At 30.4% G+C, this 62,953-nt stretch overlaps 1 protein-coding gene across 1 annotated transcript; it reads left to right on the top strand.

The window, feature by feature from the left end:
* Positions 1-2,409: 2,409 nt before the first annotated feature.
* Positions 2,410-54,972, top strand: LOC132759500 (low-density lipoprotein receptor-related protein 2-like; the record flags this gene model as incomplete). Its single annotated transcript, XM_060751282.1, has 27 exons — positions 2,410-2,513; positions 29,386-29,409; positions 30,967-31,226; positions 33,697-33,931; positions 34,402-34,659; positions 35,748-36,006; positions 36,970-37,132; positions 37,449-37,559; positions 38,292-38,422; positions 39,132-39,348; positions 39,886-40,044; positions 40,520-40,685; positions 41,341-41,484; positions 42,841-42,952; positions 43,464-43,623; positions 44,190-44,318; positions 44,711-44,941; positions 45,376-45,550; positions 45,937-46,067; positions 46,822-46,990; positions 48,255-48,376; positions 49,739-49,870; positions 50,999-51,208; positions 51,395-51,565; positions 52,618-52,791; positions 53,146-53,313; positions 54,828-54,972. Coding segments are annotated over exons 3-27 (4,157 nt in total), but the record flags the coding sequence as incomplete, so codon positions are not given.
* Positions 54,973-62,953: the final 7,981 nt, after the last annotated feature.

Raw genomic sequence — 62,953 nt, 5'->3', positions numbered from 1 at the left:
CTTGTTTTTTAATCTTTTGTACAATTGTTTTCCATTAATTACTATAATGTAAAATACACATTATCTTTAACTATTTTTGTGTTGTCTTTTATCATTTCGACCATTCATATGTAACTTCGATATAGACTAGCTAAGAAATTCATGGATGCAAATGAAATATTTAAAAGTGGAAAAATATGAAAAAGGACGGGCGGCGTTCAGTGAATGCAACCCCCACACGACCCAGTAACACAAGACCACTGTCAAGGTGCCCAGTAGGACCCGAAACAAAAACAGGACAGGACACATCGCAAAGCACGGACGGTGTTATTACTTTAAGAAAGACAGACTTGAATTGGCCTTTTGGTCTTAATGTAAAACTTGCAATAACTTTACGCACAGTATGTACAAAAGCATTATAATAATTAATGCTCTGGAAATTACAATTTAAAATTTCGTCTAAGTTTGTGAATTCCGCATTATCAATACTTAAAATACTCCGGGCAAACTTTTTTATGGCAACGCAATGACTTTATGGTCCATAAAGCCCTAAATAATTTGAGGCATTATAATACAATCCCCCAAGTACTCATTGGCTATTTGTATTGACCTTCTTTTGCTTCGTATTTTGTATTGAAGTAAAATACTACTTTGGTTACGTTTTGGTACCTTTGTGACAAACTGATTTACTTCAGTTTCACTCACTGTTAAACAATTAATGTGCGTTAAATCTATTATAAAATCATTATTTAAGACATGTCTACCTCTCTAAATTGATGCAAAAATATCATTTCTGTGGTCTAGTGTACCTTTCTCCGGATGTTCTTTAATTCAAAATTTCATCATTTTCGTGTTTAAATTTTGTATTCTGCTCAAGCCGGTGCTAGGGATGGGCATGGACGGCAACTTTAAAGTAACAGTACCGCTCATAAACAGGCGCAATCAAATCGAGCCTGCAACATTTTCAATTTTGTTGTTTTGTACGTTGTTAGGGGACTCTGTTTTACGTAGTTTAACTATAACCAAAAAAAATAAGTACCCTTCTGGGTGCCGTTCAAGTTATCCTGTTTCAGTAACGTCGCTCTCCGTTCTGATAAGATATAATGTTACTAGACGAACCGAATAATCCGCTTCTGTAATTTAAATAATACCATTAATAAAGAATGCATTTAAAAATTAAACTTGGGTCTCCTTTCGTTAAAGAGGCTCGTCGATATACTTATGCATCAATTTTTATGGGCCAACACGGTTAACAGCGCATTGTTTTGCATAATGTTAACTTTAATAGCAATGGTAGAAGATTTAACTGTGTGAACATATCGACAACCATTTTATATATCAAGAGATCAAAAATCACAGCTATGCAATAAAAATTGTTGCATAATTGACAAGAAATAAATTCAAAATACGATCGTGTAATTTACACCTCGTTTACACATTAAAATGAATGTTAGAGCATCAGCTAAAGTTTATAAGTATGTAATATAATGTGAAGAAAAATATGTTATCAATTTGAAAATTATCATTGACGAACTCCATAAGGATAATTTTGATACGTTAACACGAGCGTCAATCGTCAGTTTGAAGAAAAGCACGTATATCCGCCTTTTTGTCACATAATCCAAAATAATGAGAGAGACAGAAAAATAACGACAAAATACGACACAGTCAAACTTGTACTGTATCTTTGTGTTTTTCATTTTTGTTTCAAAAAGGCTAAATTACGATCTTGCGCAAACCAACTACCAACACAAATGCAGTCTTGTGTTTTAATGATATGTTATAGGAATTGTGATAGTTAGCGGTATTACTACTTCAGATAGATTCAATAATTAGTGTTTAAATTTGACTGGATACCATTTTAGTTTGTAAGATTAAAGAGACTCTACTTACGTTTTTTGTCAATCAGGGGCAGGATTTTTATCCCGAGATTGTGTCTCATTTGATTAAGGACAAGACCAATAACTTATGTGCAAAATTTCAGATCATTGCCTTACTCCGTTTTTCCGTAATATTTTTATAGCTTAAAATTACCCAAAATTATAAACCATTACAATGTTTTTAACTCAAATCGGGCTAAAAACCGGAAAAAAAAACAAAAAAGAAACGATTTTGATTTATTTTAAGTAAGCCAGTTGATGTAAGCCAGTTGATCTGTACAAAAAATTTAAATTCTAGGATTTCACACTTTTTGGACCTCACTAAAGCTCCTTTAAGCAAATGTAATTTCAATCAATTATTATTTTTAGGAAGAGGGTTCATAAACTTTGAAGATGAAATACCATTTGTTGGTTGAGACACAATCGAGTTCATTTTGTGAAATATCTAACAAGTCATTACTGTCTGTCACACACGAATACACACGTCAGTTTAAATATATATATCTTTTACCCGTACTATGTCGCAATTTGTTTTAACGTTAATGCAAAAACGTTATCCGCATATCTTTTAATTCGGATCTTCAAGCGTTTAACATTATATAGATCTTGTGATACTCATATTAAGTGGATTTGTAAAGAAGCATCTTTAAACTAGTGAGTTTTAATATTTCTTATCTATTCATATTTCAAATTTGAATTATGTTGGTAGTCATAAATGGTTGTAACTTTTATACTTATGCATATAGCGTTTAACAAGGGTTAATTATCCGTTAATTATTGGTAATCTCCCAATAAACGTATTTTATAATAACATTATCAAACTCTTTACTAGTGAACATCTGAAATAATAAACTTAGGTAAAGTTGTTTAACTTTAGGAAATTTATATGTTTAAAAATTATTTAAATGTTACCGGGCAAACAAACAAAAACGAAAAATGAATTATGAAGTCAGAAATATATACAAAACAAATAAGGTTTAAACATTTAATTTTTGAAATGCAAATACTACGGAGAGAGTAAAGGCTTCTTTTATTGCGATGTTGCTCATCCAGTGAAGTGATTTCAAGTTAAATACATTTTTCCTAAAGCTTAAAAAAACTGTTGATAATAAAGCTACACAAACATACGTGAGCATTGAAGGGTCAGCATTTAATTGAACGGTTTGTCGTCAATGAACGATAAAGTTCATGAAAGTAATAATGTGTATATGAAGGTATAACAACCTAATTGTGTTTTAGGTCTAGAATATTTAAGAGTGCTTTATGGCCAAACTATCAGTGTTATTGCATTCTAGTTTTACATTGGTATGATGAAAGCATTAACATCAATGCATCTCAATAAGTTGAATTCAAAATTGTACATTAAACTTATGCTTGATTTAGTTTGTAATTTTTTTCCTCGTTTAGGACTACAAACATTTATATGTACATGCAGAAGTTCCCGGATATAAATTAACCATCAATGCGACTTTAAATACCATTCATTGTAAAACATGGTGTATATATATATCATTAAAAACAATATGTGTGTAGCCCTAAACGAGGAAAACAATTTAATTTGCAAAACTAAATCATTAGTTTATTGTACAATGTATATATACTCTAAGTTGAACATGCATCAGTTCAACTCAAATATTTGTCTTTTCTTAAGCCACTGATAGGGGCAGTGGACGGAAATTTTGCTGCATTTTTAGCTGCCGACCATCAAACCGAGCCTTCAACGATTCCAAGTTTGGCGTGTCGAGTTAGAAATGTCTTTTTTAATACATTTCGTTATTTTTCAATATCTAAATTATAACAAAAATCAAATGTTGCTATTATAACAATGATACATGCTGATTTATGTCCTTTGTTTGTTTCTTTAACTAGTAAAGATATAATGAATAATTCGATACACAGTAGTTAACCTTTTACTGCCGGATTGCAATAAATTCTGGAATTTTAATCCTGTGTAAGTTGCATGATATAATTGAACGTCAAATTGTTGATGGTAATGGTTTGACTTCATATATATTAGGAATGAAAATCATATAGTTAACAATATTATTACAGTGATTTAAAAGTAAAACATATTTCATTTTCAAATAACTTGGTAATTAACAAGATATGTTTATTGTCAACTAATCGCAAGGTATAAAACGTAAGGCTGGATTGTCTGTAAAATACAAAGAAACATTAAATTGTGATTTCAATTTAGTTTCGAAATTTGTTAATTAACAAGTTTTTATTTTATTTTATTTATGCTTCTTTTTCCTGTTCCAATATTTACAACATCAGGTTATGCTTTTACCGGGAAAATCAATACATGTAAATCAAACAGTTTGAATGTTAAAACTATATTGCAAAGAAGAAATATAATTATGTTGAGTTTATCAATTCAGTTTCTTTAAAGAAGAATGCCATGACTTATCAAAATAACTGAATTATTGTTGGTCTTTTATGGATATGGATTGCAGGACAATTTAAATATATAAAACTTAATTAAAATGCATTAATTTATGCAAAAATGTTTGTGCAAAATGTTTCATATCTTATTTTAGTCAGATATGTTCTATTATCACTTTGTAAGAAAAATGTATAAGTGTCGATCTAAATGCATAAGAGTTGAATAATATTGGCATTTAAAATAACGAGCATAACGAACTTTGTATCGTATAGAATTATTACCACAAATGCATGTGTATGGCTTTGCAATAACTATCCTGAAAGGTGTTAACGCACATACAAACAATCTAATGCTCCAATTTACCCATTGGTTGAAAGCGATGAGGTCATCAAAATTGTTAAGAAGGGCATTTAGGTGAACGTATTTATTTAAATGTGCACTTAAAATAGTTTCAAGTTAAAACAACCATGTCGTTTTATGTGAATCAATCACGCGAATACTGGTTTCTATCCTATGGGGTTTAAGTTAACCGCACCATTAAAACTATTCGATAAGAAGTGAAAAGGATTGATGAAATTGACTCTAATGTTACATCAAATGAAATATTATTTTACTTATTTCTCTCATAAATATGCAACACACATATGTTTATTTAATCATATTAAATTATAATAATTGTTAAGAACAAGTCAAGGAAGTAAATTCAAGTACATTAGATTTATAATCGATGGAAAAATCTTAACAAGGAAGTCATATTCAAAGAATGAAGTATTACGCATTAATATCTGACATTGAAAAGGAACAAAGCATTATGTATTTCCATACGAAAAGTAACTTAGCTAACCATATTTATTTTTTTTTTTTTATTTATTTTTTTTTTTGGGGGGGGGGGGGGATTTAGTTATTATATGATTAAACTTATGATAACGCGACGCGCAATAATATGACATACCATTTTGAAGTTGTTACCAGTTTCAATCCATGACAGATAGAAGTCATATGAGCCGTGTCACGACAAAACCAACATAATGGGTTTGCGACCAGCATGGATCCAGACCAGCCTGCGCATCCACACAGTCTGATCAGGATCCATGCTGATCGCTATCAGGTTCTCTACTTGTAATAGGGTTTTAAAGCGAACAGCATGGATCCTGGTCAGACTGCGCGGATGCGCAGGCTGGTCTGGATCCATGCTGGTCGCAAACACATTATGTTGGTTTTGTCGTGACACGGCTCATATTATATTCACACGTTACGTTTAGGATAGTTTGGCATGCTTAATGTAACACCATTTATCATTAACCTACTGGTTGCAACAAAATCAACGCATGCGAGAAGTGCAGACCAAGATCAGCCGGGACACCAGTGCCGTACCGTCAGATCATGGTCTGCTCTAACAACTTCTCAGCCAGAATATAATAATATATAATACATATAATATATAATAATATCATATACTAGTTTATATAAAGTTCTTAATCATATACTAGTTTATATAAAGTTCTTAAAATTGTGAATGATTTTGTCGTCATTGAAAGATGGACAAATCAATTAAACATATTTCGTGAGGCAAAAACTTCTATAAAAATATAATGAGTTTGTTCGTGCAAAAACACCGTGTATATCTAGTTATATACGAATTTGAAAATAACATAGGAATCGTGCAAATACCACAGGAATTGTGCAAAAGTAAATCAGAATTGTGCAATTCTATACCATGTTAAGTAAAACAATATATTTGTTTGTTCAATAAATTGAAAGCAATGAATTAAGGCATACGGTTACTATCTCATTACAATATTTCCATGAAAGTGTTTATTTTTCCACGAAAAATGACGAACTGGCTAGCGTATTGACGGCGACGTTTGGGCGTGCTCTTAAGTTATGTAATAGAATAATTTACCTAATACAAATTAAACCAATAATAAGGTAAACAGAACTGGCATTTATTACGGTAGCATTATTAGATAATTGACGTAACCGTTAAGGTATTGAAGTGATTGTCACAGGTTAGTAAATACTGAATTACTTGTAAGTTATTTTTATCGCTGTTCCTGTTTGAAGTTTCTATTAGTTTAAGTGCAAAAACACATGTATAAATAACAATTAAGGTTTACAGTGGTTTAATGAAGTACAGTAGATAAGAAGGAAAGATAGCATGCTATTTTTGTTATTATAATAATATTAATGATGATGATGATGACGACGATGATGACGATAATGATGAGGAAATGATGGTGATAATAATGATAATAATAATAATAATAATAATAATAATGATAATAATAAATATTATAAGTATTATTATAATTATCATTATCAATTATTTTTATAAGATGAAGAATTCTAAGAATAATAATTATAGTAATATTAATAGTGATTTGTTAACAAATGTGGTTTTCCGAAATGCTTATTTTAAACTAAGGTGTTATTTAAAGCGCTTTGACAGAAGTCTTTTATTACTGTATATTTGCGTATTTCATTTCAAGTTTATTTCTACGGCATATTAGAAATATACAATTATTGCAAATAAAAATGTATTCTGTATATCAGATTCAATGAGGACAGAACATATAAATAAAAATCTAAGTCTCATTTATTGGCTGCACCTACTTATGCAATTTGAGTGCATCAAATTGACCATGTTTTATAAGCTAATACGAAATGTTAAGCTGACGTCAAGTTAAAAAATTACATGATGTTGATCAGTGATACAAATTTTTATTACTATGAAACTGAAATACATGAATTAATGTCAAAACACACGACGTTTACGTTTGAGTAAGTATATTTTAGAGTCCCATTAAGTTCGATGATTGCTATTATTTTCATTCCTTTAAAAACCTGCTATTGTTCTATGCCCTGTTTCAGGCAGTATTTATTTGCAATATAGGTCAATTATATTTTCATTGTTTTGCTTCTATGCATTTAGTACAGTTAATCATAAGTATTTCATATGCTACCCGTATGACACATATTATTTCACACCCGGCACTACTAACATACAGTAAAAAGCACATAGTATGCTCTTAATTAATAACTGTAACATTACTTAACACATGTTTGTCTCTAATAAAGAACAAACAATTCATATTCAAAATCAACCGTCAGTTTTATTAAGAAAATTTATTTCTAAATTTTTAAGATCTAACTACACTTGAGGATGACAACCAATTAAATAACAACACAACTAGCAAAGACCTTGAATGACATTTGGACGATAACGACACATTTAAAGCTTTTTATAATTATATTAGATTTTAACCACTACCCCTAATCACTTTGTAACCAGCAAATACCTCGAATGGCATTTGGTTAATAATGGCACAATTGAAGCTTTTTAAACTTATATAAGATTTAAACGATTCCCCATAATCTATTAGTAAACTAGCTAATACCTTGAATGGCATTAGATAAATAACGACATAACAAATGCATCTTTGTTCTTTTATTCAATGTCAACGATTATTCCTAATCAATTTGTAAACCAGCAAAAACCTTGGATACCATTTGGTCAATTACGACACAATCAAAGCTTTTTATTTTTATCTTAACTTTGAACGATTCACCCATTTCAATTTGTAAACCAGTGAAACCTCATACTATCGTAAACGAAGAAGGTTCATCTGTCAGAACATACACATAATGTTATACAATCTGGTAAAACATGCAGATGTATTGCGACGAAAAGTAAAATTAAATCATCATACCGTATCAAATCTTTTTTTATTATTGAACAAATATATAATCTTTATTCTCAAATAATTGTTTTCTCTACTCTTCCCCATAGAAAAAAATTTAAGAAACTTTTGAAGTTAAATAGCGTAGATATGAATGCGTAACCGCCGGATAAGTTAACATACATTCAAACGAGGTCGTGCATTGTACAAAAAGGACGGCGATTTTATTTTTAAGATTTATCAAAAGATTGTAAGTCAAGCTTCACCTCACATTTCATTGACATGTAAACCTGTGGGACACTCCAAATGAGTTCAATGGAACATTTGATATGTTTCAGTCTGGATGTTTATGATATATAGAAATAGCGGCAATTTTCAGGTCAGTGAACTTTATTTTGGACTTTATTTTGATTGGGAGAGGGGTGCAGTGGAGGGGGTTATGTGCAATGACTTTCATGCAACAACGCAAGATAAATTGTTCACGAAACGATACTTTATCTTTTGAATAAGCTTTATGTTTTATGATAATAATATTTATTTGTAGGAAACTAATTATAAGTTAAATGTTAATGAATGCAATATGTCTGTTACAATTCAATTGCATAAATTGTTGGCTTTTAAATGCCTAACGTTATCAATGCGCTGTTATATGCTTCAATCAATATTGACATTTAACATGGAAACATCACTAATTATATGCCATTAATTCATTTTAATTTAATTAAAAGTATGTATATACAGAATGTTTGGAATTTCTTTGGACTGCATTAAAATCTCGTTCATGTTAGGATTCAATTGCTTTACATGGATTTTTTTCATTATTTATCATTTCAATTTTATACATATTCGTTATCGAATTTATATTCCCCTCTCTCTCCCAATTACAAATAAATAAATAAATAAATAAATAAATAAATAAATAAATAAATAAATAAATAAATAAATAAATAAATAAATAAATGATAAAGTGGGGGAATAGGGTTGATAGATGGTTGTTATCAGGGCTTCTTTCACCTTCGAAATAATTATGACACCTTTGATACATTTTACTTAATACATAAAATAATATTCGACAGCTCATATGCTTCATATTTTAAAACAAATTTTAATTTACATTAAGGTACAATAAAGGAAAAGACGATGAAGTTATGAATCTGCCCTAAGTTACAAAAATTCATATATTAAGGTAGAAATCTGAATAAAGTGACATCATAAAAGTGTGACATGGTTCATAATTATTGCTGTGACGTTAAAATATATTTGATGAGCATGGCTAAAGGATATATTCACGAACAGGTACTGCTTTGTACTGTCTTAAACTGGTTTTTGTTTTATGTATAAGATAAAACTAACTAAAAATATCTGCACAAATTTAAAACCAACGATCACTATCATGCGTCTTGAACCGTGGATCAATGTGACAAAAAAATCTGTACTTAGGGAGAAATATCAACATCTTGTCGAAATATCTGAACACGCTGAGCGTTCAGCTAACCTTTTAATTTGATTCAATATAGTCACCTTAGTGAAAGTAATGGAATAAGTCTTTCTAAATTTAATAAGAGGTAATAAGTTATTGCACTAAAGTGAATATATAAATTTAAAACAGTTTCATGTAACAGTTCTTGTCTTTTAAAGATATAACTTTCTTGGAAAGACGGGCCATTTTAGTTTGAAAGATTAAAGAGACTCCACTCACGTTTTTTGTCAATTAGGGGCAGGATTTTTATCCCGAGATTGTGTATCATTTGATTAAGGACAAGACCAATACTTTATGCGTAAAATTTCAGATCATTGCCTTACTCCGTTTTTCCGTAATATTTTTATAGCTTCTCCTAAAAATTACCCAAAAATTATAACCATTAGAATGTTTTTTAACTCAAATCGGGCTAAAAACCGGGGAAAAAAAAAAAAAAAAGGGAAAGAACGATTTTTTGGGGATTTATTTTAAGTAAAAGCCCAGTTGATGTAAGCCCAAGTTGATTCTGTACAAAAAATTTAAATTTAGGTTTCACCACTTTTTGGACCTCACTAAAGCTCCTTTAAAAATGTAATTTCAATTGATTTTTATTTTTTAGGAAAAGGGGGTTCATAAACTTTGAAGATGAAATACCATTTGTTGGTTGAGACCAATCGAGTTCATTTGGTGAAATATCTAACAAGTCATTACTGTCTGTCACACCACGAATACACACCCGTCAGTTTAAATATATATATTTTTACCCGTACTATGTCGCAATTTGTTTAACGTTTAATGCAAAAACGTTATCCGCATATCTTTTAATTCGGATCTTCAAGCGTTTACATTATATTGATCTTGGGTGATACTCATATTAAGTGATTTGTGAAAGAAGCATCTTTAAAATAGTGAGTTTTTTAATATTTTTATCTATTCATTTTTTAAATTTGAATTATGTTGGGTAGTCATAAATGGTTGTAACTTTATACTTATGCATATAGCGTTTAACAAGGGTTAATTATCCGTTAATTATTGGTAAATCTCCCAATAAACGTATTTTATAATAAACATTATCAAACTCTTACTAGTGAACATCTGAAATAATAAACTTAGGTAAAGTTGTTTAACTTTAGGAAATTTATATGTTTAAAAATTATTTAAATTGTTACCGGGCAAACAAACAAAAACGAAAAATGAATTATGAAATCAGAAATTAATATACAAAACAAATTAGGTTTAAACATTTCATTTTTGAAATGCAAATACTACGGAGAGAGTAAAGGCTTCTTTTATTGCGATGTTGCTCATCCAGTGAAAGTGATTTCAAGTTAAATACATTTTTCCTTAAGCTTAAAAAAACTGTTGATAATAAAAGCTACACAAACATACGTGAGCAATGAAGGGTCAGCATTTAATTGAACGGTGTGTCGCCAATGAACGATAAAGTTCAAGAAAGTAATAGTGTGTATATGAAGGTATAACACCTAATTGTGTTTTAGGTCTAGAATTTTAAAGAGTGTTTTATGTCCCAACTATCAGTGTTATTGCATTTTCATTTTACATTTTGTATGATAAAAGCATTAACATCAATGCATCTTAATAGGAACATAAGTTGAATTCAAAATTGTACATTAAACTTATGTTTGATTTAGTTTTGTATTTTTTTTCCTCGTTTAGGACTACAAACATTTATATATACATGCAGAAGTTCCCGGATATAAATTAACCATCAATGCGACTTTATATACCATTCATTGTAAAACATGGTATATATATATATCATTAAAAACAATACATGTGTAGCCCTAAACGAGGAAAACAATTTAATGTGCAAAACTAAATCAAGCATTAGTTTATTGTACAATGTACAATGTATATATAATCTAAGTTGAACATGCATCATATCAACTCAAATATTTGTCGTTTCTTAAGCCACTGATAGGGGCAGTGGACGGAAGTCTTGCTGCATTTTTAGCTGCCGACCATCAAACCGAGCCTTCAACAATTCCAAGTTTGGCGTGTCGAGTTAGAAATGTCTTTTTAAATATATTTTGTTATTTTTCAATATGCAAATAATAACAGAAATCAATTGTTGCAATTATAACGATGATTCATGCTGATTTATGTCCTTTGATTGTTTCTTTTACTAGCAAAAATGAATCATAAGATACACAGTAGTAAAACTTTTACTGTCGAATTGCAATAAATTCTGGAATTTTAATCCTTTGTATGTTGCATGATATAATTGAACATCAAATCGTTGATTGTAATGGTTTGACTTCATATTTACATAAGCAATGAAAATCATTTGGTTATTAATATTATTACAGTGATTTAAAAGTGAAAATATATTTCATTTTCAAATAATAATTAACAAGATATGTTTATTGTCAACGAATCGCAAGTTATATATCCGTAAGGCTGAATTGTCAGTAAAATACTCGTACAAAGAAACATTAAAATGTGATTTCAATTTAGTTTCGAAATTTGTTAATTAACAAGTTTTTATTTTATTTTATTTATGCTTCTTTTTCCTGTTCCAATATTTACAACATCAGGTTATGCTTTTACCGGGAAAATCAATACATGTAAAATCAAACAGTTTGAATGTTAAAACTATATTGCAAAGAAGAAATATAATTATGTTGAGTTTATCAATTCAGTTTCTTTAAAGAAGAATGCCATGACTTATCAAAATAACTGAATTATTTTTGGTCTTTTATGGATATGGATTGCAGGACAATTTAAATATATAAAACTTAATTAAAATGAATTAATTTATGCAAAATGTTTCACAGATAATCTTATTTTAGTCAGATATGTTCTATTATCACTTTGTAAGAAAAATGTATAAGTGTCGATCTAAATGCGTAAGAGTTGAATAATATTGGCATTTAAAATAACGAGCATAACGAACTTTGTATCGTATAGAATTATTACCACAAATGCATGTGTATGGCTATGCAATAACTGTCTTGTAAGGTGTAAACGCACATACAAACAATCTAATGCTCCAATTTACCCATTGGTTGAAAACGATGAGGTCATCAAGATTGTTAAGCAGGGCATTAAGGTGAACGTATTTATTTAAATGTGCAATTAAAATAGTTTCAAGTTAAAACAACCATGTCGTTTTATGTGAATCAATCACGCGAATACTGGTTTCTGTCCTATGGGGTTTAAGATCATCGCACCTTTAAAACTGTTCGATAAGAAGTGAAAATGATTGATGAAATTCACTCTTATGTTACATCAAATAAAACATTATTTTACTAAGTTGTTAGTTCTTTGGCTTTATATAACATACGTATATTTTTAAAGTCTAATCATCTTAAATTTTAAGAATTGTTAAGCATAAGTCAAGGAAGTAAATTCAAGTGCATTAGATTTATAATCGAGGGGAAAATCGTAACAAATCCGGAGTTCAAATAAGGAAGTCATATTCAAAGAATGAAGCATTACGCAATGGCATCTATATTAAGTTAAGGGACATTAAAAAAGAAAGAAGCATTATCTATTTCGAAAAGTACCTATTCCACGATTTAATTTTCTTTGTGAATTTAGTTATTATATGATTAAACTTATGATAACGCGACGCAATGATATTGTAACATCTAATCTTATTTACATAAAATGTTGTTGATTTTTTATGCATTTAGAAACATATTTGCTTATAATTCATCGCAAATAAACTTGAAATTCTTCTCACACGATGAGAAGCCATATGGATACTAAAAATGAGCTATGTAAATCACTATAATGGAAAACGCAATTCATTTACTTTTACAGAAGCATTGACTGTGGTTTCTATTGTAAAATATATTTTTCAAATTTGAGTAACCACACGCTTAACGTTCATTTTAACTTTATTATTATCTAAAAAAACCTTAAGTAAGCTTTATAAATACAATAAATTCAATTACGCAGTGCATATTAATTAAAATACATTCAGCATTAGATATACAACTTTATTTTGACAATATACATGTCGTACATGTTTGATTCAGTTTTGTTGTTGTTGAAACCACAGATGTCCCTTATAAGTAATAAATTATATTTTACCGAATCATTTGATTTAATGCATTTTACCAAATTAGTAATGAATAGAAATAAAAACATACTTTTTGTAACATAAGACAGATGATAAATGTTTCATAAAATGTATTCTTTCGCTTAATCATTGCAAAAATAACAACAAAAACAACAACAGCAACAAGAATCATGACGTGTTAATACAACATACCATTTTGTAGTTGTTACCAGTTTCAATCCATGACAGATAAAAGTTATATTATATTTACACGTTAAGTTTAAGATAGCTTGGCATTCTTAATGTAACAACATTATCATTAACCTACTGGTGGCAACAAATTCAACGCATGCGAGAAGTGCAGACCAAGATCAGCCGGGACACCAGTGCCGTACCGTCAGATCATAGTCTGCTCTAACAACTTCTCAGCCAGAATATGATAATATATAATATATTTAATATATAATATACTAATTTATATAAAGTTCTTAAAATGGTGAATGATTTTGTCCACATTGAAAGATGGACAAATCAATTAAACATATTTCGTGGGTAAAAAACTTCCTTTAAAAATATAATGAGCTTGTTCGTGCAAAAACCCCGTGTATATCCAGTTATATAGGAATTTGAAGATAACATAGGAATAGGAATTGTGCAAAAGTAAATCAGAATTGTGCAATTCTATACCATGTTAAGTAAAACAATATATTTTATTGTTCATCAAATTGAAAGCAATGTATTAAAGCATACGGTAACTAAAACTAATTTTAAACCTCATTACAATATTTCCATAAAAGTGTTTACTTTTCCGCGAAAATGACGACCTGGCTAGCGTATGGACGGCGATGTTTGGGCGTGCTCTTAAGTTATAAAATAGAATAATTAACCTTATACAAATTAAACCAATAATAAGGTAAACAGAACTGGCATTAATTACGGCAGCATTATTTAATAATAGACTTAAAGTTTTAGGTATTGAAGTGATTGTCATAGGTTAGTAAATACTGAATTACTTGTAAGTTATTTTTATCGCTGTTCCTGTTTGAAGTTTCTATTAGTTTAAGTGCAAAAACACATGTATAAATAACAATTAAGGTTTACAGTGGTTTAAGTGTTTAACATATAATGAAGTACAGTAGATAAGAAGGAAAGATAGCACGCTATTTTTGTTATAATAATAATAATAATGATGATGATGATGACGACGATGATGATGATGATGATAATGATGAGGAAATGATAATAATAATAACAACAACAACAATAATAATAATAATAATAATAATAATAATAATAATAATAATAATAATAATAAAATGATAATAATAAATATTAAAATTATTATTATAATTATCATTATCAATCATTTTTATAATATGAAGGATTCTAAAAATAATAATAGTAATATTAATAGTGATTTGTTAACAAATGTGGTTTTCCGAAATGCTTATTTTAAACTAAGGTGTTATTTAAAGCGCTTTGACAGAAGTCTTTTATTACTGTATATTTGCGTATTTCATTTCAAGTTTATTTCTACGGCATATTAGAAATGTACAATTATTGCAAATAAAAATGTAGTCTGTATATCAGATTCAATGCGGACAGAACATGTATATAAAAATCTAAGTCTCATTTATTGGCTGCACCTACTTATGCAATTTGAAAGCATCAAATTGACCATGTTTTATAAGCTAATACGAAATGTTAAGCTGACGTCAACTTAAAAAAATTACATCATGTTGATCAGTGATACAAATTTTTATTACTATGAAACTGAAATACATGAATTAATGTCAAAACACACGACGTTTACGTTTGAGTAAGTATATTTTAGAGTCCCATTAAGTTCCAAAATTGCTATTATTTTCATTTTTTTAAACCTGCTATTGTTCTATGCCCTGTTTCAGACAGTATTTATTTGCAATATAGGTGAATTATCTTTTCATTGTTTTGCTTCTTTGCATTTAGTATAGTTAATCATAAGTATTTCATATGCTACCTGTATGACACATATTATTTCACACTCAGCACTACTAACATACAGTAAAAAGCACATAGCATGCTCTTAATTATTAACTGTGACATTACTTAACACATGTTTGTCTCTTATAAAGAACAACCAAATCATATTGAAAATCAACCGTCAGTTTTATTAAGAAAATTTATTTCTAAATTTTTAAGATCTAACTACACTCGAGGATGACTACCAAATAAATAACATAACAATACCATTTTTAAACGATTCCCTGCAATCAATTTGTTAACCAGCAAAGACCTTGAATGGCATTTGGTCAATAACGACACATTTAAAGCTTTTAATAATCATATTAGATTTTAAAGACTACCCTTGATCAGCAAATACATCGAATGGCATTTGGTTAATAATGACACAATTGAAGCTTTTTAAACTGATATAAGATTTAAACGATTCCCCATAATCTATTAGTAAACTAGCTAATACCTTGAATGGCATTAGGTAAATAGCGACATAATAAATGCATCTTTCTATTTTCATTCAATTCCAACGATTATTCCTAATCAATTTGTAAACCAGCATAAACCTTGGATGTCATTTGGTCCATTACGACACAATCAAAGCTTTTCATATTTATCTTAACTTTGAACAATTCACCCATATCAATTTGTAAGTCCGTGAAACCACATACTATCGTAAACGAAAAAGGTTCATTTGTCGGAACATAAACATAATGTTATACAATTTGGTAAAAACATGCAGATGTATTGCGACGATAAGTAAAATGAAATCATCATACCAAAGCAAATCTTTTTTTATTATTGAACAAATATATAATCTTTATTCTCAAATCATTTTATTCTCTACTTTTCCCCATAGAAAAAAGTTTAAGACACTTTTGAAGTTAAATAGCGTGGATATGAATGCGTAGCCGCCGAATAAGTTAACATACATTCATACGAGGTCGAGCATTATTGTACAGAAAGGACGGCGATTTTATTTTTTAAGATTTATCAAAAGATTGTAAGTCAAACTTCACCTCACATGTCATTGACATGTAAACTTTGGGACACTTCAAATGAGTTCATTGGAACATTTGATATGTTTCAGTCTGGATGTTTATGATATATAAAAAAGTAGCGGCAATTTTCAGGTCAGTGGACTTTATTTTGAATGGGGAGTGCTGGAAGGTTATGTGCTTTGACTTTCATGCAACAAAGCAAGATAAAATGTTCATAATACGATACCTAATCTTTTAAATAAGCTTTATATTTTACGATATTAAGATTTATTTGTAGGAAACCAATTATAAGTTAAATGTTTATGAATGCAATATGTCTGTTACACTTAGATAGCATGAATTGTTGGCTTTTAAATACCTAATGTTATCAATGCAGCGTTATATACTTCAATCAACATGACATTTAACATGGAAACATCATTAATTATATGCCTTTAATTAATTTTAATTTAATTAAAAGTATGTATATACAGACTGTTTGGAATTTCTTTGGACTGCATTAAAATCTTGTTCATGCTAGGATTCAATTGTTTTACATGGATTTTTTTTTTATATATCATTTCAATTTTATACAGATTAGTGTTTGAATTTATATTCCCCCTTTTCCCCTAAAATAATAAATAAATAAATAAATAAATAAATAAATAAATAAATAAAGTGAGTGAATGGGGTTGATAAGTGGTTGGATTTAAGGGCTACTTTTACCTTCGAAATAATTATGTCACTTTTGATACATTTTACTAGATATATAAATAATATTCGACAACTCATATGCTTGATATTTTAAAACTAGTTTTAATTTACATTAAGGCAAAATAACGAAAAAAAAAAAAAACGATGAAGTAATGAATCTGCCCTAAGTTACAAAAATTGATATATTTAGGTAAAAAACTGAATAAAGTCATATCATAAAAGTGTGACATGATACATAATTATTGCTGTGACAGTATAATATATTTGATGAGCATGGCTAAAGGATATATTCACGAACAGGTACTGCTTTGTACTGTCTTATACTGGTTTTTGTTATATTTATAAGATAAAATCAACTAAAATTATCTACACAAATTTAAAACCAACGATCACTAGCACTTATCTTGAACCGTGGAGAACTGTGATAAAAATCTGTACTTTGGGGAAAAAATCAACATCTTGTTGAAATATCCGAACACGCTGAGCGCTCAGCTAACCCTTTAATTTTATTCTATATAGTCACATTAGTGCAGTAATGAAATAAGTCTTTCTAAATTTTAATAAGAGATAATAAGTTATTGCACTAAAGTGATTAAATAAATTTACAACAGTTTCATTTAACAGTTCTTGTCTTTTTAAGATATAAATTTCTTGGAAAGACGGACTCATTACCTGAAATATGAATGTATTGACACGATTTTTTGTAATAATTATATGCCCCCTGGGTAACGACGGCTAAGCAGTATCTTTATTTCTGGAAAATAAGCATTTTGAACTATTCTAATGACATATCTATCTATTTTTCTGACTACAATTGATATGGTAAGAGATTCTACATGTACATTCTATAAATTTAAAGTGTTATATGTTTTGAAACATGCTTTATTTGTCGTAATGAACCATACCGTAAGATAAGTAATAGAAATATTAACGCCCCCAATTGGAATCAGATTGCCGAGTGTTTTGATGTTGATGTTTCTCTTGTATCATATACAAAAATAAAACACAAAATGAAACCCAAGAAAAAAGTAACCAATGAACGAGCGTCTGAATAGGATATTTATATCGCTTTCCCTTTCACTGTCGTCACAATAAGAACACTGAGGCTATCTGATTTGCACGAGGGGGCGTAGCCCCCGAGTATTAATCAGGTTGCCGAGTGATTTGATGTTCTTTCTCTTTTTTATATCGTAGTCAAACATAAAAACACGTCATCTGTTGTTAAAAAATTAAGTCAGACGTGTACATTTTGTTTATCTTTTTATCTTGAAGAATTAATCTCAGACCAGTCTGATAGCGGGTTTGTTTTGTAAAAACGACATGTAAATGTTTCAGGAAACTGTGACCGGATCAATCATCTACAATGAGCGTCAAATTATATCTATACTATCTTTAATGTAGTAATGTTGCTATAATATATAGAACAAATGGTTTATATTTCTTTGGCAAAAAAATGAACGGATAATTCGTTACATACAATACTAGTATGCCAAATAAGAAGAACGTTATCTTTTTCACGAAATACAGTTTACTATTTTCATATTCTATCCCCTTTAATAGCATTAGATACTTCGCTTAAATTTACACATACAAATGCATTCTATTTAAGCGGCGATGTAAATAAATGAGTGACGTTTAAATGCAGCTTTGATACTGTTTATGACTTAACACACTAAAGAAGCAGATATGATTTACACATCATTGAACCCTGAAGAGAGAAATGAATATGCAATTCGCTTAAATAAATTTAAAATTCTAGGATTTTACAATTTTTGAACCTAAGTAAAGCTCCTTTAAGCAAATGTAATTTCAATTAATTACTATTTTTAGGAAGAGGGTTCATAAACTTTGAAGATGAAATACCATTTGTTGGTTGAGACACAATTGAGTTCGTTTTGTGAAATATGTAACAAGTCATTATTGTCTGTCACACTCGAATACACATATCAGTTTAAATATATATCTTTTACCCCTACTATGTCGCAATTTGTTTTAAATTAAGTGTAAAAACGTTACCCGCATATCTGTTAATTCGGATCTTCAAGCGTTTAACATCATATAAATCTTGTGATACTCATATAAAGTGGATTTGTAAAGAAGCATCTTAAATTCTAGTGAGTTTTAATAATTTCTATTCATATTAAAATTTGAATTATGTTAGTATTCTTAAATGGTTGTAATTCTAATACTTATGCATAAAGCGTTTAACAATGGTTAATTATCCGGTTAATTATTGGTAATCTCCCAATAAAAGTATCTTATAATAACATTTTTACTAGTGCACATCTTAAATAATTAAGTTAGGGAAAGTTGTTTAATTACTTTAGGAAATTTATATGTTTAAAACTATTTAAATGTTACCGGGCAAACAAACAATTATATAATCAGATAATATATACAAAGCAAATTCAGTTTAAACATTTCATTTTTTGAAATGCAAATACTAAGGAGAGAGTAAACTCTTCTTTAATTGCGATGTCGCTCATCAAGTGAAGTGATTTCAAGTTAAATACATTTTTCCTAATGCTTAAAAAAATTGTTGATAATAAAGCTGCACAAACATACGTCAGCATTGAAGGGTCAGCATTTAATTGTACGGTGTGATTTCAATGAACGATAAAGTTCAAGAAAGTAATAATGTGTACATGAAGGTATAACAACCTAATTGTGTTTAAGGTCTAGAATTTTAAAGAGGGTTTTATGTCCTAAAAACTATCAGCGTTATTGCATTTTCGTTTTACAATAAGTGTGATGAAAGCATTAACATCAATGCATCTCAATAGGAACATAAGTTGAATTCAAAATTGACATTAAACTAATGCATGATTTAGTTTTGTACTGTTTTTTTCCTCGTTTAGGGCTACAAACATTTATATATACATGCAGAAGTTCCCGGATATAAATTAACCATCAATTCGACTTTAAATACCATTCAGGGTAAAACATTGTACAGTTTGTATATAAGTAATTAAAAAACAATATGTTTGTAGCCCTAAATGAGGAAAACAATTTGCAAAACTAAATCAAGTATTAGTTTATTGTACAATGTATATAACAAGCATCATTTCAACTCAAATATTTGTCTTTTCTTAAGCCACTGATAGGGACAGTGGACGGAAGTTTTGCTGCATTTTTAGCTGCCGACCATCAAACCGAGCCTTCAACAATTCCAAGTTTGGCGTGTCGAGTTAGAAATGTCTTTTTAAATATATTTTGTTATTTTTCAATATGCAAATAATAACAGAAATCAATTGTTGCTATTATAACGATGATTCATGCTGATTTATGTCCTTTGATTGTTTCTTTTACTAGCAAAAATGAATCATAAGATACACAGTAGTAAAACTTTTACTGTCGAATTGCAATAAATTCTGGAATTTTAATCCTTTGTATGTTGCATGATATAATTGAAAATCAAATCGTTGATTGTAATGGTTTGACTTCATATTTACATAAGCAATGAAAATCATTTGGTTATTTATAGTATTACAGTGATTTAAAAGTGAAAATATTTCATTTTCAAATAATAATTAACAAGATATGTTTATTGTCAACGAATCGCAAGTTATATATCCGTAAGGCTGAATTGTCAGTAAAATACTCGTACAAAGAAACATTAACCCATTACTTCATATACACGCCTTTTAACGCCTTTTTCACCACCTTTTTGTTGTCTCAAATGATGAAAACATGCCTTATTTAGGCCCCAAACACTTGTTTTTGTTTGAGAAATGTTGTTAAAAAAGTGACCTCTTTTTCGGCGCGGCCCCCAACCAAAAGATACATCAAGGGGTTGCCAGAAGGGGGATATGCCCCCTTCTGTTTGGGGGTTTGAAGGGGGGCGGAGTCCCCCTCATCGCCAAGAAAATTTTGGACTTGTGAGAGGCTGTAAATGACCCCTGATTGATCATTAGGTAACGTGTAACCAACGCTGAAAAGCATTTGACTCTATCTCAATCCATTGAGAAGTTGTAGCACTTTAAAATTAATTTTGATGGAAAAAATCAACGCAAAATAGTGATTTTTGGCAATTTTGAGATGTCCCCTCGTTGCCATGGTAACAGAAAATTTAAGCCTGAGCATGTTCTTGCAAGGGCAACGGTCCAGTCAACATTTGTGCCAAGTTTGATTAGTGTTGAAGCAGTTTTTATAGTATTATAGCAATTTGAACTTGTAACGGGAGACTTTTCAATGAAAACAGCCATTTTTCACAAAATGCTCATGAAGTAATGGGTTAAATTGTGATTTCAATTTAGTTTCAAAATTTGTTAATTAACAAGTTTTTATTTTATTTTATTTATGCTTCTTTTTCCTATTCCAATATTTACACCATCAGGTTATGCTTTTACCGGGAAAATCAATACATGTAAATCAAACAGTTTGAATGTTAAAACTATTTTGCAAAGAAGAAATATAATTATGTTGAGTTTATCAATTCAGTTTCTTTAAAGAAGAATGCCATGACTTATCAAAATAACTGAATTATTTTTGGTCTTTTATGGATATGGATTGCAGGACAATTTAAATATATAAAACTTAATTAAAATGCATTAATTTATGCAAAAATGTTTGTGCAAAATGTTTCACAGATAATCTTATTTTAGTCAGATATGTTCTATTATCACTTTGTAAGAAAAATGTATAAGTGTCGATCTAAATGCGTAAGAGTTGAATAATATTGGCATTTAAAATAACGAGCATAATCAAATTTATTTCGTATAGAATTATTACCACAAATGCATGTGTATGGCTATGCAATAACTATCTTCTAAGTTGTAAACGCACAATCAAACAATCTAATGCTCCAATTTACCCATTGGTTGAAAGCGATGAGGTCATCAAGATTGTTAAGCAGGGCATTTAGGTGAACGTATTTATTTAAATGTGCACTTAAAATAGTTTCAAGTTCAAACAACCATGTAGTTTTATGTGAATCAATCACGCGAATACTGGTTTCTATCCTATGGGGTTTAAGATCATCGCACCATTAAAACTGTTCGATAAGAAGTGAAAATGATTGATGAAATTCACTCTTATGTTACATCAAATAAAACATTATTTTACTAAGTTGTTAGTTCTTTGGCTTTATATAACATACGTATATTTTTAAAGTCTAATCATCTTAAATTATAAAAATTGTTAAGCATAAGTCAAGGAAGTAAATTCAAGTGCATTAGATTTATAATCGAGGGGAAAATCTTAACAAATCCGGAGTTCAAATAAGGAAGTCATATTCAAAGAATGAAGCATTACGCAATTGCATCTATATTAAGTTAAGGGACATTAAAAAAGAAAGAAGCATTATCTATTTCGAAAAGTACCTATTCCATGATTTAATTTTCTTTGTGAATTTAGTTATTATATGATTAAACTTATGATAACGCGACGCGATGATATCGTAACATCTAATCTTATTACATATAATGTTGTTGATTTTTTATGCATTTAGAAGCATAGAACTTTGCTTATTACTCATCGCAAATAAACTTAAAAATCAAAAAGAGAATTGCATTTGGATACTGAAACCTGAGCTCTGTAAATCAATAAAATGGAAAGCACAATTCATCTACTTTTACTGAAGCATTACTTGTTGTTTCTATTGTAAAATATATTTTTCAAATATGAGTTACCATTCGCTTAACGTTCAATATAACTTTATTATTATCTAAAAAACCTTAAGTAAGCTTTACAAATACAATAAATTCAATTACGCAGTGCATATTAATTAAAATACATTCAGCATTAGATATACAACTTTATTTTGACAATATACATGTCGTACATGTTTGATTCAGTTTTGTTGTTGTTGAAACCACAGATGTCCCTTATAAGTAATAAATTATATTTTACCGAATCATTTGATTTAATGCATTTTACCAAATTAGTAATGAATAGAAATAAAAACATACTTTTTGTAACATAAGACAGATGATAAATGTTTCATAAAATGTATTCTCTCGCTTAATCATTTCAAAAATAACAACAAAAACAACAACAGCAACAAGAATCATGAGATGTTAATACAACATACCATTTTGTAGTTGTTACCAGTTTCAATCAATGACAGATAAAAGTTATATTATATTCGCACATTAAGTTTAGATAGTTTGGCATGCTTAATGTAACACCATTATCATTAACCTACTGGTGGCAACAAATTCAACGCATGCGAGCAGTGCTGGTCAAGATCAGCCGGCACACCAGTACCGTCAGATCATGGTCTGCACTTACCACTTCTTAGCCAGAATTTAATATATAATAATATCATATACTAGTTCATATAAAGCTCTTAAAATGCTGAATGATTTTGTCCCCATTGAAAGATGGTCAAATCAATTAAACATATTGCGTGAGGCAAAAGCTCTTACAAAAATAAAATGAGCTTGTTCGTGCAAAAACACCGTGTATATACAGTTATATACGAATTTGAAAATAACATAGGAATCGTGCAAATACCGCAGGAATTATGCAATTATAAAACAGAATTGTACAATTCTATACCATGTTAAGTAAAACAATATATTTTATTGTTCATGAAATTGAAAGCAATGGATTAAAACATACGGATACTAAAACTAATTTTAAACCACATTAAAATATTTCCATGAAAGTGTTTATTTTTCCGCGAAAATTCCGACCTGGGCGACGTTTGGGACTGCTCTAAAGTTATGTAATACAATAATTTACCTAGTAAAAATTAAACCAATAATAAGGTAAACAGAACTGGCAATTATTATGGTAGCATTATTTAATAATAGACGTAAAGTTTAAGGTATTGAAGTGATTGTCACAGGTTAGTACATACTGAATTACTTGTAAGTTATTTTTATCGCTGTTCTTGTTTGAAGTTTCTATTAGTTTAAGTGCAAAAACACATGTATAAATAACAATTTGGTTTAAACGTTAAATATATTATGAAGTAGATATGAAGGAAAGATAGCATGCTATTTTGGTTATTATAATAAAAATAATAATAATAATAATAATAATAATAATAATAATAATAATAATAATAATAATAATAATAATAGTAATAATAATAATAAAATGATGATGATGATGATGATGATGATTTGATGATTTCATGATGATGGTGATGATGATGATGGTGATGATGATGATGATGATGATGATGATGATGATGATGATGATGATGATGAAATGATGGTGATGAAAGGAAATGTAAATTACATTTATAAATTTTAATCACAAATGTGGTTTTCCGAAATGCTTATTTTAAACTAAGGTGTTATTTAAAGCGCTTTGACAGAAGTCTTTTATTACTGTATATTTGCATATTTCATTTCAAGTTTATTTCTACGGCATATTAGAAATGTATAATTATTGCAAAAAAAAATGTTTCTGACCGTGCATGTGTATTCTGTATATCAGATTCAATGCGGACAGAGAATGTATATAAAAATCTGAATCTCATTTATTGGCTGCACCTACTCATGCAATTTGAAAGCATCAAATTGACCATGTTTTATAAGCTAATGCTAAACGCTTAGCTGACGTCAACTTAAAATATTACAATATGTTGATCAGTGATACAAATTTTTATTACTATGAAACTGAAATACATGAATTATTGTCAAAACACACGACGTTTACGTTTAAGTAAGTATATTTTAGAGTCCCATTAAGTTCGATGATTGCTATTATTTTCATTTCTTTGAAAACCTGCTATTGTTCTATGCCCTGTTTCAGGCAGTATTTATTTGCAATATAGGTTTACTATCTTTTCAATGTTTTGCTTCTTTGCATTTAGTACAGTTAATCATAAGTATTTCATATGCTACCCGTATGACACATATTATTTCACACTCGGCACTTCTAACATACAGTTAAAAGCACATAGCATGCTCTTAATTAATAACTGACACATTACTTAACACATGTTTGTCTCTAATAAAGAACAGTCAATTCATATTAAAAATCAACCGTCATTTTTATTAAGATTTATTTTTCTAAATTTTTAATATCTAACTACACTCGAGGATGACAACTAATTAAATAACAACACAACCAGCAAAGGCCTTGAAAGGCATTTGGTCAATAACGACACATTTAAAGCTTTTAATAATTATATTAGATTTTAACCACTACCCCTAATCACTTTGTAACCAGCAAATACCTCGAATGGCATTTGGTTAATAATGGCACAATTGAAGCTTTTTAAGATTATATAAGATTTAAACGATTCCCCATAAACTAACTAATACCTTGAATGGCATTAGGTAAATAAAGACATAATAATTGCATCTTTCTATTTTTATTAAATTTCAACGATTATTCCTTATCAATTTGTAAACCAGCAAAAATCTTGGATACCATTTGGTCAATTACGACACAATCAAAGTTTTTTATTTTTATCTTAACTTTGAACGATTCACACATATCAATTTGTAAACCAATGAAACCACATATTATCGTAAACGAAAAAGGTTCATTTGTCAGAACATACACATAATGTTATAGCCTGGGATTGAGGCCTTGATATTTTTTTTGCTTATTCATAACTTACGCGCTACTTCTTACTCGATCGTCATAGATAACACAGCATCTCTGGTTTTGATAGTATCGATTTGCCGAACAGAAGCACATAAAAAATCGACAGACTGGAACCCAGGCTAATAATGTTATACAATTTGGTAAAACATGCAGATGTATTGCGACTAAAAGTAAAATTAAATCATCATATCATAGCAAATCTTTTTTTATTATTGAACAAATAAATAATCTTCATTCTCAAATCATTTTATTCTCTACTCTTCCCTCATAGAAAAACGTTTAAGACACCTTTTTGAAGTTAAAAAGTGTAGATATGAATGCGTGACCGCCGAATAAGTTAACATACATTCAAACGAGGTCGAGCATTATTGTACAGAAAGGACGGCGATTTTATTTTTTAAGATTTATCAAACGATTGTAAGTCAAGCTTCACCTCACATTTCATTGACATGTAAACTTTGGGACACTTCAAATGAGTTCAATGGAACATTTGATATGTTTCAGTCTGGATGTTTATGTTATATAAAAACGTAGCGGCAATTTTCAGGTCAGTGAACTTTATTTTGAATGGGGAGTGCTGGAAGGTTATGTGCTTTGACTTTCATGCAACAAAGCAAGATAAAATGTTCATAATACGATACTTAATCTTTTAAATAAGCTTTATATTTTTATGATATTAAGATTTATTTGTAGGAAACCAATTATAAGTTAAATGTTTATGAATGCAATATGTCTGTTACAATTAGATAGCATGATTTGTCCAGCTAGCTTACGGAACGTCGGTGGTTCTACTCAGGTACCCGTTCGTGCCTGAAATAATGCACGAAGGGCACCTGAGGTCTTCTTCCACCAGTAAAGCTGGAACGTCGCGATATGACCTATACTGTGTCGATGTGACGTAAAACTCAAAACAAAACAAACAAAAAAAAGCATGAAGTGTTTGCTTTCAAATACCTAACGTTATCAATGCAGCGTAATATACTTCAATCAACATGACATTTAACATGAAAACATCATTAATTATATGCCATTAATTCATTTTAATTTAATTAAAAGTATGTATATACAGAATGTTTGGAATTTCTTTGGACTGTATTAAAATCTTGTTCATGCTAGGAATCAATTGCTTTACATGGATTTTTTTCATAATTTATCATTTCAATTTTATACATATTCGTTATCGAATTTATATTCCCCCCTCTCTCCCAATTACAAATTAATAAATAAATAAATAAATAAATGAATAAATAAATAAATAATAAAGTGGGGGAATAGGGTGGATAGATGGTTGGTATCGGGGCTTCTTTCACCTTCGAAATAATTATGACACTTTTGATACATTTTACTTAATACATAAAATAATATTCGACAGCTCATATTATTTTAAAGCAAATTTTAATTTACATTAAGGTACAATAAGGGAAAATACGATGAAGTTATGAATCTGCCCTAAGTTACAAAAAAATGATATATATAGGTAGAAATCTGAATAAAGTCATATCATAAAAGTGTGACATGATACATAATTATTGCTGTGACAGTATAATATATTTGATGACATAGCTAAAGGATATATTCACGAACAGGTACTGCTTTGTACTGTCTTATACTGGTTTTTGTTTTATTTTATTAGATAAAACTAACTAAAAATATCTACTCAAATTTAAAACCAACGATCACTATCATGCGTCTTGAACCGTGGATCAATGTGACAAAAAAATCTGTACTTTGGGAAAAATATCAACATCTTGTCGAAATATCTGAACACGCTGAGCGTTCAGCTAACTTTTTAATTTGATTTATATAGCCACATTAGTGCAGTAATGGAATAAGTCTTTCTAAATTTAATAATTCAGAGATTATAAGTTATTGCACTATCGCATTTTCAACAGAAAGCCCCCCCCCCCAAATTATGATACAATTGAATTTGTTTTAAGTCGGGCGTGTACATTTTTGTTTATCTTTTTATCTTGAAAAAATAATCTAAGACCAGTCTGATAGCGGGTGTTTTTTTTGTAACATCGACATGTAGATGTTTCAATAACTTCTCCACAGTAAACTGGATCAATTATTCCAATGAGCGTCAAATCATATCATTACTATTTTTAATGTAGTAATGTTGCCTTATTAATATATAGAACAAATGGTGTGTATTTCTTTGGCAAAAAATGAACGGATAATTCGTTACATAAAATACTAGTATGCCAAATAAGAAGTACGAAAATCTTTTTCACGAAATACAGTTTACTATATTCTATCCTCTTAAATAGCATTATATACTGCGCATAAATTTACGCATACAAATGCATTTTATTTAAGCTGCGATGTAAATAAATGAGTGACGTTTAAATGTAGCTTTGATACTGTTTATGACCAAACAAACCAAAGAAGCAGATATTATTTACACAACATGAAACCCTGAAGAGAGAAATTAGTATGTAATTCACAACCCAACCTATAATTATCTCCTACTTATCGAAAAAGAAGTTTGTGTTTGAGTTACAGATTTATACCTTAGTTTGATACCAGTTTGATAACATGAAAAATACATGAAACATATATTGCATGATTTATGGCAAAAAAAAGATAAATAGAAAGTCAAAATGAATGGAAATAAATGACAAATAAAGTTCTGAAAAGTTCATGAAGTATGTTTGTGTAAACGTACAGAGGGGCACCCGAGGTCTTCCACCGCCAATAAAGCTAATAAGTCGTCATATGACCTCAACTGTGTTGATGCGACATTAAAACTAACAAAATAGGTGTAAAGGCATAGTTTTTAGCCTTCAGGAGTAACTTTGAACAGAATTTGAAACATAAAATAGTAACGTTCCGTTATAATAATTGTGTATGCCTCTGTTGCAAAGGTACAACACTTTAACCCCTCTTAATTTTGGAAACGTATCGATCTATTCAAATAAATACGTTCCAAATTAACTTAAAGGCTAGTAAGAGACATTTATATTGCTTAATCTAATTTCTTGTCTTGTCCAAAATTATCTGATAATGTATAATGAAATTATTGCATTGACCACATATAATTTTTAATAAGAATCTTGTTTGAGGCAAATAAACTGTGATTTAATAGTGTGACAAGCACTTTCACAAAACATAACGAATGAAAACTTCAATTACTTTTTCAGCTAAATGTATAAACTTAAGGAAAACACTTTATATCTCGCAAAATATTTATTTTCATAAACGTTTGATAAAAAAGTTTCAGTCAGTAACCTTTCAATAAGGTGATCCCTAGCCTCATTATTGGTCTTAAATTACTTTTAATCAAACAATTCACTTGGCCGTTAAAAATGTAAACTAATAATTAGATTTTTATCCGGTGTTCTCAAAGCTTAGTGTTTTTTATCTTGATGAATGTGATGTTACCTTTTTCGTAAGCATATGATAAGGAAACGTCATATTTTGTATTATTTTGATAAAGTTGAAACTAAGGTCAAATAATCGTCCGCATCAAGGATTTCTAAATATTAGAAATTGATGTTTCACATTAAACAGGAAACTCAAGGGGTTATATAAATACGATTTGAAACACAAACGAAATCTATTTGTTTGCTTTTTAATGTTCTATTGTTGTACTTTAAAGAAAAAATAATAAAAAATTGTATCTATTTTTATAAGATTCGATGATTACATAATTTCTTCACAAACTCGAACAATTGTTTTTATTATAACCAAAATTTACCGAAAATAACCAAAATGACGAATCGATATTTTTAATATGCTTGACATTTAAAATATCTTATATTTCAGGATTCTGTATTCTTGTGTTGACAGGTTATTATTTTTTATAGCAATATGCTTGGTTTTTCACAATCGTTCTGCTATATTTAATCTACTGAAAACATCTTATTTTGAAAAGCTATTATGATAGCTATTGTATAGCTTAACAGTGTAAATATGACAAATTACTTAAGCCAGAGTGCTTAATGTATACCAATTCGTTTAGCACACATTTATGTAAAAGGTCAGTTTTGCAAATTAATGGACGGATGAACGATTTCGCACACAATTTAGTGTAATAAAATTACCAAAGGCTTCTTATATATCAAAATCATGCATTGCATAATATCCGTACTAAATCACCTAGTGCTTTGCACACCATTTAAAAAGAAAAGAAAAAACTGTTTCGAAATAGTTTGTAGCTTTTGCGTCCATGCGTTTGTTGCATGATCAATGGGTTTGCTGCACATTACCTTATTAGTATCAAAAATCCTTGCAAAAAGCAGGCATTCAAAGATAACAGCATCTTGTTTGAAATTTCATAAGAACAACAATAAGAAACTGTCCTTTTATAACAATGTCGTATGCATTGACATTAAACTATATACATTTGTATATCAAAAGGCATTAACCCAAAAGTGCATCGCATAGATATGAGAGTTTTTACCAAAGAAGTTTCAAGCTGATTTTTTTTTTTAATTTTACACACAAGTTATTTGTCTACATCTTTATCAAGGGTACATAAATATCGAATAAAAGTATATCAATGCCCAGTGGTGTCGTTTTAAAATAAAGAAAAAAAGAAAGAAAGAAAAAAAAAGTCTTTAAAAAATTCTCACAGTGATAAACTCCACGCATTATATAATTATTTAATTTAAACTAAATAAAAAATCCATATGGTCACAAAGTTTTGTGACAAACTCTTTTATCTTATTGAAATCGTTGATCTATGCATGTTTATATACTATGGAATTATACTCTTAAAGATCCTGTATGTTTTGTGATTGATATTGTTACTGTGCGTTTACCACACTTGCAAAAAGTTATATATGTATAAGTTTTTTTTTTGTATATATAAGTTTTTGTATATCAAAGAATATGTAAAATGTGTACTGCTAATATCTGTGCACATTATATTTAATCAATAAAACACATGCATTTATTTCTTATTGGAAAATTTGACTTACAATTCATAAAAAATAAATTCATATTACCTCCCTTTACATGAAATGTTAATTGGGAAATATCTTTATTAAATAAATGCTTATTGGAACTTACAATATTGACAATCATAATTTGAGCATCATATTTATGAAATTAAACCATGAAAAAATTGTGTTACAGGATCTTTATTTATCTTTATCAATTTCATATGTGTATTTAAATTTTGTAACAATTTTTCTTCCATCAAACAAGATTAGAATTGTACTAGACAGGGACACTTGAATTTCTCTATACCTTAAAGTATGACTGTATATACGTATCCTACATTTTGTCAATCTTTCTTTACATTGCTTGAATAAGTTATTTGAAACTAGATACACTAGCAAAAGTTCAGTATTGTATTCAGCGGAGACGTACCTAATACATTTTTATAATAATCATTTTCAGGTGTTGTAGCCAGGTACATAAACATTTGGCCCATCATTTGGCAAAATATAACTGAAAAGGAACAACGTATAAACAAGAGAAATCACCGAAATGACAATTTAAAAGAATTTTCTAATTTAAGTAAAACATAAGAAAATTGTTTTTTGTACAATTTATAAAGAAGTTATTTTTGACAATGAGTGCGAAGCAGTTGTCAGTTGCGTTTTTACTTGTGTTGGTTGCCAAAGGAATTACACAAGGCACTACAAACTGGCCAAAAGGTAAGAACAATTTAAACACTGCATTTTAAATACTTGTTGTTTTTTAAATAAGTACATATCACTAAGTAATGTTATGCATTTTTTCCCTTAGAATTGATATATTTGCTGAAAAAGAAGTTTGAAAATACATTTAGGTGATATTGGTGTCCATTTGTATCGGGTTAATTACAAATGTTTTTGTACAACAAATTTTGCACTAACTAAAGACAGGCCGTTATATTCTATGGAGCGTATATCTAATAATATACAAACATTCATTTATGCAAACGTATTTACCACAGACTTGCAGAAACAATTAAAGAAAAATCCCATGAAAAATATATTAAATATCACTATTGAAGCGATTTTTTATATTCTTTAAAGTACGTTAATCTTTTAACTAGTCGCCTTATTGCACAAACAGAAAGATCGGTGTAAAAGTAAATTTGTAATTCTAATTAATAACAAATTCTCAGTTTGATTTGAATGAAAGCGTTGGAACGCTTTTCTAGTTTTGGCCATTTTTCACAATTAGAATAGCAGACCTGCAATTTTGGGATAATACCTAATATACAAAATGGAACATTCATCTCATAAAAAAATCCAAGTTCCGTCATGACAAAAACCGTGTCCTTTCAGTTTTGGAATGGTATATACAAATGATGATAAATAAAATTAAATATAATGATACGTCTCGTCAAGAGAACATGATAGAAGCAAATATACCTACCAAATTAGCATTCTTCGCACATCCTGCATCCTTTCTCAATTCATGTCAACGTATTATACAAACAACAACAAAAACAAACAGTTATAATCATTATTTGCTTTGCAAGTGATATCAAATTTAGTTAGATGTTAAGTTTTGATATGTTTCATAACTTTGCTATAAGTGTAGACAGGCTCATAAATCTAACATCTGATAAAAATGATTTGTTCGCAAATTCAGCGCTGAATTGAATCATATTTAATTTGTACTTTCATAAGAGCGTAACTTGGGCAATCATTTGTACACGAATAATGTGTTGATGTTAAATATCGGATGCACGAAGTAAAAAAATGTATTTCATTTGCACCCCTTAACCCCCCGCCCCCCCAAAAAAACAGCAAAAAAAAAAACCAACAAAAAACAACAACAAGATCAAAAGGTTCAATGAAAACATTAAAACCACCGTTAATTATTTTGTTTCACATTTTAAGTAGTTTAACTTATGTGTTTTCTTATTGTTGTAAAGTCATGTTACGTAACGTTACATTATGCCAATTACGTCATATTGTGTTGCATAAGCTTTATTTTGTATAACGTTACATACTTATATGCTTTACATTCATTCAATGTGATTCAAATATTAAATGAAAAGGAGGAAGACACAGAATTAATGAAATCCGTTGACATCATACTGCATTTAATCTTTCATTAAATAAAGATTCACACGGAATAAATAAAACCCGGGTTGTTATAATTGTTAACATAGTTGAAGTAGTTGTCGGTATTTAAGGGATATTTTTTATTATAGATAAAGCATTAAACATGGCGAGGGCATGATATTTAGTACAAAGAGTGCGCTTTTCAGAACACAAAAAATACAGGCGGGTTCATAGTGACTAGGTGAACATTTTCCATAAAGGGTTATTTATAAATCCTTTTACGTCTTATTTTAAACTGAACTTGCAATAATTCTGATTATTATTAACGAAAGATAACGAAATAATCAAAAGGTGTATATTATATGTATAATTTTGCTTTTACAGTTTTGTTTAAAAAATAACAAACAGTTTAATATGCGTCGTAAAATTGTTTGATTGAAATTAAAATGTTTAAACTTAGAGTCGCAATTTGTCGATCACGACGCATGGGTCATGTGGGGTACTATATCATGTTACATAATTAGGTATATTTTAAAAATACTTATGAAATCGTCCTACAAAGCATGACATTCTTACAGAAGTACATTTTTGACACGTGGCATAACACCCGTGTATCTATCAATAGATTAAATGAGTGTAAAGCAAATGTAAAGATGCAGCTGATTTTTTTTAATTTGCACTTTTTACAATTGCTGACCTTTACCCTATTTATATATCAAATATAATAATTTACTTATTTTTCTTCACTAAAATAACTTAATCATAAAATTTGAAAAGTGTCACTTACGTTTTTATGTGCGTTTTTATATGTTTTGTTTGTTCTTAAAAATCATGCAACAAATGTATCATACAAAAAACGCTTTAATCTTCCATTTTTGCATTGTAGGCAATTGCTACAGTGTTAATGTATTTATGTGTCTACTTTATTCATTTATTAATTATTTTTGGGAGGGGGTGGGGCTGGGATGAGGATGGGGGCGTGCGATAAGTCATTTTCAAAACAAAGGGTGGGTCCATAAATGTTTTCATTTTTCGCTTTCACACTGAAACATTGATAGTCCTTTTTGTATTTCTATCTTGGCGTTTGGAAAAACGAGTTGATTTTGTAGCGAACATATTTCAGATCGTGGTCTTATATTTACGACCTATTATACATGGAGCAGCGAAATCAAAGGTAGAATACGACATTTACAGGGATTTCCGGGATATGAAATCATCACAGGTGAATACGCTGGCTATGATGACGCAATCACGCCTGACATTCCGAATTTTGCGTTCATCAACGAAGATACCAAAATGCAAAGCATCGATGTTGACTTCCGGGAGAAATCCGTCTTCATGCATGATGACTTTTCGAGGTAAGAGCGTTCGTTCTTTCTTCCGTTCGTTCGTTCTTTTGTTTCTTTTCCCGTTAATTCGTTCTTTTGTTCGTTCGTTCGTTCCTTACTTTCTTTCTTTCCTTCCTTCCTTCCTTCTTTCTTTCTTTCTTTCTTTCTTTCTTTCTTTCTTTCTTTCTTTCTTTTTTTCTTTCTTTTTCCTTAGTTCGTTCGTTGGTTCCTTCGTTCGTTGGTTCGTTCGTTCCTTCGTTCGTTCGTTCGTTCCTTCCTTCCTTCCTTCCTTCCTTCCTTCCCTTCTTCCTTCCTTTCTTCCTTCAACTCATTTGTTATTTTGTAAACTTTCGACTCTTAATGTTAGAGAAAGGTCAATAACAATTTTACCGTATCGTTTTCTCTGATAATTACAAAGCACGTTTTGTGGAACGTAATTATGGAATGATAGCAACATGTTTATATTAGGCTAGTTAATATCTCCCTCTTTCATTTTTCAGTACAATTGCATACATCAGAGACTATAACACAGACCTTAATAACATTACAATCAACAACATGGACCTTGCAGCGTCTAAGGGGACGGCACAAGTAGCGGTAGACTGGCTATCACATACAGTTTATTGGACTGATACCTTATTTAGACGAATCATGGCAGTTCCTGGCCAACCTGACAAGTTGAAGATGGGCTATTATAAAATTATTATTGAAGAAAGTGTAGGAGCACCAATGGGTATTGCAGTTGATCCACATGAAGGGTATTATTTAAAGGTCCATTATGCCTAAGAAATGCTTTTATTCATGTTTTCAGAAGCTTATTTTATTTTTGATGTCCAGTTATATTTTCCAAAACGTTAGTCATAGGACAAAAACCTGAGCCATCTTTTTTCATCCGTTTATTTTATTATTTTTTTTTTGCAATAAGTACATGTACAGTTATAGTGATTTAGTATTTTGTATGGAAGTCAAAATACTATTTTCTTTACAGTCTGTTACTTAGATAACCAACTATAATATTACATTCAACACTTGCTTCAGGTAATAAGCATCTAACATGTTCTTAAACTATAACCTAAAAGTTATAAAACTCTCATTTGCCCTTTCTACAGAAGGAAATATGTTTTCGTTTCTGAGACATAATATGCTTTCGATAAACATAACTTTCCTGGTACTAATTACTGGGAAACACACATTTGTTCATTTTAATCATTTACTTAAAGTGTAGCTTTTGACATTATAGTCTTTAAAGTCGTGAGTACATGTATATAATGATAACTGCATGGTGTATTGACCAGAATAACATCAGACTTTTTATTGTGTTTAAGTAAAAGTAGTAAACATGCATAAAAAACTTACGACAGCCTTTATAGAAAACTATAGTTTCATTATTTTGCGTCAACAAATCACGACGTCTTACCGTTTACGTTGAAACGAATGTGGTTCTTCAATAATGGTTTTATATTTGTATCTATATTATGTCATATATATATATATATATATATTATAATGAGCCTTGACAATAGCAAATACATTTTCAAAATTGTCATAGAAATTTGCATAAATCTGGAAGCATACTGTTTTAAGTTAAATACATGCAGTGAATTTCATATTTCATACAACTTATAAAACATATTTATAAGGAATTGTCAATATTGCATCAACGCTTTCCTCAGTTTGATTGAAATAAGGTACTGTATTTATAAATAATATAAACGTCACGACTGAGCAATGAAAACTGACGTTACAAACGTTCATACTGACATATAAATATTTCAATAATGTACGTAGTATTAAAAGTAACGACTAATAAAACAATGCAGTTAATAAAGATTTGCATGCTTTTTAGGCTATTGTTTTGGTCAGACGTTGGAGCTGAACGTAAAATAGAAAGGTCCAACCTTGACGGGAACTTGGACTCAAGAGAAACATTTTATCTTGCTGATAATTCATATCCGTCATGTCTTGAATTAGACCGTAAAGAGAGAAAAATATATTGGATAGAAAGATCTTTAGACAAAATCTTGTATATGACATACGAAGGAAAAGAGCGAACTTTGCTAAAAGGAATGAGTGGCGTGACTTTATACGATATGGCACTATTTAGGGTAAGTTTTACGTGTATAGGTGATGACTACTGAACAAGTATTGTTTTTGTTTGTTTGGTTTTAACGGCGCACCAACACATTGCGCCGAAAACAGGAATGATGATTTTGGCTAACCTCGGGTGTTGCAAATTTAAAGCAACACCAGGGATCAAAACCACCCTACCTGCTCGAGCTAAGAGATGCATAGACTCCAGTAATTCGAAACCATTTAGCCGCCTCTTGCGATCACGCAGGGATAAACGGTGGCGTCAATTAGGATGCCTCAACCCTTAAACCCCTCAGTCACAAGGGGCAAGTTTTGTTTACTTGGTCATCAAATTTTTTATTTTAAGTTAAAACTATATATAAACATGTTTGAACATTGCTTGCCCAACATCTTCCAAAGGTCCCTGCAATGTACCAATTTGCAAATGGTATTTTGACATATTTCATAAGTCATTGATGCGTTACTCTCCTGTATCTACCTGTAGTTAATAATATGTAGGGAAATCTAATCCTTCTAAACTTTAAAATATTAATATTCCTCTTTCAAGTTTATTTAATGTGAATTGGTCTACATTGTGCACATTTTCCAGAAGTATTTTAAACATTGATAGAAGTATTTTAAATATTGATAAAATCTATAGAAATATATCATTTAGATATTCTTATAGAATATTTATAGAATATTGCTTGAAAGAAAATATATGTTGATAAAGTCGTAAGTAATTAACTTAAAGGATGAACATTTTATGATTAATTATAATAATAATAATTGTTATATGTGCTATATAGATATATGTGATGTCGGATCATGTATTTCAACACTTGCTAATGGCATTTATGTGTGTTTTTTGTGTTTCTTGTTTTTCCTTTTTTTTTAATGTGTAATACTAAATAATATCAACGTAATTATTTATTGCTTCACATACCTTCTATTATAGACCAATTCACTTTAATTTCAACTTTTTATTTTTTTCCCAGGATGTTTTGTATGTTAGCGACACTTATGAGGGCTATTTGTACACAATAAATAAGACGAAAGAGGGCAATGGTAAAATGGAGGCAGAAATTATCACTTACTACCCTCATGATATTTACGGTGTGGCGGTATTTAGTGAAGAAACACAGCCTCTGAGAGATAGAGGTAGACTTTAAGTATATTTTCCGTTGGCCTGTGCAAACAACATTGTACCCGAGCAGACAGTTTGTACTGCAGTGGGTTTTTTTTTCAGTCATAAAACTGTAAGAAGTAAAATCAATGAAAAATCTGAAATGGCTAAAACTAAAATATTTATATTATGTAAAATGACTTGAATAAATATATCCAGTAATTTTACCTTGCAATACATATACAGCGCGAACACGCGGAGGTTTCTAATTTTTGTGTGTGCGAAATTTTACTTTGTACGCTTAATATGACGTAATAACTGTGTGTCTTCATAATTCTACTTCAATTTCAGATTATTGCGCCATTTTGAAATGTGACCAGTTTTGTATTACGATAAAAGGCAGTGCGATATGCGCATGCGCTGAAGGACATAGTCTTAATTCAAGTACTCGTAAATGTGAAGGTCAGTGCATCTAGGTGAAATTGTATTTTCTAGTTTTAGGATAAAGAAGTTGATTGATTTGATAGAAAGTAGACATTAAAAAATTAATTATTTGAAACTTGAAAAATACTTTTTGCAAGGACTATTTTATATTTTTTATAGAAATATGTTAAAAAAATGTTCCTCGTTCTATGTATGAGAACAATTTCTGGCAAAACTTGACAATTAAATATGAACATATTGTCACTTTTAAAACACTTACAACGGCAATGCAAGATGAAAGTATTCCAGCTATTTGCTTCAACAATACATCGCATGCTACTCTTTGTTTTTACTTATAACACCGCCAGTGACATTTGAATTCTTTCACATTTAGGAAGCAATTAAACTAGCTTAAGAAAGGTCTGTGGTTCTATTTATTGCCGTCACGTGCTTACATAATGTACATAAGGGACCCCAGCTTTTCCTTCACCATTAGAATGGAAATTTGTCTAATGAACGTTACAGTGTCTTTGTGAGTTGAAACCAAACGAACAAAATACTGTTTGCATATCAAACTGACTATTTTTGCTCGGGTTTTAATATTGATACTGTAAACTACAGTGACAATTTCAGACAATTTGCAATATAAACAGTTCGAAACAATGATTACTTACTCTCATAGTTAAACACCAATGTATCGCTTAATATAGCAGAAAAACTGTAAAAAAATACGTCATTACCAATTGACTTTACAACTGCTTCCACTTTCAGAGGATAAAAAGTTTCTCGGGAAAGCCATCGTGTTTGCAAATGCTACTCACATTTGTATGGTAGATACCCAAGTATTGATCTTACCCCAGACAAAGCATTTTTGTGTATTCACCGTTATAAAACAGCAAAAGGTAATCGAGAATTTTATATATAAAATTGAAAAAGGTAATTCATGAGAAAAACAAAGGCGATAATTCACATGTGAAATAGAAAAAGAAAATATATTGGATGAAAAAACACTGAACAATGAAATTGTGCACAACGATGCTGGACACGTTTTTACTAAATTAGTGTTGTCTATTTGTCCCTTTGTGTGTTGTTTGTTTCTTTGTTTTATTACTTTCAGTACGAATTATACTTATTTTTCGCTTAAAATCGTAAAAACATATTGTGTTTCAGAGTTCAAAATATAAAAAAACTACATGTATTTAATATATGAAAGGAAACTGGAAATCCCGTAGAGCATTTTAAAGTTTAGAGTGATGAAATGTCTATAATTCATAAACGTAACGGTCAACCATGTTACAGTGAAAGAAATTTAATGAGTTCGAGTATCCATACAATTTTCTAGTTAACTTATTTAGCTTAAATGAGCCGCGTCACGACAAAACCAACATAATAGGTTTGCGACCAGCATGGATCCAGACCAGCCTGCGCATCCACGCAGTCTGATCAGGATCCATGCTGTTCGCTATCAGTTTCTCTACTTGTTTTAGGGTTGGTAAGCGAACAGCATGGATCCTGATCAGACTGCGCGGATGCGCAGGCTGGTCTGAATCCATGATGGTCGCAAACCCATTATGTTGGTTTTGTCGTGACGCGGCTCAAATTCTTTTACAGAGTTCACCTATTCCGAATATGCGTCGGAGAAGGCAAGTTGATTCATCCACAACAGCAGCTGCGAATAGCCCAACACCAACCGCAGCAAACAACCCAACACCTTCTTCTACCCCTCCAACAACACACACGCCTACCACAATGCCTAAAACAACAATACCTCCTACCCCAACGCCTCCAGCAACAACAACTGTTCCCACAACAACAATGATCCCTACAGGTATAACAGGAATATTATTTATAAATTTATGTTCATTTTCTAATTCTTTCTTATGTTATTTAAGGTTGTTTAATTTAGTCTTATGTTATTTGCCGTTATTCAATTGGGCGTCAATTTGATGCACTTTTATTTTACATTACCCATTTATTGCCAAATGATAACTGGCAACAACGGATACCATGCATTTTTACGTTGAATATAATGTAAAATTTGTTCATCGGGTAAAGACATCAATGGAAATAACTGACAACAATAACTGACTTGATATTCAAATGATTTGTGCACGTGCGTTAATGTTTTCACAAAATGCTGCACAGCTTTCCTTTATTAGATCCATAGTAAATACTTTATTTTAAAGTTTTTCTCTTTCGATTGCTTGATATCTGGTCGAATCATATCTGTTTGAAAACTTGCTACTTTTACGATTTTATATGACTCTTTATTTTGTGATGTATTGTATATATGACATGCTTGGAATGAGACAATAAACTATTAAACTCTACTTATTCTATACAATTAATTTATTTAACATTTTAGCTGCGCCTGGAGACATTATAAAACATTTTGATATGGATATGAAAAACAGGATCTTTTTCATAGTAACAGCGGATAATTCCATATATAAACGACTGATTGATTTATCTATCGAGAACGATGCAAAGGAGTTAATAGTGAAAGCATCTGGAAATATCAGCGGTTAGTTATATGTACACTTAGTACTGCCTACTTTAAAAAAGGTTTTGTTACGAAATTTATGGTTTTTATACCGTAAGAAAATGCAAATCTTTTAAATGTTTTGTTATTAAGTTAGAGCATCACTGGTGTTAAATTAAGAAAGCAGTATTGAATGCGAAATAATTTGTCATGAAAGTGGCAAAAGTCATATTTACAATTTGTCTGTCATACCATATATAAAATTTACTATAACTCTACCAGTATGGATGACATAGTGAAGACCATTTAGAACCGTTCGGAAATGTTTACGTTTAATTAGTGGTTCATTAATTCAAAGATGATGAAAACTTGTTTTGTGCAAAGGAAACAATGTTAATTCTTCTACAACTGTGTTTTGTTAATGATTCATAACCAAGGAGGCAATAGTCTATTTGAATAAACAGGAAGGGTTATTATTACTCATAAATTTTAACTTGTAATTCCTTTTTAATTTAAGGTATAGTATATGATGCTGAAGATTCGAACAACCTGTACTGGTGTGAATCAAATACAAATAATATTTGGGTTGTTAATATCGTTACAAGGGCTGTGAGGAAAGTTAATCTAGACAACGAAACTAGAATTGATAATCCACGAAGCCTTATTATTATGCTCAAAGAGAGGTAATCCTTTTGATTTAATTTTTGTTCTTATAAATATGTAAAGATATACTGCACCAGTTAAGTTTACATGGTTCCCATCCCCGAGGAATATCGGATACTTAAACTTTTGAATTCCCAACGCCTTGAAGAACCTTATCCAGCTGGACAATCAGTGTTGCTTAAATGCGAATTAACCATACCTCCAGCCAAGTTTGAGCAGAAAAAACGAAACTATATGCTGCATTACAAAATGTCCTAAGTATATGAAATTGTAGAAATTTTTTATATCTTAACTGGGGAATCAATTCGCCATACATAAGAGCACAATGGGTTAAAAGGAAAGGACTGATGGATAGTAATAGTTCGGGAATTTTCATCTGCTATTAGCCGTGTTTCTTCGTGGATGGGAGGGCCGCGTGCATAAAGGGTCTACAAACGGGTATCTTATACGTAAAGAGAAAGAAAATATCAAAACCGATTACATATGAGTAAGCCGTTCAATCGTTGCCATTTCAAATATTAACTCATCTTGGCATTCATATTTGATCTTCTTTTAATTCATCATTTTTGTAATTTAATTGTTTATGTGGTTTTGACAACAACAAGATATTAACTAAGATAAGGCGTAAGATTACCAGATATAAGTCGGTTTCATGTATCATTGACGCTTTTACAGGAAACTGGCTATGATAACTGGAACAGATGATGGTGATGAACGCTTTTCTATAAAAACAATGACTTTGGACGGACAAAACGTCGATGTTGTTGTGTCAGGAAAGAACGAAATTTCATCATTTTATTATAACCGCGAAGAACAAAGGTCAGTATTAAATGTAAATGTGGCACGAAGTTGTCTTTGCAATACAGTGTTGATAGCGTTTAAGTATTTTGTTATATTCTTGCAAGATTTCAACATAAATTACAGTACAGCCTATTATTATTTTGCGTTTTTTTCCCATAGGTATCATTAATTTAGCTGTCCCTATCAGTAAAATATTCTTGAAGATCAAAGAAAATCTCAAGTCAAAACCAGAAATGACTTTAACTTTTTGTCCTTTTCTTATTTAAAGTGGGTTATTTTAAGACAAACTGCAGATTTGACATATTTGATATACTTGTAATTTATTGTGTTTCTTAGACCGTAAAGTAACACCCATTCCAAGAGAAGCCGTAGCGTATTAACTTTTTTGAAATTGTGTCTGTGGTTTGAACTTTAAGGATCATTTATTTGGAATTTCGGGGTTATTTACTTGAACTTTCAGGGTCATTTACGTAGACTTTCGGGGTCATTTACTTTGACTTTCAGGGTCATTAACTCGGTCTTTCAGGGTCATTTACTCGGTCTTTCAGGGTCATTTACTTAGACTTTCAGGGTCATTTACTTGGACTTTCAGGGTCATTTATCTTAACTTTCTGGGTCATTTACATTAACTTTCATGGTCATTTACTTGGAATTACATGATCATTTAGTTAGTCTTACAGGGGCATTTACTTAGACCTTCAAGGTTATTTACTTGGACTTTCAGGGTCATTTATTAGGACTTTCAGGGTCATTTACCTTAACTTTCAGGGTCATTTACTTAGACTTTCAGGGTCATTTACTTGGACTTGCAGGATCATTTAGTTAGACCTACTGGGTCATTTACTTAGACTTTCAAGGTCATTTAGTTAGACGTTCAGGGTCATTTACCTTAACTTTCAGGGTCATTTACTTGGAATTACATGATCATTTAGTTAGTCTTACATGGGCATTTTCTTAGACCTTCAAGGTTATTTACTTGGACTTTCAGGGTCATTTACTTGGACTTTCAGGGTCATTTACTAGGACTTTCAGGATCATTTACTTGAACTTTCAGGGTCATTTACTTGGACTTTCATGATCAATTACTTGGACTTTCAGGATCATTTACCTGAACATTCAGAGTCATTTACTAGGACTTTCATGGTCATTTATTCCGATACTTTTAGCGTTGAGGTTTGAAATCCGTTTAAGCTGGTGCTAGAGGATGGGATGGGGTTTAGAGATGATGCATTGCATCTGAATAGACTCAAGTAAACAGAACCTGCTATTGTCAGCTACCGGTATTTGCTTGATTTTAATTGCTCTCAATGGATCTCCGCTTTTCATAGATTTTGTTACACCTCTACTACAGTTAAAACGTTTGTGATATTTCAGATTCTATTACAACAGAGGAGCATATGCTTATAAAGCTTCTCCTGATGGTAAAATTGATTCTGTAGAACATTACGGAGTCAGCATCCATACTTATATTTTGTTGCAGTATCAGGTGAGCACATGTTTAGTTGCAAAAACTTTAAATACAGATAATTGCTAGTACTCAATAACGTCATTATGCTTCTAAATGAATTAATCACATTTAATGCTGATTCTACACATTTGTTAATTTTGAATTACTGTATGCCTATCTTCGAATGAACGGCAACTTATCAGAAACAATAAAAAAAATAGAAGATTTTGTTCCGATAAACTGACAAGCTTTTTTTCAATAGTACCTTTTACTTTATTCAAACAAGTGGGATTTGCAGTTGTTACTTTTATCTAAATAAATTGGACCTAAAATACAACTGAATTCCATATCAAAACAATTTTGTTAAATTATGATACATTTTGGAGATGGACATTTAAATATATTTCTAACGGTCGTTTTGAATATAAGTTGCAATGTAATAAGTTAAGATTCAACAATATAAGATTAGTAAGTTAAGATTCAACAATACAAGATTAAATAGGTGTTAACAGGAGACTGTTTAATTTTTATACACGTTGTATATTTTCAGAATTTCATAGTTTGGGTTTACCACAACGATACACATAGTAATATTGTAAGGTCACGAAACACCTTGACAAATGTTAACATGAATCTTGTATCTTTTGATAATTCTGAATTAGTAGACATGAAACCTCTGGATGCCAGTATCCAAAATACAGATGTTGTTAGTAAGTATTTTGTTTACGCGTGATATTTGGTAAAATATTATTTAGGTATTCAGCAGTGTGGGGTCTGTGTGTCTGAACATGTGTTGAGGCTGCTTTCCATGAACGTCGCTCTTGCTTGTTGGTCTTTCTTATGTCCTCACCATGATAGGGGCAAGGGCGAATATAATGTTTCCGTTGTCCGTCCGTTCTTGTGTGCGTGCGTGGGTTTGAACAACTTGTCCATAACTATACCATGCATAATAGAATTTTAAAAGCAATATATCTACTCATAAAAATAAAATAAAGCAGATCATTGGTGGCATCATTTAAAGCGTATGTTTAACCAACATGGTAACTGATCTAGTTTTTGTTTGTTGTTGTTGTTGTTTTTTTTTGTTTTGTTTTTGCTGTTGAATAAAAACTTATTGAATTTAAACCTAGCAGTCAATTCAAACTTTAGGGGATTTCAAGAGCAAGGTTTAATAATCGTGCCATAGTATATAGCCTTATTAGGCTACACAGGTGTGCAAGCTGACTTTTCATTACAGTAGGGTAATCGTTAAGTTTCTTCTTTGTTTTACTTGCAGGTCCTTGTGCTTACGATAACGGAGGTTGTTCTCAAATTTGCGTCACACATTACGTTGACTCTAAAATAACACGGGTCTGTGAATGTCCAATAGGATATACAGTCGAAAATGAAGTCAACTGTACAACAAGTAAAGTACCTTTTAAGAGATTGTCCGTTTTTTTTAAATAGTACTTAAATTATTTTACCTATTTTACGTTTGATATGTGATTCGATTTTCAGTTGCTACTCTATGCATGTGCGGTTGCTACGGACTATTAAACCACTAATTTAAAATTGTTACAAATTAAAAGATATCTCTAGGCAGATACGGACAAGTTTATATTGATGACACCATAATAATTTGATTTCATTTGTTTTTCATTATAATTATTATTATTATTATTATTAATATTATTATTGTTGTTATTATTTGGTCTTGTTTTGTGTTGTTTCAAGTAAAAGTAGATATATTCTTGTTGACTTCGATACAAACTTTCAGACACGATATTTTATGTACACACACACACACATCTATTTTAGACAATGTTGATGACAATTTTCTGCTGGTAACTGATTGGTCTATAGAAGAGATATTACAGATTGATAATCTCACTAACGAAGTACACGTCGTTCCTGGGGATGAAGATGCTGAGTACATGGGCATTTTTGTTGATCAGAAAAAGAAACGGATGATATGGGCTCATTATTTTGATGAAGAAGTAGTGAGCGCCAATTTCAACGGATCTGACCGCAAAGTAATTGCAGACTTAGGTATATTTTTTATACCATATACTGTAAGATTTTTTTTCTGTATCATCAATGAAACATTTAAAAGGTCGTGCAGATATAACATATCAGTAATAAATAACATAATGATTATTAAAGAATTGAAAAAAGGATATCCCTTGAATACTTATTTGACGAAAGTAGACGAGAATGTAACAGACGTTTATTTATTGTCAGTTTACAATACAATTTTTAGTATAATAACTGTTTAAATATAGAAACATGTAGCGTTAATTTACTAGAATTGCCAACTTCTGAAAAGGCCAGTTTGTAGCGCACTTTTCTTTCTTTCTTTCGCTCTTTCCTTTTTCATTCCTCTTTCATTTCTTTATTTCATTCTATTTTTTTGCTGTTTTCTGTTATGTTTCATTGTTACCTTCAAGTATTTTTTACTATAAGATTAATTTGTCTCATTTTAGGATATTCTGGATATGCATACCGGTTTGACCAAGATGTCACCACTGGAAATATATATTATACCGCATATTTTGATACATACCTGGGGTTAATTACACCGGATGGACACTATACAATATTGAGTCAAGATTTCGGTTGGGATTCTTTACTAGATATTGCTGTATATCCTGTTAAAGGGTATGCAATTATTTCAATTTTGTTTGTAAACATGTTATTTACCTGAATAATTATGAACTTTTAACCACTTATTCTCACAGATATGAAGATAATAAGATAATTGATCTAACAGTTAAAAAATGATATCGTCACCTTAGTGCAATAACAGGTTAAGTCCTCCAAAATTTAATAGGAGTTAATCAGTTATTGCACTAAGGTGACATTATGCTAATACTTGAAAACCTTGTGTACAGTTATCAAGAAATTAAACTGCAAGAAGTAAAACATTTAAGCATACGAGTTTACAACAAAAAGCATTTAACACAGTTCATCCTTGTTTTAACAGTATTCCAATTAATGATTTACTATTAATGCAATTGTCAAACATAGCTCTTTTTTCCTTTTAGTTGGATGTACTTTACTTTAGACGGATACCCAAGTTACGTCGGTCGTTCCAACATGGATGGGTCTAACCATGAGCAGCTGATTTCTGGCGATCATGTTGGATACCCTGATGGTTTAGCAATCAATCATATAAGTAAGCTGTTTTTCTTTTAGAACCAAAACTTTTCGAAAAAGCAATATGATATTTTTAACCAAAAATCATTAATTTCACTCCATAAAAAATTAATTGTTATTCGAAAATTCGAAAAATGTTATAAATTTTGCAAACTAAAAGCAAAGAAAAGTATAATGATAGTGTATGCATATATGTACGTATGTCAACATCTTGTCCGGTCCTTACCCCTGTCATTCATAGTTGAATGATAACTTTGTACATGAATATAAACATGAACCTACGATTTGTTGCAAGATTCAAATTCATAGGTCCGAAATCAACAACATTGTTAGAGGGAAGGATTCGTAAGTCATAAGGCACATTCTGTGACATATGTCAAAAGAACAGGAACATCAATGTGTTACTGGCACAAATTGTAGTTATGTTTGGTTACATTACAATTTGAGTTTGATTTATTTCTCCTTTTTTGTATATAACATATGATCATGAATAATATTGTGTATAACATTGTATATATGAGCCGCGTCACGACAACACCAAAATAATGGGTTTGCGACCAGCATGGATCCAGACCAGCCTGCGCGTCTGCGCAGTCTGATCAGGATCAATGCTGTCCGCTGTCAGTTTCTCTACTTGTAAAAGAGTTGGTAAGCGAACACCATGGATCCTGATCAGACTGCGCGGATGCGCAGGCTGGTCTGGATCCATGTTGGTCGCAAACGCATTACGTTGGTTTTGTCGTGACGCGGCTCATATTATTTTCTTGCAACAGCTGATCGTCTCTATTGGTCGGATGCTACTTACGACACAATACAAGACTGTGACATGGATGGCCAGGATTGCATCACTATTGTGAATATGACCGCGCTTTCTATCCGTGAAGAAATTAGGGATTTGGTCACGGATGGAGTTTATCTTTATTACTCAACGTATCGGAAAGAGTAAATTCATTATTTCTGCTTGTTTTTTTAAAGATCCTGTATGTTGTAATTTAGGATGTTACCATGTCACGCCCGGCAAACTGTCGCTTCACTACAAAATTGTGGTGTACAGTAAAATGAGCGAACGGCAACTTCGTCATTGGAAAAAGTTTTCTCGGGTTTAATATATAAAAGAAAATTGTAACAGCTTAGATCATTACATTTTCCGTGTTCCGAAAAAATACAACTTAAATGAATAACAAGACAAAACATAAACAAAAAAAATAAACCTTACAATTAGCCGTTTAAATCGGCCTTCCGCTCTATCTCGTTTTAACTTACAACACAATTTTGAAGTGGAGCGACAGTTTGGCAGACGTGCATGTGTGGGTTTGGGTTTGTTTGCCCTTAGCTGTTACCACACTTAAGTGAAATTTTATGTTATATGCATTCATTTCTTATTAGAAAATATGGCTTACACTTTATCGAAAATAAATTTCTAATTTCCTGCGTTTATTAACCTGAAATGTAAATTGGGTAATACCTTTACAAATAATGCTGTTTGGAGCTTACAAGATTGGTTAATCTTTATTATTCAGCATCATATATATGATATAAAACCATAAAAAATGAGTTACAGGATCTTTAAATGTTTATTATATTTAAATGGCAATATTGAATTTCGTCCTTAGCAATGTCTTTTTTTTTAAAAGAAACAAAATAACTTACCCTGTAGCAAGTACCGGTTAACTAATTGGTGTGTGTGTGTGTGTCTACCAGCTTATAGTTTCACAATCGAATCAAAATTGATTTTATATAAACAGAGTCACTTTCGTAAATCGATTCGACTAACTTATTTAACTTATAACTTTGTTTTGATTTATATGGATGGATCTCCCATTTTCGGGATTCTTTGATTGTTAGTTGGAAATGTTCATAATGACAAATATTCTGACATCAATTGAATGCCGGCTAAATGAGTGTTGATGGGAATGTATTTTTTTCTCGTCTATACCATGTTTGCCTTTGAGGCTTTTATCTTTTGTAATTGTAACCAAGTGTTTATTTTTAGAAAAAAAGCATTTATTTAAATGATATAAAGCAAAAGAGAAATATTTTGTTTTCTGTAGTATTTTCATATGAAATCACAAAAATAAAAACAACAACAATAGTTTATTATGATTTTATATTTGAACAAACGCGATTGCAAATTGTGATTCAAAACACATGCAAACATTCCACGTTATGCTAAAATAATGTTATCTATATTCTTTATTTATTTCAGTCACGTGGTTCGTGTAAGTTTGAAGAAACCATATACAAGAACACCTGTTGGTCAGAATTATGCTCTAGGGAAACTAGACAGCATGACACTGTATAGTAGTACAGACATTAATATCCAGAAACGTAAGCCTCTTATTTATTGAAGGACAAACAAACAAACAAACAAAAATACTGTAATTTATTTCGAAAAGTTCATACTTGTTAATACATTGTAAAATCTTTGTATCAAGGGTTTGCTTTATTCATTTCACCACTCTTAAATCAAAGAATTCTATTTGAAGGCTATTGACAGATTCTACATTTGAATAAATATGTATTTTTAATGCTTGTTCATTTTACAAGCTCTAAATTACATGATGGAAAAATGAAAGCTAAAACCAGAAATCCATTTTAAATATCAGGGACACCAATTTTTTTCTAGATATAGATATTTATATTTGATTCATTGTAATGCCAACTCACTCCCATCCCACCCCTCTAAACTCTATTTTTTCATTCTCCTATTTGTTGCTTTTCCTGCTGGGGTTTAGCGGGACTGCGTTCCCGTTTGACTGGGTTTGGTTTTGGCGGGACTGCGCTTCATAAACGTTTTACTTCCTTTTTGATTCTCGAAACATCTGCGAATATTTCAAATTTAAAATTTTACCATTGTCATGATTAAATGTTTAATTCTACTTAAGGCGGTGCTAGGGAGAGTGAACGGTAACTTGAATTTTCCATTACCGTCCATGCACATACTCAATCAAACCAAGCCTGCAATTTTTCAATTTTTCGTTTTGTGCGATCTTTGGGGATTCTTAATCATTTAATTTTATTTATATTACACCCACTGAATAATAAATAAAACATAAATATTATGACGTTTATCCCAAGAAATCAATCAAATGCTTAAATAATCAACAACCTGAATGTTGATGCATAAACATTTCACAACATCCCACAAGTTTATCTTTGGTATGTAGTAAAAAGACATGTTTATATTTTAATACGTACATTGTAACATTGAAAACGAACCACAAACAGTAACACAAAATTGAAAACAAATCACAAACAGTAACACAAAATTTAAAAGTATTTAAAAATTGATGTGAAGTATGTACTTTGTGTCTTAATAGGTTGGATTTATAATGGTGTAGTGTACACCAAGCGCCACACAAACTTCACGGCATGTGTTCCCTGCCGCCCTATCATTATTTCTGCGTTTGGCATGTCAAAGTGACATTATTTTTATAGACAGTGGTGTGCCTTTGCTCCAAATTATGAATCTCTGATAGCACTAAAACGAAGCAAAACAAAAAACAAAACTACCTGAAAAAGATATGTTTGCATTTAGGTTGCGAGCCATCTCAAAACAATGCTGTGTTTTACTTTGCATGATATGTGAGTAATTGTGTTATGCCTAGCAAATATAGGGAAGTAAATTTACGATCACAATAAATGCTTAAATAAACTTACGATAAGAAAAGAACATCGTCTTTTTTTTAGCCAACAGTTTGTGTCAAGCTCGAAATGGCCTTGGAGACTGCAGTACAATATGTGTACCAACAGAACTCAGCAGGACATGTGCTTGTGAAGATGGTGTTAGTCTGAAAGCAGATCAGAGAACATGTGAAAATAGTAAGCTTTTCGCTTCATAGAAGTCAGCCTCATGTTAGATGTTAAATATCATTAAAACCTGAATATTAGCAAATTTGAATCATCAAAAGTAAATGACATATCATGCCTTAGAAATAAATAATATTTTGATTCTTTAAAACAGGCAAGCATGATATTTATGACGATTTTAAAATTGTTTAAAAGCATGTTTGAAGGTTTACACGTGAAGAACGTTGAGCTGAATGTGGTAATAGTTTTGGTAAAAGTTGCAAAATGTAAACAAAGTAGTATTTTGACTTCCATACAAAATACTTAATCACTTTATCTTTACTAATTCCCATAAAAACGGTTCAGAAAATGCCAAATGAGTTACATTTTGGACACTTTAACGAGACACCAAAAATAAAAAGCTTTTCAGAAATAATAATAAAATCATATCTTGAACATAATGGGCCATTAATAAAGTGTTTAAAACTTTACATTGTAATAGATAGTAGACCTATCTAAAAAGTCTTACGTTTAAGATGAGATCTTTCCAGATTTTGATGCTTAAAGATTATGTCGTTCTCAAATTGACAATAATAATCCAACCATGTACTTTACTGGAAGTATTTCTTTTTATTCTGATATTGGTATGGGATCAATTTTTGACATGAATTTCAAATGTCTTTAAAAAGTGTATTCTCATTTGTAACAGGATGTACTCTGACGATAATGTTTTATATTGTTTTTATTAGATGCACAATATGCCTCAGAAGTCCATACCTTTTTTGGAGATGTTTATTATTGTTTCAATAATTGATTAAGAGCATGCTGATATGTAAGATGTTTAACAACTTACGAAAGTACCACTGAACGTGCAGCAATATGTCCTTATAGTAGCAAAATGTAAACAAAGTAGTATTTTTGACTTCCATGCAAAATACTAATTCAATGTAATTATATCGATTGCCAACATAACAAATTCATCAACTTTAGTTCATCAGTATGGTATAATCTTTGGGAAACTGTAACAAGACATCAAAAACTGAAAGTTTTTGAAAATAAAAATGATAGCATTTTAAGGCATAATGGGCCTTTGACAACTCCAGTCTTGATAGTGTCTGTTTCTAATATATAAAAAAGAAAGTCTCTCTATCTTTATTTCAGTATATCAATGCCCAATCCTTATTGAACAGAAAGTTACCTCAGATACGGGTTTGGAAAAAACAATTGAAATAACTATTGAAAGAACTTGCAACAGATTTCTACACGATAAATGTAACTATGAATGCCCGAATAATTACGAACCATTGTTTGATACAGAAATGTCCTGTACTAGTGCAGGATGGAGCATGGAATCTCGCACATTATGCAAAGGTATGAAAACTTTTGCTGTTATACAGTTTGTTTTATTATTTATTTATTTCGTTTTTGTTTTTGTTTTGTATTTTCTTCAATAAATCATGAGTTGTACTGGAGACATTTCACATCGTCTAAAATGTTCATGTTTGAAAAAAAAGAAAAAAAAGAAAACTACGTACTAGCTGTTCTGTTTATTTGCAGAAGTAAGATGCCCATTAACCGTTGGTAATGGTAAAATTGTTGGCGATTGTAAACGTGAGGTCGGTGATAAATGTGAATACCAGTGTAACACCGGCTTTATACAGACACGTACAGCAGCAGTTTGTACGAAAACGGGACAATATCACGAGCCGGAAGGTGGTTTCTGCATACGTAAGTTATATTTTATGCTGCTTAATATGATTTTTAGAGCGTTAAACAAACCATTTATTAACAGATGTTAGACAAACGCCAACGAAAACGATAAAATGCTTTCCCCAAGAATATTTTTAAAAAAAATATAGTTTAAACATATTTATTTCAATATTTCACATTATTTTACATTTATATGTATATAATTATGACTTATTATTGAAATGGAATAGAACGGAAGAAAACTTATATAGTTCCTCTCCCTAAAAATAATTTTGAAATGAAAATTTATAAAATTTTACTATGTACATTTTGCAATTATAATATTTATATATCATTTTTATACATATTGTAGAAACATTTAAGATATAAAATGTCATGTCATGCTACCTTTAAGTTGTTCTAAGCGTTCGTGTTTATTGATCTTTTTATGTTAAGCATAATAGGGGTTGGATATAGTCACTACATTTTTAACACGAGTGAGGTTATTATAACTGTACACTATTGTGGTGATTGTGTTCATCCATAAAAACGTTAAAATAATAAAACACATATACATATGTATTTAATCGTGATCACATTTTCTTTTTTTATTATCAACTACTTAATTGTAAACGAGTTTAACTAAACGAATGTGGAACGGTTAATTTTTGAAAACAAAAATAAAAAAAATATAGAGTGGAAAAATACGTTGTAAACGACACTTGTAACTCATTTTTATGGGTTTAAATAATAAATATAATGCTTAAATTAAGATTTATCGATATTGTAAGTTCCAAAAAGCATTATCTGTAAAGATATTACCGAATTTACATTTCATGTTAATAAAGGGAGGTAACTAGAAATTTATTTTCTATAAAGTCTAAGTAAGAAATGAATGAATATACATATATTTGAATGATCACATATAATATGCGCAAATTATTGCAGTACATATTTTTCGATGTTTCAAAATTGTTTTAGAAGCATAATTATATACATACATAGAATTTCACTTAAGTGTGGTAACAACATTAATTACAGCATACAGGATCTTTAAATGAATAGAATATATGGCATGAAATATTTTACAGCATTCAAGTGTAGTGACACTATCGAAAACGGCATGATGGGCAAAGATTGTACGAGACTTACTGGCAGCACATGTGACTACATGTGCAATAAGTTTTATGCTCCAAATCCTAAATACCCTAAAGCACAGTGTCAAGGAACTGGATGGAGTCCTGACTCGTCTAGTCTTTGTCAAGGTTAGCATTTCACTTCAGATAAATGAGCAAATGAAGACACATTATTGGATAGCAACATTATATATTACTAGTAAATGTGTTAAAAAAAAGACTTCTGATTCAAATAATTTATATCTCACATTCAAATTATTTAGATCCCGCATTTACATAATTTAACAAAACTGTTGTGTTTTTTCAAAACATCAATATTTAGTAAAACATGCCTGAAAAACTTTCTTAACTTTTTCGCGCCAATTTTGAATGTTGAGTGCAGAAGTGTAAAGCAATCAGTGCGTGTTAACGAGCATACCTTGTGTGTTTAACATGGTTATACGAAAACGAACATTTTTCTAACATTCATTTTTTTGTGTCTAGAAACAACGTGTCAAGCTGATTCCTTCCCTAACGGACAGTTCTCGCCAACATGTCTACACAAAATAGGTGATGCATGTACATTTACCTGTAAGCCAGGCTATGTCAAAACAACTGAACTAGCTTTTTGTAAAAATGACAAAATGTGGCACCCTGAAGATGCATGCTCCGGTGAGTATATAGAGGATGTTTTATGATAATTCAGACAAGGATAATTGAAAAATGAGAATTAAGAATGATACTATTTTTTATGTAACGGTCCTGTGTAATTGATCAATAGAAGTATTGATAAACACGCTCAATTAACGCGCTTTATTTCCATTAAAAACTTAAAATTGTGGCACTATACTGATTATTTTTTAATCTTGGTTCATACTTTGATATAGATTATCTATATTGTCTTATAAACTGTCCAAATTTAAAGCCTTCGCAAATACATTACACGGATTTAGTCAGTTTAATATTATTTAGTTGTCTTTTATACGGCTTCAAAAAGTATTTCCATTAAACGAGTTGACACGAGTTCTATATAATGAATGTATAGATTATACAAGGTTACATTATTTGAAACATAATTTTTGTTTTTTATAAAATTTGAAAACCCTAAATTAGCAGATTTTTGTTTATTTTGGGCACGAAACCCTGGAATATGTATTTTTACGATTAGATTTTTGTAAATATATGGCAAAAGATCGTAATGTTTTCCCAAATTTGAGAAAAGCCCTTGGGAATTTGATAAGGGTCAAAATTGGGGTCGCCCATTAAGGGGGGTTGCGGGAACATTATTTTTTCCAAAATAGCTTATAATCTTGATATAAAAATCGATTATTTTCAAATCAGAAAATTTGTTATTAATTCCCAAAAACAAAACTTTTTATATTTTAAACTATTTTGGTACTTTTTAAGCATTAATTTTTGTAAAATTTTTTTCTTTTTTGGCAGAAATTTTAAGCTGGGGGCGACAAAAAAAAAACGGTTTTTTTAAAAGACAAAATTTTTTTAATTGATGGTAGGCGTACTTCCCAACTATTTTGCGATAAAATTTTATGACCCTGCTGAAAAAAAGGGGCGGGCCCCAAAATGCAAAATCTACAGGGTGGACTCCAATGAGCTTTCCCCAAAAAGGGTTTAGCATTAATTACATAAAAAATTTTATACCGTTATTTAAGTTGCTTTCTGTTTTCTAAATATGGTCTCAGAACATTGGGAGGCCTATTGTTATCTTGTCTTGCCTCATCGAGGGAATGTCGAGGAATGTACTGCAGAAATGTGCGGTATTGTTTCATGTTTGTCTCTTTCAAAACATAACACTTATTTAAAATAACAGCCTGCTTTAAAATGAATAATGCAGAATTACATTTCTTGCAAAAAAACAAGTCGTAAAATTTCCTCATGGTAAATGCTTTATACCATTACCGATTGTTTTGAAGGTTGAATACATTCAGCCAACCTTAGACAAATCTAGTTTGTATTTGTACATAAATTATGTTCATTTAAGAAACACTGTTATAATGTGCAATTTACAATATTTACTATATATTTATATTCCATGTTTAATTTCAGTCTAGAAATCAAAAATAAAATTGTCAAATTTGATGTTAACTAGCTTGATTGATTTATGAAAATTTTATGTCCAAAGCATTATTTATAAATTTGTTGATGATAAACAATCGATCTTATTACAGAATCAATCTGCGAAGATACCTCTTTGACAAACGGGAAAGTTATTGGAAGCTGCTCAAAGAAGATTGGGATAGATTGTGCAGTTGTATGTAACCAAGGCTATGTAAATATGACAGACAAAGCATTCTGTAGAAATGACAAGAAGTGGTATCCCCTCAATGCTTGCACGGGTATTTTTTAATTGTTTCTTTTTTACATTAAAATTGTCATTTCCTTTCAAACTCTTAATTACTATAGATATTTTCCTACTTTTTGTTATTTTTGTTTAAAAAAAAATAAAATCCCTTTTGAAATCACAAAACCCTTTTTTTAAAAATTGTTTCCCCGCTAAAGCAATTAAAATACTGAATAAAGGCCCTCTCGATGTGGTTTTTCCCTTGTTAAAGTTTAAGTAACAAAACTGTTTTGACTTTTAAAATTTATTTTTTTTTTGGGTTTAAATCTGTATAAATATTGAAAAATTTACCAGTCAAAATTTAAAATTTTCCCGGAATACACGTGTAGTGAAACCCATTGCAAAGGAGCTTGATAAAAGGGCTGTTCTGGGAGCTGTGGGAAAGGCACATGCATTTTAAAAGTGTGACAAACTTTATAATGCTCCGACGCAGGCCACTTTGCACTGCTGAGGGTTTGGAGCACAGGGGGTTCCGGCAATCTTTTGTAAAGGGTCAACTTTTTATTAACTTTTTAAATTTAATGTAAAATTTTTTAAATCAAAAAAATTTTTTTATTTACTTCTCATATGCTTTCATATGACCTCATGTTATAGATTACAAACATATTGAAGATGTAACGAGCAACTTTGATTAATTTATTATTTTAAAACAATTTCGTATCCATTTTTGTATGTTTAATGGTTTTGTGTCATGTTTTTTTATAAAGACATTTTGTCTAAAGTAGTCTTTGTTTCGAAAACCTTTAGACTATAAAAGGAATCTTGCAATGCATCCAAGCAAAAAGTCATTTTCATTTGGTGTTTTTTTTTGAAATTTTATCGAAAAACCCTCAATTTTCCAATTTCCCCAATTTGGGCATATAAAATGACAGTGTCAAAAATTTTTTTAAATGTGTGATAATAAAAACCTTTCAAACCCAAGCTGTTTTTGTCCTCATTTTGTCCCTAAGGGAAAGGAAAAAATTGGGCTAAAAATTGGGATTTGGGACGGGGGGATCGACTTGAAATTTACAAATCAACTCTGGTTTCGAGGCCCAAAAATTTTCATCCAAATGAAACGTGTAAACCCCCGGAAAGGGGGTTTAAACTGAAACCTTTGTTTGGGTTTTTGAATTTATCGTTTTACGTCTAAATTTCGGCATTTTCTTGAAAAACGTAAGGGTTTAAAGAAAAAATTTTCATGTTTCTACTTTTACTTTTACGTTTTTTTTTGTCGTTTTATTTTGTTTTTTTTTGATAATCTTTAAACGTGCGTCTATAAATTTATCTGTGAATAAAAAAATTAAACATTGTGTTGTTTAATCAATATTGTAATTTTTTTTGTTCACAAGGACCCCTTCAAATACTATTTTATAAATCCACATATTTTTTATGAATACAAAATCATAATGTTTAAAGATTTTAAAGGGTTTAAAGTTTTGTATAAATGATTTTCATTTGGGTTTTCATAAATTTGGGAAAAGGAAAAAAAGATTTTTGGGACAATTAACGTTTTTCCCAATTTTAAGGGAAACATCAAAAAACTTTGCATTTTTGAACAAATAAAATTTCCCAGTCCCAAATAAAAAGTCAAAATCTGGGGGGTTGTGGGGTACCGGGTTTGGCAAACAGCCGGAATTGTCTGTACTAGGGATTCTTTTTTCCTTGTTTTTTAAATTGTTTTTTCGTTTGTTTATTTTGGGGGGTTAAGAATTGGGATCCCCCTTTTTTTACATTTTGGGGTCCAATCAACTATTGTCCGAAAAAAATTTCGATAGAACTGGGAATTTACAGCGAAAGCCAGCGCAAAATGATGGGGGGGTTTAAAAGGCTCGATTGACGTTTTAATCATCGAATTTTCATTGTGGCCCTTAAAATTTCAAAATCAAAAGATAGACCTAGAAAAGTAAAGATCCTTTTTCATAAATAAATAACGTACAAACATAAGGGAAAACGAATAGCAAAAGTTGACTTTGTTAATGATTTTTTGTTTGGAACTTTTGTCTTTTGGAATTCATTTTGGGTTTCAAAAATAACACTTTGTTACAATAATTTCACTCTCGTAAAACTATATTTAAACCAGTGCACCAGAAATTTTTTAGCCAACCCCCTTATCTCCCCTTTAAATTTGGAGGCGAAAAAGTTTTTAAATTGAAAAAATTACCCTCCTATATTTATAAAGAAAAGGTTAAAATTGAGTTTTTTCATACTAGACCTTTGTAGAATCAAACAGACTGATTCCACAACTATTTATGATGGTAATCGATGAGAAGTTTCCCTTGGCAAAAAAATTTGAAAGGCCCCTCTTGCCCCAAAATTTTTATGAGTTTTACCGTTGGACATGTTATCATGAACAATCACTTTAGACCGATACAAAATTTCAAAATCCAACAGATTAATAGAAAATAGTAAAAAAATCGGAAAACAAAGAGGTACCCAACCCTCGCAAAAAAATCATTTCAAAAAAAATCAAAGCTTAACAAGGTGAAATTTGCAAATACTAAACAAAAAAAAAAAATTTCCCGGTTTTTTTTAGCCGTTGTTTAAAGGGCCCTTTTGGTCTTTTTGATTTAAGGGTCATTTAATTTTTTTTCATAAAAACATCCCCATTTTGTTCTAACTCCTGAAAAAATTATTCGGGGTTGTTTTTTCATTTTTTTTAAAAAACCCTGATTTAAAAGCTTTTAATTCTGTTTTCAACTTTAAAATTTAAATTTTATACAAAAAAACACTTCCCTTTAAGCATACATGATCATTTTAAACTAAAGTGGGTTTACTTCAAATGTTCAAAATTTTTAAACAATATTTGTTTTGGGGCTGTACAAAGAAAACATTTCTAAAAAAAAACCCTTTTCCCCAATTACGAAATTTTATTATTAAATTGATTTTAAAAGGGTTTGTTTTTCTTTCAATATATAAGGAAGAAGAGAAGTCGTAAAATTTAATAGCAATTTCGATGATACAATTAGTGTTGGGAATAAAAAACCCCGGGTCCGGCGAGGCAGATTTTCCTGACCCTAATAGGGAAATGCCCCCTCAATACGAAACCCTTCGGATTTTGCCCCGATGAACCCAGTCACGAAACCGAAAAATTTTTTTTTAATTTTGTTGTTTTTTATTTAAATGTGTCCCCCCTCTTAAAAAAATTTTGGGTTTTTGTTTTTTTTAAAATTTTTTGGGGAAATTTTTTAGAAAAATGCTTTTTGTATTTAGTAAAAAGAACAACAAAACAAATAGGCCTATAGTAGCAAGACTAATAATAATAAAGACAGTTGACGTTGCCAAAGGACCGCCAACAACCGTTTGAGTAAATATACATGATTAAATGAAATATTTTTGTAATTGCGTCTGATAATGTAGGTTCTGAACATATGTAGCTGACTAGAGAACTTTGCAGACAAGCATTGTATTTACATAGTACTTACTTGTATAATAACCTTTATTTTTCTGTGTTTCAACATTTCAGGTCTTCTAAAAATTGATGAATATTTTCTATTTTCGTACCGTAAAACTCCGAAATGTATTCATTGTATCATTAAGATGATCATACTTGTGATAAAATTATTTCGATAATGCTTTTCTATGTCACACAAAAATTCAATGCATTTATTTCACATTAATTTATCTATTTGTAGATTTGCTTCACCGGCTGTATTAGATGATGGCAATTTATGAGAGCGGTGTTGTTGGCAGAAAAATGTTTTGTTGCTTGGTGCAGAAAAACTATGAACTAAATTGTATTACATTTGGCTTCATATGTCACTGATTTACTTCTTGTATAATAATGTTTTCAGTTTTGTAAATCTCATACTTTTATAATGATACATTATATTATCATTTACATAAATACGTATTATTTCATTTTAACGAATTGAATCTTATAAGGCATAAAATATATCCAGGCTGTACTAGATGCAGTGTCTGAACTATGCTCTGTTGAATTCAAAGTGACTTACTGCCGTGGACCAGAGTGAAAAGTGCAAACACAACGACCGGATGAAAGTAAATTATTTCTTCATTTAAAGTTTTTTTAGATTTGGGGGAATGCAACAAAAAGGGGCCCATCGGGGCTGAACCTTGTTTTAAAAACCCAAATTCAAAAAAGGGTTTTCATTAAAAAAAATATGTTTTTTAACCCCATTTTAAATTAAAGTACCTATTTTGATTCAAGTGTAAAAAATTGGGGTAGAATTGTAAATGGTAAAATCTACAAAATTTCTGTAGAAATATTTTTTTTTGCTGTGTTCTTCCATTTAAACATTTATTCGAAATTTTTAAGAATCTTTTTGTTTTCCCCTTTCCCAAATCGCTTTAGGGTTTCAGAATTTCGTTTTGTCTTTTTTAAAGACATATCAAACTAAAATATTTACCCCATTTTTTTAATGTAAATTGGTCTTTGGAGGATTTTGGGTGGTCAGTTTTAATTTTTTGTATGAAATTTTATATTTTAGCTGTTACATTTAAGAATTTTAAATGGAATAAGGAAAAAGGGCCTAAACCTAGCTGTCTGACAGAATTTATTATACCATGTAATAATTATATGTTAACACTACAGAATTTATTATTCAAAACTATAATGTAAGGGTATAATATCATCGTCTTTATTAAAACCCCATCAGCTTTGCATTTTGTTTCCAAGAAGTTTACAAAATTTAGGCCGACTAATCACTCATCACTTCTACACTCTTATTTTCTTTTCGTTTAAATACACGGCTATTTCATATTTCTTTGATATCTCATTGAACCACCCGTCGTGGAACATAAATTCGTCCCCGCTTGGAGATTAAGTTTAGGGGAATTGATTTTTCATTTTCGAAAAAAGGATATCGTTGAACGGGAGCCTACCGGAAGTTGATATTTCCCCTGGCAACTATTCTTATTTTTTCTAATATACTAGTTTTTTTTTCAACATGTATTCTAGTAGCGTTAAAAATGTAACTATTTTGCCTATAATATATCATATTTTTTTCCATATACTTAAATCGTTCACAAAACGATCGTGACGCGCTAAGGGTCCCATTTCTTGAAATTATAATTATGAATGTCAAAGGGAACATAGAATCTATGTGCTCAAAAATATTATACAAGTTCAAGTTGTGTAGTTAGTAATAATTTTTACTTGTGATGTTAGATGTTTGATTTAGAGACATTGCTTGCATATACATGGTAGATACCAATTAAGCTATGTCATTGCATGATTGATGCTAAGATTGTTTCGTATATTTTGTATCACATGTTCATTGTTTTATTGATGTTTGCATAACGTATATTTGGTTTATTATATTTTAATTTTATTTTTTAAAAATTTCACTACTTTATTCGTATGCTTCTGTAATCAGAAATCCATTTATTTACATATAGTTTTATTTGTATTTTTACTTATATAATATATTTACACTTATATGTATATTTGTTATTTTTCTGAAATGTCGTGACTCAGTCACATAATTTCTGGAAAAAAGTGAGCAGGATCTTTAAAAGTTTGACTTTGAACAGATATTTTGTTGTAATACAATGCATGTTTTAAATAAAAGAGAAATATACAAATAATTGCTGTTTTTTATTTCTTATGAAATTGTCCGTAAGTTGAAAATTTAAAACGAGTTTTGGGAATGAATGTAAATCCTTGACTCGTTTACTTCTCGTAACTATATTTTAGTCTGAAATAAATGACTGAAAACTTTTGTAGTTTTTGTCATAGATGCTTTATTTTACTTCCGCAATATTTAAGCCACAGGTCTTTCAGTTGTCACCCAAGAGTCCACTTTGCTCATGGAATCTTGATGAACTTTTCCATCTTATAATCTCGGCAAAAATCATTTGAGGCCGTGTCAACGACAAAACCAACATAATGGGTTTGCGACCAGCATGGATCCAGACCCCCGCCCTGAAATCCGCGCAAGTCTGATCAGGATCCATGCTGTTTTCGCTTACCAACTCTATTACAAGTAGAGGAAACTGATTAGCGAACACGCATGGATCCTGATCAACTGCGCGGATGCGCAGGCTGCCGTTCTGGAATCCATGCTGTTCTCAAAAACCTCACTACGTTTGGTTTGTTTGTGAACGGCCCATTTGTCAATTTAGGGAAAATTTTACTAAACAATGCATGGATTGTTGAAAACTTCAAGTGCTGAGTGCTGAACTATAAATTAACGGCACTAATGTATTGGGCTATTCACCGACTGCCACTGGTGGTTGCATTGAGTATATTCTGATGCCGGCCGGGAGCTAAGGGTTTTTAAACGCATTGGGGCAAATAAAATCGAATAACTATGGTGACATCAATGCCTACATGCATTTGAAGTTAGTGTCAAAATACACATATTTTAAAAGCCAAGCGTTGCAAATAACAATAAAGGTGTTTATTGCTTATCTTTCCCTTTCCCATAAATTGGTCTTTTACTTTTCATGCAACCTATTTTATGTTGAATAATCAGCATGAATTTTCTTGAATGTTTTTGTACCAGCAATAAAAAAAAAAGTTTTTTTTACATATACCATGCCTCTAAAAATACATAACACGCTTAAATGACATAAACATGTTTTTAACTTATTTGTTATGATTATGAGCTCACTCCATTTTGGCTTTCGGTTGCGGCAACCTTAATCTACAGGTATGACCAGTGCAGGACCAAAGATCAATGTTTTGCGCTGTTCACTTTTCAGGTCAAATAATTGTTTCTAAAATTCTAAATATTTTTCCTTTTACTGATGAATTTGGTTTCGTCACGGACAGTACCGTCAAAAATAATTTAGGGTGGGGAAGGTTAAATTGGCATTCCATTGAAATTTAAAGTTCGTTTCGACTTCTTATAATCGGATTGCATAATAAATTGTACTTGACTTGATCGTTACTTTTTTAAAGTTTAATGTTAACCTAAGTTGGTTGGTGTACCTCAAAAAAATCGAACCGAACGCTCATCAATGTTTACATCAAAAACGTGTGCGTGTATCAAATTTGACACAGGTTTGTTTCCTTCAAACATGTCGCTTCACTTTTGTCGCTTCACTTTTATATAATTTATGATACACTTATTCGAGTATTTCTAATAGGTCTGAAAACTATATATTATTTAAAATATAGTGATTATCATTTTAACACTGCGCACATGATACATTACAACTGTTTACATATTTGTAGCCTGTAATTATTTGTTGCTCGAGTTTTAGTAATGAAGTGGGAAATTTGATATACCCTGTTCTTTATGTAATGTTCTTTAAACGTAACAAATAGCTTTTAATTAGCTATCTAAAGGGCGTTGGCGATGACATGTAGTTGATTTATTTCATTTGGTGATAACATTAACATGGTTTGGAAATTCCTTGTTTTACATTATACAAGAACGACGTTTTGCCTCTTTTTTTGAAAGAATTTATTAAGATCAATGTCCCGGTATTTTACTAACCACCCTTGCCCCTCACCGCCGTGGGTTCGAATCTCGACCGGGACTTTGGTTTTTTAATATCTGTCATAGTTTCCAAACAGTTACTCATTAGCAATTTACCTGAACCATCGTTTGCTTCTATTGCTCTTTTGGGCAATTAGTACTGTTATAGTGATTTAGTATTATGTATGGAAATCAAAATACTTCTTTGTTTACATTTTGTCACTTTTATAACAAATAATTTCTCATTCAACTGTACTTTTTTTCCGTTTAAAAAGCATCTAATAAACTGTTTTTTGCATTTTTTACAACATTTGAAACCCATGTTTTAAACCCCTTTTAAAAAAGGGAAAAAAAAAATTTTTTTCTGAGGGCCCCTAATGTTGGGCCCTTTTAAAATATAGTTTTTATAGCGTTGTTTTTTTTTATCTTTTATTTAAAAAATAAAAGTTTTAAAATCACAAAAAAACCAAAATAATTTAAAAAAGATAAACACTTTTAGATGGTATTTTTTTTTTACAAACGGATTCCCTTTTTAGTGAAGTGGTTTTTTAAAGCCTCTCTAATATATGAAAAATTTTTTTCA

The sequence above is a fragment of the Ruditapes philippinarum genome, unplaced genomic scaffold (assembly GCF_026571515.1).
Source record: "Ruditapes philippinarum isolate M1 unplaced genomic scaffold, ASM2657151v2 ctg4821_1_1_1_1, whole genome shotgun sequence".
In the NCBI taxonomy this organism is placed as follows: Eukaryota; Metazoa; Mollusca; class Bivalvia; order Venerida; family Veneridae; genus Ruditapes; species Ruditapes philippinarum.
This window is presented reverse-complemented; position numbering and strand designations above follow the sequence as displayed.